Source organism: Vipera ursinii (assembly GCF_947247035.1).
Source record: "Vipera ursinii genome assembly, chromosome: 6".
In the NCBI taxonomy this organism is placed as follows: domain Eukaryota; kingdom Metazoa; phylum Chordata; class Lepidosauria; order Squamata; family Viperidae; genus Vipera; species Vipera ursinii.
In genome coordinates, this window is record NC_139515.1 from 4573127 (window position 1) to 4629335 (window position 56209).

Here is a 56209-nt window from a genome sequence, read left to right on the forward strand (position 1 = left end):
TTGGAGGTCATCTAGTCCAACCCCCTGCTCAGACAGGAAACCCTATACTGTTTCAGAGAAATGGCTGTCCAGTCTCTTCTTAAAAACTTCCAGTGTTGGAGCATTCACCGCTTCTGGAGGCAGGTTGTTCCACTGGTTAATTGTTCTAACTGTCAAGAAGTTTCTCCTTAGTTCTAGGTTGCTTCTCTCCTTGACTAGTTTCCATCCGTTGTTTTCTTACAGACATTTCCTTATCCAAACGAGGTAGCATTATCAGTGCTACTAAAGAAGTGGGGTTTGAAGCCTTTGAGAACCCCGCTCCTGACTGATGATGTCACCAAGTTGGGTAATGAAATGTCTGCAAGAAAACAGCCAAGCTCAGAGACCACCAAGGACCCCTCATATTAAACAACATTGGGATTGAGATGGAATCCTAGGCCAGTGATCCAGATCATTGTTCCTCAGCTTTGGCGATTTAAAATGGGTGAACTACAATTCCCAGAATTCCTTGCGCTGGCTGGGGAATTCTGGAGGTGAAGTCCACCTATCCTAAAGTTCCCACAGTTGAGAAACACTGGTTCAGATCTTAACGACAGCATTACAACAACATGATCCTGCCCTATGGGCTAGACCCCAATAGCGGAAAAGCAGAACTCACGCCGTTTGCCAGGTACAGGTAGTCCTCGACTTACGACCACAATTGAGTCCAAAATTTCTGTGGCCAAGCGAGACATTTGCTAAGTGAGGTTTTGCCCTATTTTGCCACCTTTCTTGCCAGTTGTGAAGTAAATCGCTGCAATTGTTAGTAAAACGGTTGCTAAGTGTATCTGGCTTTCCCATTGCACGGTCGGAAGGTCGCAAAAGGGGATCATGTGACCCCGGGATGCTGCGACCGTCATATATATGAGCCAGTTACCACGTCTGAATTTTAATCACATGATCATGGGGATGCTGCAACGGTCGTAAGTATGAAAAATGGTCATAAGTCACCTTTTTCAGTGCTGTTGTGACTTTGAACGGTCACTAAACAAGCTGTTGTAAACTGAGGACTACTTACAGTGCATAAAGATGCCCTGAAGGCTGTTATTCCCAGCATAGATCTTAAATAACCTGTCAGCTGTCCGGTCACCTTATAGGGGAAAATGGGTGGCATAAAAATTGAACAAAAAAAAATTAATAAATAGAAATAAATACGCCAAGGAAATCAAAGTACAGGTAATCCCCAACTTAACAACCGCCACGGGGCCCAAAATTTCTGCAAGGAAGCTGTGACGTGAGTTTTGGCTCCAATTTTACGACCTTTCTTGTCGCTGTTGTTAAGTGAAGCACCGCACTTGTTAAGTTAGTAGCACGATTGTGAAGTGAATTTGGCCTCCCCATTGACTTTGCTTCTCAGAAGGTCACAAAAGGGGGAATCACACAACCCCGGGACACCGTGACCGTCAGAAAGATGAGCCAGTTGCCAATCATCTGAATTTGGACCACGTGACCCCTGGGATGCTGCAATGGTGGTTCGTTGTGAACAATGGTCTTTTTTTTTAAAAAAAAAGTGCCATTGTTAACAGTCACAAAATGAATGGTTGTAAATTTAAGGACTGCTTGCACTCGAGTCTCAAAAAAGTCTGACACAATGCGTAGTCCCCCGCAGGAGTGTCGAGAGAGACACAAGCGTTAAAACCTTGGGCTGCCTCTTAAATCAACGTTACGGTGAGAGAGTGTCATTTTTCTAATGCCGCCACCTTGCATTTCATCCGATTTTTCCACCGTTTGTTTTCAGGCTGTTCTTTCAGCTCTTTTAAAGGATGAATGGGAAGGGAAAGTCCTCACCGATTCCTTGAAAGCTTATTACGGTTCTTAGAAAGCTTTCCTGGGAAATCAGGTTATCGTTCTCCATCCTAACGGTGGGTTTTCCGCAACGTTTAGTTACTGAAGAATCGAGCACAGGCAAATTGTTGTGTGCGACGGTGAAAACACCTGGCCTGGCCACTGTCTGGCTGAACCGAACGAGGCATATAATGGGACTCTTGTTCGCCGCCAAAAATCCATACAGGTCCTTTGTGTCGACAGGCCTCTTCACAAGAAACATGTAACCCCAAATACTTGAGATGTTTGCTAAAACAGAGGAACTCGAGACCAGCGTGAGCAGCTGCCCGCCATCAAAACCGCGGCATTTTTCACCGGGGCCGTTTCACTAAATGTATACTGTATGGAAAAGCGACTGCCCGTTTATTCTTGTTTTGCTGTTGCTCCCTTTAGCAAATCATCAATTTACGGACGGCCTTTCGCAGCAATTAATTTGCAATATGCTCGGGCTACCCATGTGTTCACATGGCAAGGATGTAGTACCACAGCAAAATGAAGTTTGTACTTCCCACTGCAAGGAACATCACTATTCCATGACAGACAGAGATAGACAGACAGACAGACAGCTAGATATAGGATAGATAGCTATGGATGGATGTAGAAATAGACAAGACAGGCAGGCAGGCAAAGACAACAAGAATATAGATGGATGGTGTGTGTGTGTGTGTGTGTGTGTGTGTGTGAGAGAGAGAGAGAGAGAGAGAGAGAGAGAGAGAGAGAGAGAGAGAGAGAGAGAGAGAGAGAGAGAGAGAGAGAGAGAGAGAGAGAGAGAGAGAGAGAGCCAGAATTTCTGCAATGGTAGTTGTTTCTTTTCTGTTTATTTAATTGGGCCTTATATTCTGGCGAGTTGTCCTTCCTATAAGGATTAATTCCCCACCAAATATAGTACTAGTATCCAGAAAAATGACAGCTGAGTTAGCATGGTTATGTCAGAGATGTGTATCTTGGCACTTGCCAAGGGAATTTTGTAGGTTTCTCCATTCTTGAGTACATCTGCTGTACTAGATTAGTTCAAAGGGCAGAGCGGATATTGTTGATAGCTTGTATGAAATCCAATTTACCTCACAACATGGAGACAAAAGAACGTATCTTTATTTCTCTCATTCAATGTTATCCTGCGTCTTTTTCTTCTTAGCATCCCTGTTTCATGTTGAAGTCACAATTTGCCACGGATAGGTTGCGATGCAACCCCCAAAACAAAATTAAAAGTGTTTTCTTAAAAGCTTAAGGGGCAAATGAAGATTTGGGGAACTGTACGGGTAGTTCTCGACTTAACGACCGAAACTGAGCCCAAAATTTCTGCCGCCGAGACAGTTGGAAAGTGAGTTTTGCCCCATTTGACGGCCTTCCTTGCCACAGTTAAGCTAATTGCTTCAGTTGTTAACATTAGTAACGTGGTTGTTAAGTGAATCTGGCTTTGCTTGTCACAAAAGGGGATCACGTGACCCCAGGACGCTGCAACCGTCATAAATACGAGTCAGTTGCCAAGCCTCTGAATATGGATCGTGTGACCAGGGGGATGCTGCCAACAGTCATCAAGTGTTAAAAGCGGTCGTAAGTCACTTTTTACAGTGCCGTTGTAACTCTGAATGGTTACTAAATGGACTGTTACTTGGAGGATTACCTGTACTCGGTTCCCATCTTAATAAAAGTATAGATTGGACATCCTAGTACCAATGGTATATTCTCAATTAGCAGAGTATCTCTTCCATACCTTTCAGTTGCTTCCCTTAGAGATCTCCTATCGATATTCAGCAACAATCCTATTTATAATTAGGGTTAAACATAATGTGTAATCTTTAAAAGGGAGTTTTTAACAATGCCTTCGTTACGCAAATGGCAACCTTCTATTTCTTTAAAAATTGGTTTCCGACGGAATCAAGATCCTCTTAAGACTGTGAGATGCAGCGACTGCAACTACTACGAACTGCACAGATAACGGAGGCGGGAAGCCACGCTATGGAGTCTCAAAACAGCTTCTGCACATCAATGCTGAAAGCAAACTCCAAATGTTTTGTGTTATTTTAAAATAAATCATTTCATTTTTGGGGGGGACACAAGCCTCTTCCAGGCAAAGGATACTGCGTCCAACTAATTCCGTCCAATTCTTTTCCAATATAATGATTTCAGGGTTACCCAACGTGTTCCTTCACGAAGACCAAACAAAGCGTAAACATCTCTTTATTAAGAAATAAACATTCAAGTAAAAGAGTGACACAAATGTGGTAAAGGCAGCCCATTCAAATGGGGACAACGAAAGCAACGGAGCTGCGTTCAGGTTTGGATTAAAGCGGCATTTCCCCTGTGACAGCGGAAGCAAATGAGAAAAGATTTTTTCCATCAGTTGCAAATTCTCCTTGTGAAGTTGCTCGTGAAGGTTAAGAGATCAGAAGGATCCCACTTTTCACCTAAAACCTCTGTTGTGTCCTCTGGAGAAACGTGCCGGAATCCAACCCAGCACAAATACAGTGTAATTAATCACAGAAAATGTAGCTCAGTAAATACTGTTTAATTTTTTCCCCCCAAAAGCATTATCCGTTGTGGAACATGAGATACTGGCAAATAGCTAGGTAAACTCTTGAACGAATGTTAAAGTGAAAAACTACAGTCTGGAACGAAACTTATAGATCTCCTTCAATATATAAAAATAAAGTACACAGTCCTTCTCCGATAGGTCAGACGTGGTTGAGTAGGAATTCCCCAAAGGGGGAAATCAGCTGGTAAACTTTTAAGAATTTTAGTCTCAAAAACATCTGGTTCAGAAAGATTGCTTTGAACCAATTTCATTATTTCTGCCGATTGTCTTTAATTTCACCCGTATGGTTAGGTAACGTCACTCTGCTAATTCTTATACTGACCAAATTTGATGGCATTCCTGATCATTTCTAGCAAAGCGGACTTAATTCATCTTATTTTTTATGTTTGGAAGTAATGTAGAAAGCAATTTCAACATCACAACACTTTGTATTTAAATCTTTTTTAAAAAAAAAATAATCTCAGAGTTGCAAGTAGGAATACTTTAAAATGATTTATATCATCCTCGTCGGATTTTTTTTTTTTAAAAAAAAAACACGAAACAAAACACATATTGGCATTCGATGTACCATTTCAACTTATGAATAGTTCCTTGCACCCAAAGGGTGCAGACGTGGGGTTGGAACAGTAATCCACCGTTATGAACTCATCAGTATTTTGTAACCAAACAGAGTCTGTAACAAGGAATTACTGCGCTTTTTGGCATGACTAAAATAAATTTGGCAAAAAACACTGTTGCAAAATTAAAAAAGGTCTAGGTAATTGTTAAATTGTGATGTTTCAGCAATGAATGCAGTAAATCTATTTTTTTTTTTAAAAAAAAAAAAAAACCCCATATATACCTGTAAAGTAAAAACCAAACAGATAAACAATTCCGGTTGATGCGCATGTCCTTGTTCTGCTTTAAAGATCTTTCTTACTAGAGGTTCCCTTTGTTTGTTGCTGTAAAGAAAAAAAAACAGATGCGTGAAAAAATAAAATAAAAGTATAATGTTTATATGGTTAATTTTCATTGCAAAATCACACGGGGGGAAAAAAAAATCTCACAGATGGAGAAGAGCCTCTCTTATACGCCCAGTTTAGCGTATTTTAATAAACACCAAAGAAGTAAAACTTATGCTTTAGAGCAGCGTTTTCCAACCTTAGGAACTTGAAGATGCGTGGACTTCAACTCCCAGAATTCCCCAGCCAGCTAGGTTGGGAAACGCTGCTTTAGAGGTAAAATCTGATCAGGAAGACTTAAGCATACAAATCACAATTCAAAGGTGAAAATTCACTCTGGATGAATTTTTCCCTATCTCAAAAAGGTTTCAGCTATCAGCTAAGATGCATTTTTCGTGTCTATACTTCACACTGCACCGAATCCAATTTTTTTTATCTAAGGTTTTTGTTTTAAAGAAAGCAAATTCAGTAGCTCTGAGAATTTCCCCCCCCCCTTCTTCTCCACATTGCTATGCTAGGAATACCAAGTCACTTTAAATATTAACGAATTTAATTATTGGAAGCCAAATTAGGCATCATTCCAACCGGTGTTCTAAAGGTATTAAGAAACTCTCATTATTCTGAAAAGAGTACAGGTAAATCCTCGGCTTACGACCACAATTGAGCTCAAACTTTCTGTTGCTAAGTGAGTTGACAACTTGCCGGAGTTGTTAAGTGAACCACTAGTTCAGTTAGTGACACGGTTGTTAAATGAATCTGGCTTCCCCCGTTGACTTTGCTTGTCAGAAGACTGCAAAAAGTGATCACGTGACCTCCCCCCAGGACACTGCAACGGTCATAAATATGAGTCAGTTGCCAAGCCTCTGGGATTTCGATCACGTGACCTTGGGGATGCGGCAATGGTCGTAAGTGTGAAAAATGGTCACCTTTTTGGTGCTGTTGTAACTTCAGTCACTAAACAAACGGTTGTAAATCGAGGACTACCTGCACGCTGAATTAAAATGTCTTTACGAATGTTGTCTTGGGTCAGTTGTCTGATTTTAAAAAGTTCTGCTCGTGCCCATCAGATGCCTCTGCCTCCTACCTGTAGTTTTTCATGTTCTTTTACAAGGAGATCGTATTCCTTTTTAAGTTCTTCATACTGCTTCCTAGCAGCAATAATTTCATTTCTTGTTTTGAAGAGAGCTGTAAGACACAGGGGCGATGCTGTTCAGCCACACATCACAGCATGTTTATTAAAACCTCCATTCCACCGAAGAACGCCCTCCTCAGAAATGAAATTGTGTTTTTAAAGTGAGGATAAAAGTTGGCAAGGGCTTTCGAAATAGATGGCAAAGGGTGAACTGAAGTTTGAACAATTCTAACTGCTCTGGAATAAACAAAGTGCATTTGACAAATAATGTATTTTACCTGAAAAGTCAGAGCTATTGCCAAAAAAAAAAAGAAAAAAAAAAGAAAGAAAATAGAGGATAGGAAAGGTAGCTTCAGACTGAGAAAAAGAAATGGAGGGGAGACAAAGAGTATAATTTTTATATAATTTATACACGCACATATTTGTTAAGGCTTATTTTAAAATGCACAAGTTGACCAGCTGGAGGAGAATATATGATCGACCCAACCATCTATAAATGATTTTGTTTCCATTAACCTGTATCGTGCAAATTATACAAGTGACATGATTGTATCAGTCATGCAATCACCTGATTAAATAGAATCTATATAAGGTAAAGGTAAAGGTTCCCCCGCACATGCGTGCTAGTCGTTTCCGACTCTAGGGGCCGGTGCTCATCTCCGTTTCAAAGCCGAAGAGCCAGCGCTTGTCCGAGGACGTCTTCGTGGTCACGTGGCCGGCATGACTAGACGCCAAAGGCGCACGGAACGCTGTTACCTTCCCACCGTAGTGGTCCCTATTTTTCTACTTGCATTTTTACGTGCTTTCGAACTGCTAGGTTGGCAGAAGCTGGGACGAGTAACAGGCGCTCACTCTGTTACGCGGCACTCGGGATTCGACCCGCCAAACTGCCGACCTTCTGATCGACAAGCTCAGCGTCCTAACCCACTGTAAAAACTTACATGAATTGTCCAGGCTTTGTTATTAATACACTTGCCCATTATTTGGTTATCGAAGAAAACATCTGTTACAGTCAATTTTCTGTTAATATTCATTACATAACAGTTTAATATCTGCCAGGAGAAGGTATTAATTTGACGATGATTTACTTTTTTTTTTTAAGGCTCATGAAAAGTGCCATAGTATTAGATTGCAAAACAGCTCCTTTTGGTAACTTGATCCCACAGTAACTGAATTACTGTATCCTTTAGGAAGGAGAGTCAAAACCTTTTGGTTTTAATTAAAAACAACAATATCTCTAGACCCAACCGAGTTAGCCAGGGACAGTTGCACATTCACTACATTGTTATTCTGTTTTGACAAAAACATACTTGTGGCAAGATGGGTGATGTCTTCTAAGCAGAATAGTGTCAAAGTTCAGCGTATTAAAAATCTTTAGCTGTCAGGACCCACCTCAATCCACATCTTAGGAAATAAGAACTCTTGGATGCAAGTTTAGTCCAAAAGGAAAATGTTTACTAGGAAGGAATCGATTGTGGGAATACAAGACGGAATCTGAGAAAAGTTACATTTCAATCCTATATAAACCATTCCCATTCCAGTCCCTCCCCTCATCCATTTGGTCAGATGTCAGGCCCTTCCATGGGAAAGGGAACTCTCCTTGGTTTTATGGTTATTGCTTCCCTTTTCAGTTGTAAATGAAGATACAAACCAGATCTGTCTGTCCCCCTCCCTTCCCCCGTTAAAACATTCCCTGTTGTTTGAAAATCGCTTTAGTAACCATCCTCTCCCCCCCCCCTCGGAGAGATGGCAGAATCCCCAGTAATAGCACGTTGTTCTACCTATACAATTATGAAATGTGATATAAATGGATTCTGACATTAGCTTTGGGCTGTGACTGGTAAAACATCGTGTTCTTTAGTGGGCTAGCATCCATTATCAACTAATTTAATTTAATTTAATAATTTAATTTGTATACCGCCCTTCTCCCGAAGGACTCAGGGCGGTGAACAGGGCAATACACAATAAAAATAGAAATACAAAAATTAAAAAAGCCATTAAACATTATGCCCATAAAATTAATACATATTAAAATTAAAACTATTTATAAAAAACCCAACCCCATCCCATCAGACCAGGCCAGCTTGTTCGAAAAAGAAAGTTTTTCACAGAAGGTGGTCTCAGATTAACTGATGGCTTTAATACTGCAACAATTTTTTTTTTAAGTTACTGCCACTCCTGTTTCTCTTTCTCCAAGGCGAAATGATCCACAGGCAGCATGAAGACAATATTTCAGATAGAATTCCTACCACCTTTTTTTCCTCCAGAAGACAAAACAGCCTCAAGACCGACCAAACCACTGAACTTCAAATAGAAGTGCTTTTATTGTTTTTGCTAGCTGCGAAGTCGTGTCCGACTCCTTGCAACCCCATGGGCAACGTTCCTCCAGGCCTTCTCTACCACCTTCTGGAGTACATTAACTACTGTAATAAAAAAAAACTACATCCAACTTTGTTTTTACTTGGAAACCACTTCTGGATTTTCTGCTTGAGATAAGAGGAAAATGAAATGTTGGCTTTTGGGGCTTTGCGGATTAGAGATAAATTTCTTGTTATAGAAATGTCTTGTGCACATTTAATTGGGCCTGTAATGTTATGATGTTATTCTACTGTGCTAAAGAGTCAATGCTTCCCCCCCCACCTTTCCTCTGCACTTTTTCTCTTTCTTTTCCTCTTCCTTTCTACTTTCTTTCTTTCCCTTTTTCCTCACTATTTCCATTTTCATTTGTACTGTATATTTTGATGTTAAAATAATTTTAAAAAAATGTGGATGTTGTACAGGACCTTTAACATGTTCATCCACACACACACACACACACACACACACACACACACAAAATTGGAAACTTTACAAAGAAAAGTGGTTAATCTCTGAGGTTTGAAATTAAGTAATACTGCACTGAGGTATGATCTGATAAACTGGAGGTTTTTAAAAAAGAAATTGGACAGCCATTTGTCTGAAATGGCATAAAATTTCCTGCTTGAGCAGGGGTTTGGACCAGATAGAAGACCTCCAAGGTCCCGTCCAACTCTGTTAATTCTGGTGTATGTATATGCAGTTTTCTTGGTGATTTAAACTTCTAGGCTTAAATATTTTTAAGAGCAAAATGATCGTCGTTTGTTGGCATAGTGGGATATCTTAGAAGAAGCCACAGTCTAATCCAATCATTTTGTGCCTTAGAGAAGTAAATTAATAATGCTGTTCAACATTTAGAAAAATAAAAAAATAATAATAAACCTTTTAATTTCCATGCCTGGACTAATTTAAAATGTCAAACATGACACCTGCCTAACTAAAAAATAGCACTGACAAACTCTCAAGGCATTATGCGTAATTCTCTTTTGAATTTTCTAAAATTACTTTTGGATTTTGACTAGAATTTTTTTTTTGGTTTTGCAATGTGATATATTAAATTGTTCTATAGCTATCTAAACCACCACAGGAAACTGTATAGGAAGAAGTTCATCTCAAGAACAATGTTCTTATCACGTTTATTTTGTATACAAGCCATGTCTGTTTATAAGAGCTGCCAAACATTGTGTAAACTTTCCTTTCCTCATTCCAAATCTTATCATCTTTCTATACCTACAAGAGGTGCGTGATCAAAACTTCTGTAAGTTTCCATGTGCACACGTATGTCTGTGCAAATGATTATAATTACTGATACTAAGCAGTTCTAATGCATACATTTGTCAGTAATACTTTGCATATTTTATGGTCAATATTATTCCTATCCTAGATAAAGAGGAAAACTGAGAGATATACTCAATAATATTCAATATATTATATGCCCCCCCTTTTCAAAAATTCAAGGCGTTATACATTGCACTTGCTGTTTCAGTTATTTTTCTATAATAACACTTTTACTTATGATCTTTATTTTTTAAGCACACACAGGCAGCTCTTTGGTATGCAGTTCTAATATACTATTATTGAAAAGAGTTAGATGATGGATAGCTCCTAGATCAATAGAATTATACTCATAGAACAAGTCCATAATCTTTACTATTTACAAGTAGGTCACAAAATATGCTAAAGGGAAAAAAAGCTAATCTTGTAAATAACTGATAGCTCTTTAATGTACAAAATCAAAGCTAATTAACCTTGATAATCTTAATGCAGATTTACTGGATCATTATGTCTCTTTGCCTAAAGTTCTCAATAACCTAATTCACAACAGAGTGATTTCTGGAAAAAAAAACAGCTTTCATTTTCCATTTTGCCATAGTTAGTTCCACATTCAATGCTCAAATTTCTGTATCAGTATTTCAGTCAATTCCGGTTACTGGTGGGACAATATTGGAAGAAGGATAGTTTGCCCACTATAGAAGAATGGGTGTTTAAAGTTTCGAATCTTGCAGAAATGTCTAAGATTTCTGCTTATTTGAAAGATCATTCACAGGAAAGATATATTTCAGTTTAGAGGAGATGGATAAATTATATTCAGAACAAATATGGGACTAAAAAGTTCCATTTAGCTTATGAGTAGATTTTAGTGGGATATTGTTATTGGTACTTTGTTTGTAGTTATGTTAAAGGGGAGTTAAAGCACATTATGAATTTGGTTAATTGTATATTATGCATAATTTTAATTTAGAATATGATTATTGTAACTATAATCCTGTATTTAGCTCTGGGAAGTGGGGGGGGGAAAGTGGGTGGGTTTGGGGTGGGAGGGATTTGGGGATATATTGTAAAATTTTGTTTTTGTAAAACTCTTTAATAAAAAAAAATATTTCAGTCAATTCTTTTTAGAGGATTCTTGCTTCCTTGGCTGGTGTTTGAAATGCTAATGTTTGGAAAACTCCACTGGCTTTTTATTGTATTTGATAGTTATACTGACTTTTGACAACTGTTTTGAGATTTAATTTGAAGACTGATGTTTGCCTTCAGAAAACATTATGTTCTCTTTGTAGCCAAAGATTTAATACATTTTAGCTGCCTGATCTTCACAAGGTCAAGCAATATTATTCATTTCAGCCAGTAAACACCCAAGAAGTTTCATAAATCTTGCTAGATCCAGAAAGAGCATGCAGAGTCAGGAAAATTCTGTCTGTATCTTAGTGCTATTTTATTAAGAAAAACTAGGTTGAACAAGGAAGCTAATAAAATGAAGGGTTATCATAGTCTTGGTTTTGATTCTCTTGAAGCAAACGCAGAGAATTTCTAGCTAAGTATCCTATTAACTACAAAACAGACTATACCACAATTTGGTCCTTATCAGTATGAACTTATCAATATGCCCCCAATAATTCTACATTGTTGGTTTTGCAGTTTTTTCACTACACAACGTTCACCAGCTTCTAAACCTCTCAACAGCCTAAGTAAACTATGTTTTAAGATTACAATTTGCTTGCCAAAACCTATTTATTATATATGTATGCTACCTGAATCCCAACGACTCTGTGTCTCACAAATAAAAGCATTTTTTTAAAAAAACAAAAACAGAAAGAACAACAGGCGACGGATAATCCTCAAGTTACAACAGAAATTGGGCCCAAAATTTCTGTTGCCAAACAATGCGGCAGTTGTAAACTGAGACTGCACTGGTCAGCCAAAGCAATCCCCCCCCCAATCCCAATTGCCGTTGTTAACTGCATCACGGTGGTTGTTGGAAGACGGTTTGCAACTTCCTGCCAACAAACAAAAGTCAGCAGGAAGTTGCAAGTCCGACAGCTACCTGAAAGCAGGCCGACGGTCAGGTAAGTGGCTGCTGCTAACTAGGTTAGGAAAGCATGGGAGGGTGGGGGGCGCGCAGGTCGCTGGAGTGATGTGGCGTGAGTGAAACAAGGCTGGTGTGAGGGGAGGGAACAATGGGGTGGGCAGGAAGTGTGGGGAGCCTCAGGTAGGGTGCACAAGGATGCCTGAGAGTGGCTCAGCGTGTCTCGGGGAGGAGGCACAGGGAGGGGGGTTTAAGTGGCAGGGAGGTGTGGTGAGGTTCAAGGAAGGGGCACGGGGGTCGTCCACCAAGGGGCATGGCAAGGCTGTTGGAGGATACGCGGGAATGCACAAGAGCGATGCGACAAGGCTTGGGAAGGACGCCCGGGGACGCACAAGTTGCAGAGAGGTGTGAGGCTCCGGGAGATCGCGAGGGAGGTAAGACAGGGCTCAGGGTGGGGTTGCACGAGGGGCCAGGATGGCAAGGCTCGGGGAGGGGCGTGCGGGGTTGCGCCAGTAGCTGGTGTGCTGCTATCGCAAAGGGGCTGGGGAAGTGGGCATGGGTCAGGGAGACTCAACCTAATGACTTTTTGACCATCCCTGCCGGCATCCCCGTTGACTTTCTGGAGAAGCTGGGAGAGAAAGCAGCAAATGACCGTGGGGCACTGACTGTTGAGCGTGAGCGGGTTGCCCAAGTTCCCAGCTTGCCATCAGGTGACCGGGCGGACATTGGGACAGCCAGAACTTCCATTACTTTGCGCAGTCGCTGAATGAACAGCCGTAAAGTTGAGGACTGCTTGTAAAAGAGAGCAAGAGGACAGAAAGAGGACTGGAATGAAAAAAAAAAGAAAAGAAAAGAAACACACCCACGCAAACCAAGGGTGCTGTACTCGCCCCTACTAAAGGCCTGTTACAATCCTTCTTTTAGCTATAACTGCACACATCGTGGTTAAAATAAGAGAAGCAGGTGGCAACCTACCTACTTGCTCCATCAAAGGGAGCAACGTAGTTTGCATCCCACGTGGCAGGGAACAAAATGTTTTGTGTGTCTGATTCTATGCAAAGTATATTTACTTAAGCAATACAGTACTATTTTTTTTATAAAAAAATACCTTCTGAAGTTGCCTTTAATGCTGTTTTTAACTGTTCCACTTCTATGGTTAGCTTCTCATTGGTTACCGTAGACAAATGTTCACCGGTAGAATGTTTAATTTCCTTCAGCGACTGCCAAAAAGGGGGAGGGAAAAAAAAATCAGTTCTGTTTTGTTTTACGTTTTACCCCCGGAGCTGCGGATGACCCCTGACCTTTGGTCCTTCCGCCGTGACCTGAAGACTTGGTTGTTCCAACAAGAGGGTCTGGACTGACTACGGTTTTCTAATTAGGTTTTATCGGGTTTTTAATTGTATTTATTGTTTAATTCTTTTTTAAAAAAATTTTATCCTATGTTTTTTAATTTTTATTGTTGTGAGCCGCCCTGAGTCCTCAGGGAGAAGGGCAGCATATAAATATAAATAAATAAAATAATAATAATAATAAAATAATAATAATAATAAAATAATAATAATAAAATAAAATCATCATCATCATCATCATCATCATCATCATCCTGCCCCTACCCACTTTTGGTGAGACAATGGTTATCTTGAAGATGCCTTTAGATTAAGTAATTCACTCTATGGCAAGCTCATTAACCAAACCGTGACACTGGAGGCAAAGCCTTCGGCCAAAGCTGGCACGTTGCCTAAATGGGTAATTTTGATTTTCATTTTGATTTCTATGCCAATTTTGAATTTCCATCCTTCCGAGGTCAGTAAAATAGGGACCCAGCATATCGGGGGCAATGCGCTGACTCTGTAAACTGCTTAGAGAGGGCTGTAAAGAAGAATGAAGCTACTGCTTTTTTCTGACTGGTATTTACAAGCAAATGTTTTTTACTAAAGGATGGAGGTCTTGTAAAAACAGGCATGGCTGATGAGCTAAGGGCATTATGAGTTGTGAGGTCTTTTAAGGATCCTAAGAAACGCAGGCCGCGAGAGGGAAGTCTACAAATGAAACTCTCGTGAAAGAGATGCAATTAATACAGAAATGAAACCTGTGAGCCAGGAAACATACCAGCTGCAATTTTTCGTTTTCTTCCAAGCACTTCCGGGCAACTTCATTGCTGTTTGCTACTTCTATTTTCAGACTGTTCTCCGTTTCCATCTCATTTGCCAATAAAGTGATAAGAGAAACGAGACGTCTGAGGACGCTATGGGAAACCAAAATAAATAAATAAATAAATCACTAATTCTTCAGCACAGCCAAAGCATCAACTGATAATCATTTTCGTACGTTTCTATTAAAAAAAGCAGAGGAAACGCTTCACTTTTTAATTTTTAAATTAATTTCAATTTAATTTAAAACTGATTTTAAATTGAAACAATGCTTTATGGGCTGCTTTTTTCTTTTTTTTAAAAAAGAGTTTTATCAGACTTTACTGTTCTGCAGTATCCTGAACGTTCAAATACTTCAGAAATTATTTGCTGCAACTTTAGAGAAATTTCCTGACGAATTACAAATGCATTTGCTATTAAATTTGGACGGAGGTTTTATATTTTTTAATTTTTTTTAACACCTTCAGTTTTGGCTTTGGTCTGCAAACCAAATGCTGAACAACTCTGATCCACACGCAGGAGATGTAAATAGAAAGTACAGGTAGTCTTTGATTTACACCCACAAACGAGCCCAATATTTCTGTTGCTAATGAGTTGTTAAGTGAATTTTGCCCCATTTTACGTCCTTTCTTGCCAGTTTGTTAAGTGAATCTCTGCAGTTATTAAGTTAGTAACATGGTTGCTAAGTGAATCTGGTTTCCCCCCCCCCCTTGACTTTGCTTGACCCCGGGACACTGTAACCGTCATAAATACGAACCAGTTGCCAAGCATCCAAATTTTAATTACATGACCATGGGGGCTGTTGCAATCTTTTATGTGTAAAAAATGATCGTTAAGTCACTTTGAGTGGTCATTAAATGAACTACTGTAAGTCTAGGACTATCTGTATAGATAAAAGTGGCCGTGGAATTGAAAGAATGCTCAATCAATTCACGAGAGGATAAAATTCAGTATAATAGAAAATGTGGCCTGAAGGATGAAATACAATATAAACAGCACTCCTTGCCTGTGTCTCTTGCTTACACGTCTCAGAAGCTTTGCATTGGACAGTCCAATATACGGAAACCCCTGTAGAATTATTTACTTGAAAGGAGCAGCATGATTTATTTCCTTTCAAGAGATATAGTGGCAAGTGTTCCAAACACAGAGAAACTAAATATAGCATGAGCAGTCTTTTCAATCAATTGTTCTACGGCTGCCTTCTGAAACGGAACACTGTTTTAAGAAGACTGCACCAGTTCAGAAGACAGAGGGGTTTTAACGTTAAAAGCCAAGAACAATTTGTCTTTTTAATATAATCCGTTTGATTAGTATGTATTAGTTGTATACATGAAGATCTGCTGTTCTTTATTTTACTATCCAATTCATATATATATGCTAGTACGAATGCTTATACTTACAGCCAAAGAAAGAGGGAAAATCCTGATATGTAAAGATTTCGTTGCGATCTAAAAAGTTTCATATGAAGGTGATCAAATGCTGTGGGGCTTGAATGGGTGGTGTCTTCAATCAAATGCACAGCTGAGTATTTCCTCACCTCTCTTACTGCATCTGGGAGCATAAATGCACACATATATTAACGGCTTTCTATTATCTTTTGTTATCTTCTAGTTCTGTATGTTTCTCTTCTGCCAATACCATTTTTTTTAATTTTATTTTAATTCCATTTATATCCCGCCCTTCTCCGAAGACTCAGGGCGGCTTACAAGCTTAGCAGTAGCCTTCATTCTATGTATATGCCTGCTTGTTAGGGCTTTCACACACACCCCAGCTTAATTGCCCCCAACACTCTGGGTCCTCATTTTACCTACCTCGGAAGGATGGAAGGCTGAGTCAACCTTCGGACCTCAGAAAATAAGATTTACATTTAAACATCAAAATTAATAGCTACTGAAATGAAACACAAAGTACGTAAGCTTCCTTAAGACATTTTAACATTAAAGTAACTTTACAGTTACGTACTTCAAATAGATGTTTTATAATAAACGCTATATCTGTGTTTGCATGTATACGTATATGATATGTATATGTGTGTATTATATATAAGATATATATTTATAAATTTTACAAATTTGATAAATAAATTTTTTAAAAGGTAAAGGTTTTCTGGTCAGTCGTGTCCAACTCTAGGGCACAGTGCTGATCTTAGTTTCTTGGCTGAGGGAGCCAGTATTGTCTGAAGACAATTTCTGTGGTCATGTGGCCAGCATGGCTACACACCAAAGGCACATAGAATGCTGTTACCTTCCCATCAAAGTGGTTAAACTACCATGTTTCCCTGAAAATAAGACCCGGTCTTATTTATTTATTTATTTATTTATTTGCCTCCAAAAGAGGTATCAAGTCTTATTTTAGGGTGTGTGTGTGTGTGTCTTTTCCACTCACCTCCGGCACTGACAGCCCTGCCCAGCTGGCCCACTTCTTCTGTGACCAAAGGAGCAGCTTCATTCTGTAGCTCAAAATGGAGCTCTGGCCTGCATTTCGCAGACACAGGCCTTTCCGGAAGGCCTCTGCAGCCGATAACTGAGCAATGGATTCAATCTATAGATCGGTTCTCGGCTGCAGAGGCCTTCCAGAAAGGCCTGTGACTGTGAAATGCAGGCCTGGGGACCCTGGAGAAGAAATGGGCCGGCGAGGAGAGGCCTGGTTGCAAGGTAAGTGGGTGAAGGGCGCGTGGGGCAGCTCTACCCCCTCAGCTTTTTAGGTGTGTCCCTTACTTATTTTGGGGATAGGGCTTATATTAGGACCACCCCCAAAAATCAAGCTAGGGCTTATTTTCGGGTAGGTCTTACTTTCGGGAAAACACAGCACTTTCATTTGCATGCTTTCAAACGGCTTGGGGGGCAGGAGCTGGGCAAGGAATGGGAGTTCATCCTGTTGCGCAGACCTTGGGTCCCAAACCTGGGCGGCCAGCTCCCCAAACTCAGCGTCTTTAACCGCTAAGCCAGGGGTAGGCAACCTTGGCTCTTTTATAACTCGTGGACTTCAACTCCCAGAATTCCTGAGCCAGCACGGCTCAGTATGGAAACCTCTCCTTTCCCCCTCAGCATGGCTGGCTCAGGAATTCTGGGAGTTGAAGTGCACGAGTCATAAAAGAGCCGAGGTTGCCTACCTCTGTGCTAAGCCATCGCGCCCCATAGATATATGTTATCATCAATGTGTGGAATTTCACATTTTATAGAAAGGCCTAGGAAATCTACGGAATGCCAAAAATGGGGGCATCAAATTATGAAACACTTAATATTTCACACATTTCCTAAGTACTCTATGTCAGGGGTCTCCAGCCCCCGGTCCATGGACCGGTAACGGGCCACGGCAGGCCAGCAACCGGTCCGCACAAACAAGCAAAGCACCCATCCGTGGGATGCAGGCAGCACACAAAACCACGCACTCCCCCGGTCCGCGGAAAAACCTCTCTCCACGGAACCGGTCCCTGGTGCCCAAAAGGTTGGGGGCCTCTGCTCTATCCAACGTCCAAAGGCAAACTGACAAAATATGAAATATGCCCGTTAACATGCCATTCTAGCCTTGCAACAAGGAGGTCAATGCTGGTCTTTTTCTCTTGGTTTTTTATTTTCCCCAGTAAGAAAATCCTGCACATTATTTTGTGTTTTTTTCCTTTCACTTTCATAGGGTCTTTTCAATAATCCTAACCCTAAGTCTTTTCATGACTCCCTTTTCAGACTTTGCCTAAATAATTCTAGTATTTCTGCATAAGGTCTAGGTATTATATGTAACACCTGGAAAAGTATATAGCGTATTAAAATAACGTATTTTGCCTAAAAGAGGTCACACATTCTGTAGGTTTCCTAGGCATTCTATGCAATGCCAGCTTTTCACATATGGCTGGTAATGTACATTAATCCAACAGCAATGAAACATATGCAGCGTAACTGAAAATAAAATCAATGCAATAATTAGCAATAGTTTTAGAACGATACTCAAAGAAAAATAAAGACCAAATGTTTTGTGCAGTTCTTCTAAAGCAGCCTTTCCTAACCTGATGTTCTGCAAGTATTATTGTTTTTAATTTTATTTTAATTCCATTTATATCCCGCCCTTCTCCGAAGGCTCAGGGCAGCTTACAAGCTTAGCAGTAGCCTTCATTCTATGTATATGCCTGCTTATTAGGGCTTTCACACACACCCCAAGCGGCATTATTACAAAGTCAGCTTAATTGCCCCCAACAATCTGGGTCCTCATTTTACCTACCTGGGAAGGACGGAAGGCTGAGTCAACCTTGAGCCTGGTGGGATGCGAACCTGCACTAATTGCAGGCAGCTGGGGTTACTTAAGGAGGCATTAGCCCACTGCTCCACCAAGGCTCTCTTATGGACAATACATCTCTTAATCCTGGCTACTGAACAGGCTGGCAGCAACTGGTGAGATTTGCAATACAAATTTCTAACAACCACTACAGTGGGAAAAATTGTCCTAAAGAAATCCGTCTCTCTAGCTGTTTTTCTCATAAAAATTCAAAAGTAACTATTGTACAGTAGAAAGAAAGAGTGACACCTGCTGATTCTTAAACAAAAAAACATCCTTCTTCCATAAATATTCCAATAGATGTTCTATATGTCAATCTTATCTAAGTTTTACTATCTGATAATGGGAAAACAAGCTTGCCTCTTGTTTAATTGATTTTGATTTTGTAAGATATATTGCCCCATCCGCAACAAAATCAATCTTTAGGCTGTAAAGGCAATCTCCACACTTGCTTTCACAGCCTGTTTATATTCAAGAGCCATATGCAAAATTGATTTTCTACTTACCAAGAAATAAAACAATTAATATGACTATAATAGTAAGGAATGCCTTGTTCCAATAGCTTGCAATTTTATTCCAAACAGAGATCATAAAAAATTTGTTCCATCTATAAAACAGGAATATATTTCAAAGAATTAATATATGAACATTCCATTACATAGGCATTTTAAGTATGCATCACAAACGTGCCCAAATTACTTTTCAAGCACTTGCCAAAAACATAGGAAGGATATAAAAATGTACATGAAAATGTTCAGCCATCTCCATGACTACCTTTTTTCCATCTGTGTGCCTGTCCGTATTTTAGATTAGGGGTATCCAACTTTGGCAACTTTTAAGACTTGGCAACTCCCAGAATTCCCTAGCCAGCTGGGGAAATATTTTAGGTTAAATCCATCAGATTTAGCTCTATAGAATTTATAAGACATTATAAGATATTTATAAGGCATTTTGACTTGTTCTGCTCAAAAATCAGGACAAACTAACACAAATAAATTGCATGGATAGTCATCAACTTAAGACCACAATTGAGCCCAAAATATCTGTTGCTAAGTGAAATTATTTGTTGAGTTTTGCCCCGTTTTACGACTCGGATGGCTTTCACAAAATGGAAGCGTTTGTTCACCCAAACTTAATAAACTATGAGAAAATTGTGACTTATAAAGACATTTTGAATAAAGAGGGAAAATTAAAACATAGACAAGAACTAGTAGAACAGGGTATTGACCTATCATGGTGGCCATATCTGCAAATCCAAACGAGATGTGAAAAAGATGTTAAAATATCTGGATTTTATAAAGAACAGACGGAATTTGATAAAATATTACTGACATCAGACGAAAAATTGATTAAGAAACTTTATAAATATATGCTAACTTTAAAGATGGAAGAGGAACAAGTTAAAGAAACAATGATAACATGGGCAAAGAATTTTGGACATAATATAGAATTGAGAAAAATGGCAAAGCCTTTGGGAAAGCAATTCTAAAATAACAAAAGCGGTAGCGCATACAAAGAAAATTTATATAAAATGTTCCATAGATGGCATCTAACATCCATGACGTTAGCAAAAATGTTTACAAATACATCAAGCAATTGTTGGAAATGTAAAGAAAAACCAGGCACTTATTACCATCTTTGGTGGACATGCTCTAAAGCCAAAAGATTTTGGTTAAGAATACATACAATACATACATGGTTAGAGAAAATAACGAAAAAACACGTAGAGTTTAAGCCAGAATTATTTCCGTTAGGCATAATTGTGGGAAATTATGAGAAAGAGTGTATATATTTAATTTTACATATATTAACTGCAGCAAGAATTGCATTCGCTCAATATTGGAACAATGAAGAGGAAGGAAGTGTTAATTAAAAAAAACATCTTAGTGTGCAGAAAGGGATAGATTGAAAATGAAAGAGAAAGAAGACTCGGTTTATTTTAGAACACGGGATACCTTTTATCATTGGCAAGAAAAAAACAAGGTAGAGGGATTAGCAAGCTAGGCATTGAAATCCAGAGAATATGTCAGTCACCACTGCAGCATCCCCAGTTACATAAACTCAGCTGCTTGGCAACCGACTTGTACAGGTAGTCCTTTGGCTTACAATGGTTCATTTAGTAACTGTTTGAAGTTACAAGGGCACCGAAGAAAGGGGCTAATGACCATTTTTACGACTGCTGCATCACTGTCAGGCGACGCTTGGCAACTGACTCATATTTATGACGGCTGCAGCATCCCGTCCCGGGGTCACATGATCCCCTTTTCCGACCTTCTGACAAGCAAAGTCAAGGGGGAAGCCAGATTCACTTAACATCCGGGTTACTAATTTAACAACTGCAGTGATTCGCTTAACACAGGGGTCGGCAACCTAAAAAAGAAAAAGAGCCACTGGGAACCGGTTCCATCACAAATTAAAAAAAGAGGGAGCCGCGTGCGTGTGTCCATGCACGCGCATGCGCAAAAAGGTTTTTTGCGCATGCGCGGATGCACGCGGCTGCCATTTTTTAAAAAATGAGATGGAACCGGTTCCCGGTTGCCCGCCGGCGACGGCCCGTCTGCAAAGCTGCCGCTTTCGGCACCTTTGCAGACGGGCCGTGGCAGCTTCCTCAAAGAGCGGCGCCCCTGCCCATTCCGAGAGGTGCGCGTGCACCTCTCCGAACGACCGGAGGTGCGCGCGTACCTCCGCGCGAATGGGCAGCGGTGCCGCTCTTTCAGGAAGCTGCCGCGGCCCGACTCAGCTTCCTCAAAAAGAGAGGCGCCCCTGCCCATTCCGAGAGGTGCGCGCGCACCTCTCGGAATGGGCAGGGGCGCCGCTCTTTGAGGAAGCTGCCGCGGCCCGTCTGCTAAGCTGCCGCTTTCGGCAGCTTCACAGACGGGCCGCGGCAGCTTCCTGAAAGAGCGGCACCGCTGCCCATTCGCGCGGAGGTACGCGCGCACCTCTCCAAAGGTTTGGGGAGGTGCGCGCGCACCTCCGCCCATTCGGGGAGGTGCGCGTGCACCTCTCCAAACGGGCGGTGCCACTCTCCATTTGGAGAGGTGCGCGTGCACCACTGCCCGTTGGAAGAGGTGCGCGCGCACCGGGCGGCTGGGAGCCGCAAGAGACGGCTCAAAGAGCCGCATGCGGCTCCGGAGCCGCAGGTTGCCGACCTGTGGCTTAACAAATGTGGCCAGATGTAGGGAAAAGAATTCAGACCCCGGGTTGATAAGGGATGCTCTGAACCAGCCAGGCAGCCTCCTCTCTCTAAAAAAACCCTGAGCAACTGCCCGCTGAACTTTTATTCACCTCCTTTTTCTGAATACCAAATACAACATTACATAAACCCCATCAATCTCAAAAAAATAGGATACATAGTGATAATTGGATACGAAGTGAGAACCACTCAGGTGCCTATGAGATCATTACAAAAACAAGATACTAAAAGATATACGTGAAAGCTCTATCATAGCGTTTCCCAAACCTCCCACATGCCATCCTGTGCGAACCAGGAGTGTGTGCTCATCCCTGTAATTCACGTAGAGGCCAATAAGAAACGTTTGGGAAAGCTGAAGGTTGGGAGGCCAAAATCTGGCCGTTCTCACAGCCAGACAAGTTATAAAATGGGGCCCGACCTTTGCTCCTTCCGACGCGATCTGAAGACTCACTTGTTCGAACAAGCAAGCCGGCCTGGCCTGATGGGGAATGGGTTGGGATTTTATTGTTGTTTTTAATATATCTATTTATTGTTTTAGCTTGGGCATTGTGTTTCATTCTTTTTTAACTTTTGTATCCTTGTATTTTTATATGTTTGCCCTGTTCACCGCCCTGAGTCCTTCGGGAGAAGGGCGGTATACAAATAAAATTATTATTATTATTATTAAAGCTCACTTAACCAATTTCTGACTTAGCAACATAGATTTTACACCGTACTCACTTAACAACTGTGGCCAGATAGGTCGTAAAATGGGACAAAACCCACTTTGCAACTGTCTTGCTGAATAACAGAAATTTTGGTCATAAGTCGAGGACTACCTGTATAGGATGAACTACAGGTAGTCCTTGACATAGAATAGGAATAGGATAGAATGGAATGGAATAGAATAGAATAACAGAGTTGGAAGGGACCTTGTAGGTCATCTAGTCCAACCTCCATTTCTGAAAGGTGGCACTCCAGTCTCTTCTTGAAAGCCTTCAGTGATGACATGTCCACAATTGAGCCCAAAATGTCTGTTGTTAAGCAAGACATTCATTAAGTGAATTCCGTCCCATTTTATGACTTTTCTCACCACACTTAAGTGAACCGCTGCATTGGATCAGTTAGCAACACAGTTGTTAAGTGAATCTGGCTTTCCCCATTGACTCTGCTTGTCAGAATGTCGCAAAAGGAGGTCACCTGATCCCAGCATCGCTGTGACCGTCATAAATACGAGTCAAGTCGCCAAGCCTCAGAATTTTGATCGTGCGGGTGTGGGAATGATCCTGTGAAAAACGGTCGTAAGCCACATTTTTCAGTGCCCTTTTAAAACTTCGGTCACTAAATGAACTGTTGTAAGTCGAGGACAACCTGTACATGTCGGGGGAAGCCTCCAAGCACCTGGAAAAGGCTGAAAGCCGCCGCCCAAGGCCCCATTTTATTTTATAGCCCCCATTTTATTTTATAGTTTTACTGATGTCTTTTTAACAGAATTCAATAGCAAAAAACCACGTTGTCCGAGTATCTTATTCACTAACACGAATTAAATTCCGAATCCCTACATCTCGGCTCCAGCCATCAATAAAGCAGGTCCCAAGTTCGAAAATATTCTTTCTTCTTTTTTCTTCCAACCTTCAAGTAAGCCGCACAGTCTCTAGCAAAAAAATAATAATTTTTTCCCCCATTATTTCTCCTTCTGCTGGCATTTCTTCCTTCTTTCCAATATCCTGCGAATATAAAAATTCTTGCCGCCGTGATCGGGTGCAAAATCAGATATGCACTTTGCTTATCGAGTTTTTCGTTTTCTTTTTAAACTAGGTAATGTCAAGCCCCCATTTTAAAAGGGCTACACACACACACACACACACCGCAAACAAACCCACATCAACGGCTTCTCTCCTTAGCAACAACAACAACAACAACAACAAAAACACAAACCCCTCAATTCGGTTTATAATCAACGAGCCGGGGGGGGGAGAGAAAAAAAATAAAAATAAAAATTGCCTGAGGGCTTTTATTTCTTTTTTTTCCACGCCACCCACCCCCTCGCCCCGTCCCGCCAAAGCAGGCCCGTCCGGCCTCGATTTACCTCACGGGCGAGACGAGCGGCAGGCAGAGCAGGAGCAACAAGGCGATCTCGCCGTAGAGAAAAACGGCCACGGCGCTCCACTGGAAGGTCATGGCGCCTCTGAGGGGGACCCGCTGCCTTCGCCGCCCCTGAGGAGGGAAGCCCCGTTAGCTCCGTCTCGGCCGGGGCCCGAAGCAAAGCCTCTCCTCAGGCCGACTCCGCCGGGCCAAACGACCCCAACTCGGCCGGGAAGAGCCGCGCGGCCTGTCGCCCCCGAGACTTAGCCGCGCTTTTCCCGCGTCATCCCGGCCCACCGGGCTTTCCTGTCAGGCGGGCCCGAACCAAGTCCTCCTTCCACGGCGAAGACTCCCATTCCGGGTCGGCGGGGACGTTGTCCCGTCCCCCGGGAAGGGCGGGAAAGCCGCCGCCGCCGCCGGCCTCTTTCGGCCCCTCAGGCCGGAAAGGGCCATCCAAGCCGGGCTTGCGGCGGCCACCAAAGGCCCCTCCGGGCCGGGAGATTGATTTACCTCAGGTTTCCCCGGAGGATGCTTCGGTTTAGGCTCAGCGCACGGGGACGTCGAGTGGGCGTGTACGTGTGAACTCGGTCCACGTGGCTGGCGAACCCGGGTTGTATGTTTGTGTGTGTGTGTGTGTGTGTGAGAAAAAGCGAGAAAGAAACGGGGGCGGGCGCTTGGCCGCAGCTCACTTTATGCAGCCTTATAGAGGGGTGTTTTCACACGTGCAATGGGATCTCGGGGAATCCGGTGGATTCCAACGGTGGGGGTTGTCCAGCTGGCAAGGATGAGGTCTAGTAACTTGAAATCTGAGCCTCTGAATGGGAATGTGTAGGGTGGCAACAACAACAACAACAGCTGAATTGTTCCCAAACTAGTCCTCCTGGATTGGTACAATTAAAACTGAATTATTTCTGACGCATCTTGATTAATTACAACTCTCCATCCACCAGCTCTTTCGTGCTTTAATCAACCTGATGTCCCACATGCACTAGTTGTAATTACTCCACCCAGAAACCCGTAGAAAAGTTAGGCCATAAATTACAAACACAGGTAGTCCCCGACTTACGGCCGCAATTGAGCCCAACATTTCTGTTGGCCAGGGAAACGGTTGCTAAGTGAGCTTTGCCACATTTTACGACCTTGCCTTGCCTTGGTGGTGAAGTGAACCATTGCAGTTGTTAAGTTAGCAACGTGGTTGTTAAGTGAATCTGGCTTCCCCATTGACTTTGCTTGTCAGAAGGTCGCAAAAGGGGATCCTGTGACCCTGGGGCAGTGCAACCGTCATAAATGTGAGTCAGTTGCCAAGCGTCTGAATTTTGATCATGTGACTCTGGAGATGCTGCCATGGTTGTGAGTGTGAAAAACAGCCAAAAGTCACTTTTTCCCAGTGTCATTGTAACTTCAAATGGTCACTAAAAAAAATGTTTTGAAGTCTTGGACTACCTGTACAACAGGATTATTCCAAGATTCAGGGGTGTGGCATACATGTGAAGCAATTTTGAACAGATGTAGGTTGATAAATACAATGTCATGCGTGTTTATTTAATAGCAAGTGTTGTGAACTTATGTCTGACTTTTGCAAGTATGGATAAAACTGCAGAAAAAGCTTCAGGATGGGCTTCGGCCTGATGTTTATGCATCTTATTTCTTCAGAAATCTACTATATTCGCTAAAGTATGATCAAGGTTATTTGGCAAGCTATGATCATTCAAATATATACCCAAATGTGCATTCCTCCCAAAGAATGGTTATTATCTGGAATGATTAGTAGGAGAAGTTTTTAATCAGTTTGTAGATATTAATCTCTGCTGAAAGGAATGCAGTATACTGGAAGAGGAGGAGGAGGAAGAAGAGGATTACAAGTAGTCCTTGACTTACAACCATTTGTTTAGTGACTGCTCAGTTATAATGGTACTGAAAAAAGTGACTTACGACTGTTTTTCACTTTTATGACCATGGTCATGTGATCAACATTCAGATGTCAGCAACTGGCTCACATTTATGACAGTTGCAGTGTCCCAGGGTCCCTTTTGCGACCTTCTGACAAAGTCAGTAGGGAAACCAGATTCACTTAACAACCGGGTTACTCACTTAACAACTGCAGTGGTTCACTTAACAGCTGTGGCAAGGAAGGTCATAAAATGGGACAAAACTCTAACAACTGTCTTGCTTAGCAACAGAAATTTTGGACTCAATTGTGGTTGTATGTCAAGGACTACCTGCATAATGTGATTGTAATAAGCATTTTTATACATTATAGCCATGTCCATAACTGTGCTCAGTCAAAACAAACCAACTTGAGATTATGGTTCACAGTTTGCACACGTGAACGTAAAGTTTGCTGATGGGGGCTGAATAAACCTACGGACGGTTGCTGCTTTTTATTCACAATTTGCTCACAGGAAAATGCTAAAGTTGTATAAATGCACACACTGAAATCATTTGAGTAGGAGAAACAACCGTAGATGTCCAGAGTTTTAAAATAAGATTGGTCTTCTCACGATTTAATCTATTTTAGCAAGCTACCGAACGCCATAATTATCTCTGAGATAGTCCAAAACAGCAGACGTACTTGATAAAACATTAAAAATCTTCTTTTCTTGTTTCGAAGTCACCCTTTCCAGCATGTACATTAAATGGTGATGGAAGCAGGTGAAAGGGGTCCCCTGCTCAAGGGCTATGTCCACCCAGTCCTGGACACACTGCAGAGGTGTGTCTTCATATCCCGCAAATAAAGCTGGATTGGCTAAGAGTCCTCTAGCAACCATGACACCTACGAAAGGGGAAAAAAATATATACATATTTCAGAAAACCACAAAGACGTATTTATCTTAAAGCTGGAGTGGATAATGTTTGGGTATCCGCTGAGGCTGGCCATGGTTGTACTATTTGAAGGGTTAGGGGTACATCAAGGAAAGAAGATGATGAAAAAAGATTGGGCCGATTTTTTAAAAAATTCTTTAATTCTGAGTATAAATGCTTCAACCTTGGCAACTTTAAGAGAGTGGACTTCAAGTCCCAGAATTCCCCAGCCAGCAATGCTTAACGGGGAATTCTGGACCTTTCTTCAGGTCATCAAAGCTGAGAAACACTGGTCTAAAAGATAATTATTATTTTTGGTTAAGTCTGTATCAGAATGTATAATACCCAGAATCACGGAGTTGGGAAAGATTATTGTGCCACTAAGCCTGGTTAGTGCGGAAAGATTCATTAAAACCTCTCTGACTGATGACGCTTTAGCTCTGTTTAAACAGAGCCATCAGAAGGAAAACTTCTGTTTCTCTGGACAGCTGATTCCCCGCATCCAATCAGTCTTGACATTCTGAAGTTCTAACTTTTAGCTAGAATCTGCCTTCTGTTTTATTTTATTTGTGAAATTGAAAGTACAAATGACAGAACTGCGATGCTACGGTGTGTGTGTGAAACAGATAAGAAATGTGCTAAAGTTTTTTTTTAAAGAAAAAGAAAACCCACTCAATAATAAAGAATTGGGACAGTCAGTTTAGTGCAAGGATAGGCAACCTTGGCTCTTTTATGACTCGTGGGCTTCAACTCCCAGAATTCCTGAGTCAGCTATGCTGACTCAGGAATTCTGGGAGTTGAAGTCCACGAGTCATAAAAGAGCCAAGGTTGTCTACCCGTGTAATGGTGAATGTATCAGGCTAGGAACTGGGAGTCCGGGAGTTCTAGTCCCACCTTACGCACAAAGCCAAATGGATGGCCTTGGGCCAGTCACTCACTCTGAGCCCTAGGAAGCAGGCAATGCCAAACAACATCTAAATTCTTGCCAAGAAGACTGCAGGCAATCGGCCAGAAGTCAACACTGACTCAACAAATACTAATAGTAATTTAAAAAATAAACAACCAGCTATCTCTTTTCACCTATTAAAGCTGTTCCATCTTCTCGTTTCTAGAAGGTAAAAATAATTTCAAAATTGAAAAAAAATACATCTCCCGAAATCCATTCTTTGCTACTTAAAGCAGGTCTTGTCCTGGATTTGACGGCCTTCAAAACAGAAGAATATCAACCTGATCTTCTTCCTCAGCGAGAAAAAAATTATACTGCCAACTTTGGACAAGTGGGGGCTGAAGAGATCACAAAATGTGAAGAGATTGGTGAACGGAGATTGTGCATCCATCTCTTGAAGGCGATGCACATTTCAAAGAGCTAGAGACGTTTCAGATCCCGTCTAAAGAGGGTCTAAAATTTCTTATTTATTAAAAAGTTTCAAGATGCTGGTTATTCACCGAATGGGAAGAACCGATTAACAGTAATATTGAAGATACCAGAAGCAGAAAGCCAGCATTCAGGAAGATTCAGAAGATTAACAGAGGGAGATGGATTTGACTAAATTTCACTGGAGTCTAGAAACGTAGGAAAAAAAACTCATTTAACACAGTGAAAAGTAGTTCTTAGAATATGAGCTTACACCCATGTAACATGAGCTCCTTGTACAGCTATTTAAAACAGGCGAGTGTAGTGTTTCCTAATTTTAGACATTTGAAGACGTGTGGACTCCCAATTCCTACAATAACCCAGCCAGCATTGCTGGAAACAAGCATTGGGAAGAGAAATTCACAAGAACCAAGATTGCCCTCACCATCAGCTCCTGTTCTTTCATGAATGGACTCCACATCTTTCAGGGATTTCACGTCACCGTTAGCTACCACCGGTATTGATACGCTGTCTTTAATCGTTTTAATTGCATCGTAGCGCACCGGCTGATGCCTTTCTTCTACATTTCTCCCATGTACAGTGATCCAGGATACTCCAGCTGATTCTGCTTTTTGGCAAAGGTCTACGGTTCTCTTTAAATCTTCGTGGATCCTTCCGTGCCATGCAAGAGAAATATGGTAACTCAGCAGATAATACAACATGAAAATACCATGAAGAATTAAGAATGGAGAGGGAGAAGGAGGGAGAAACATATAGTTATATGTATTGTCTATATTTGTGTGTATATGTGTAGGAGGTGTATGTGTATTTACACTTACGCACTTTTACAATACAGTAAACATGCTTTAAAACACCCATCTGGATTACTAATAGCCACCCAGTGTTGCTTATAAGGGCCAGGATTGGCATATTTTGGTTTTAATCTTAAATTAGTTGCGCCTAAATCCATGGAATTTGAGCTAGTTGTATCTAAATGTTGCTTGCTTTCAGGGGGCTATTAAGTAATTTCCACTGGACCTTAGCCTAGGCCACTAACATTAGCCTTAATTCACATCATGACCCTAAAAACTTTCTCATCAATAAAATGTAGTTAGAATGGGTATATCAAGTAGTATGTTAGCATAATTTCATGAACCACATTCCTGTGCTGGACACATACCAAATCAAATGTTTAGAAAATGAATATTGTATCCCTTTAATTATATGAAGTATTGCAGGCTGACTGCCGACTGCCAGAAGTTCGATCCTGACCAGCTCAGGATTGACTCAGCCTTCCATCCTTCCGCGGTCAGTAAAATGAGGACCCAGATTGTTGGGGGGCAACAGGCTGACTCTGTAAACTGCTTAGAGAGGGCTGTCAAGCACTATGAAGCGGTATATAAGTCTAAGGGCTATTGCTATTGCATTATTATTCCCGAATAATACAAATTTCTTGGATTTTTTCTCTCTCAATCATATCCTTCTGAAATAAATGTACTTCATTATTTGTAATATCTTTTTTATGTAATAAATAAAATACATTTTGTTTATTATTAATTGTTAAATAAATACATTTATTTCTTTTTATTTATTCAATTTTTATGCTGCCCAGCTCCCCTATAAGGTGTTTCACATATACATCTGTAAAGGGCTTACCGTATCTTAACAGATACTGAAAACGTGGGTTTTTCTACCCGATTTCTTACTGATCTCACCATCTCTTGCACCAGTTCTGGTTTGTTTATTAAGCAAGCACCATAGCCTTCTGCCATGGCCCACCTGGAAGAAAAAAAATAAATCCTTTGTGATGGGATGCATGGTTATTTTGTTTTTTTGTTTTTGTTTTGTTATTTTGTTATTTTTCCTATTCTTTTTTTTTTATAAAAAAGAATTCATTTCAGTTATCCGAACATATGGTAAAACCAAAATTTTCCGGAAGCCAGAATTAAATGGCCTAACAAGCGTACTATGTAATTCCAGAAAGGGGAATGTCAAATATTCCCACGGTGTCATCAAGGATTTGCCTAATACATGCTACTTATATTTTTCTGTACCCGTGTAATGACACAACAGATGCCCTGCCGTGTTATATTAAAAAAGCTACTTAATCAGAACATTTAAACAAAAAAAAAATGTTAAAAAAAGCTGCAATTCCAGCGCAGCTATACCTATTTTCAAATGTAAAGGAAGCCAGCGAGCCGCGGTGGCCCAATGGTTAGAATGCAGTATTGCAGGCTCACCCACTCAAGGCTGACTCAGCCTTCTGTCCTTCCACTGTCGGTAAAATGAGGACCCGCTTAGAGGGGGCTGCAAAGCACTGCGAAGCGGTTTATTTTATTTATTTTATTTTAATCCCATTTATATCCCGCCCTTCTCTGAAGACTCAGGGCGGCTTACAATTTAAGCACAAACCAATGTGCTTAGCAATTAGGTTTATAAGTCTAAGTGCTATTGCTGTTGCCAAATAGCGTACAGAAAATCCGTAATCAACAGCAGTTGCCTTTATAAATGATTCTCCATACAGTCAATGCATACATATATACCAGGGGTAGGCAACCTTGGCTCTTTTATGACTCGTGGACTTCAACTCCCAGAATTCCTGAGCCAGCCTGGCTCAGCTTGGAAACCTCTCCCTTTTCCCTCAGCGTGGCTGGCTCAGGAATTCTGGGAGTTGAAGTCCACAAGTCATAAAGCGGCCTAGGCCTAGGCCAGGGGTAGGCCACCTTGGCCCTTTTATGACTCGTGGACTTGAACTCCCAGAATCCCTGAGCCAGCATGGCTTAGCTTGGAAACCTCTCCCTTTTCCCTCAGCGTGGCTGGCTCAGGAATTCTGGGAGTTCAAGTCCACAAGTCATAAAGCAGCCTAGGCCTAGGCCAGGGGTCGGCAACCTCGGCTCTTTTATGACTCGCGGACTTCAACTTCTGGGAGTTGAAGTCCGCGAGTCATAAAAGAGCCGAGGTTGCCGACCCCTCGCCTAGGCCATGGGTAGGCAACCTTGGCTATGACTTGTGGACTTCGACTCCCAGAATTCCTCAGCCAGCATGGCTCAGCTTGGAAACCTCTCCCTTTCCCCTCAGGAATTCTGGGAGTTGAAGTCCACAAGTCATAAAGCGGCCTAGGCCAGGGGTAGGCAACCTTGGCTCTTTTATGACTTGTGGACTTCAACTCCTAGAATTCCTCAGCCAGCCTGGCTCAGCTTGGAAACCTCTCCCTTTTTCCTCAGCTAGGCTGGCTCAGGAATTCTGGGAGTTGAAGTCCACGAGTCCTAAAAGGGCCAAGGTGGCCTACCCCTGGTATACACCAATATGAAACTGAGCTTCTGATTTCATGGAAATTATGTGCATTCATCGAAGCATCGGTAAGACCCTGATGTTGGGAAAGATGGAAGGCAAAGGGAGAAGAGGAAGGCAGAGGACGAGACGGTTAGATAGGGTCATGGAAGGACTGAGCGTGAATTTGGACAAACTCTGGGAGACAGTGGAGGACCAGGAGGCTCTGCTGGGTTGTGGCCCACGGGGTCACGAAGACACGGTGATGACTCAGTGACTGAGCAACAAGCATCCTAAGATTCCTTCCTCAGACTTTCTGCCCAGGCATAAACATGTTAAGTTAGAGGCGCCTTCAAAAGTACCTTTTTGACTAATATTTTTAAATCTTGCCAACTTCAAGATGGTGGCCTTGAACTCCCAGAATTCCACAGCCAGCATACTGGCTATGGAGTTCTGGGAATTGAAGTCCACATATCTTCCAAGTTGCCAAAGTTGAGAAACACCATTTCAGATATGGTCAAATATGTCAGGGAGGATATGTATATGTACATTTTAAATAATGAATGTTTTTTATACAAAATGCTCTGCAGTTTATACTGTTTTCAGTTGTATGCTCTATCTATTTGAAACTTGTTGTGGGAGTTTTTGGAAAGAAAGAAAGAAAGAAAGAAAGAAAGAAAGAAAGAAAGAAAGAAAGAAAGAAAGAAAGAAAGAAAGAAAGAAAGAAAGAGAAAGAAAGATGCAACATCCTGATGAGAGACAAATGACTAGATAGATAGATAGATAGATAGATAGATAGATAGATAGATAGATAGATAGATAGATAGATAGAATGAATTGCTTCCATATACTAGCTCTGGTTGCCTACCTTTGTGGACAACCACAGTTTAAATCTATGCCATCTGCAAATGGACTAACAAGGCCAGCTGCATCTGCTAAAACTTGTGCTTCTTTAGCAGCAAACTGAACAATCAAAGGACGGTCACCTGTAAAAGAATAAAATGTAATAAATTAAAACAAATACACTGAGGCATTTTAGATACGTGAATGAGAGAACCAATGAGGTGTATTGGCTAGGAAAAGTCTAACGAAGCAAACGATGATTTATTCAGTAAGGATGGAACAAACCAGGGTTTAGTGTGATAGGGGAATTAATTCACAGCCTGCAGTCCCGTGCACTAAGCCTTCAATTTGTGTCTGTATCTTGAGTTTGAAATTGTTCTTCGGTCTACTTCAAATTGTTCAACTTAGTTGTAGGAATTCAATGGGTATCTTTGACTAGAAGCTATTTCTAGCTACAGCTATCTTTCAAGATTCTTCACATATGGAGATCTATACTTTGGGGAGAATAACATGCTACAAATCTACTAAAAGAATAAGGCCTTGATCCAAGGATAATTTAACTTGAAGAAGTAGACAATTTCAAACTTGGTAGGCAACAGACAGAAGAAGGTTTACCATATAGGACTGCAGGCTGGGAATTAATTCCTCGATCACACTAAACCTCGCTTTGTTCCATCATCCTACTGAATAAATCACTCTTGGCTTCCTCCCAGCAACACTCCAGGCCAAAACCAAACATAATATTCCACATTTCTGTGAAATGGTTTGATCTTACTCATCTTCCTGAGGTATAAATACGACTTTGTATAAGGGTTTTTGAAAGATATTTTGAGGACGACTAAACGAGCGTTCAAAACGATTTTTAAAAGCTCCAGATACCTAAGAGAATGCAAACACGCTACCTTGGTTTGTGGTAAATTCACTGTGCCTGGCTTTCACGGATATGACAAAATCAGCTGCAATGATCATTGGCGTGTAGCACAAATCACAGTTGTATTTCCTGACTAAAGTTCTGAAAGACAACCTACAAATAGAAAAGCATTTGAGATAAGTACATGTTTAATTTATCAAAAGAGTGGGTTCCCCCCCCCAAAAAAATTATTATTCTCTTTAGTTCTGGTATTTCCCCCCCTCCAAAAAAAATTATTATACTCTTTAGTTCTGGTATTTTATTTCCCCCCAAAAAATTATTATTCTCTTTAGTTCTGGTATTTTATTTTGAAAAACACTACATGCAATTGAGTCATTTTATGTATTTATATAGTAGTTTGGTCTAGTGCACGGGTAGGCAACCTCGGTTCTTTTATGACTCATGGACTTCAACTCCCAGAATTCCTGAGTCAGCTGATTAAGGCCCAAAGTTACGGGGAGCTTTTTTTTTAAAAAAAAATTTAATCGTATATCCCGCCCTTCTCCGAAGACTCAGGGCGGCTTACAATTTAAGCACAAACCAATGTGCTTAGCAATAGCCTTCATTCTATGTATATGCCTGCTTATTAGGGCTTTCGCCCCCCCCCCAGCGGCATTATTACAAAGTCAGCTTAATTGCCCCCAACAATCTGGGTCCTCATTTTACCTACCTCGGAAGGATGGAAGGCTGAGTCAACCTTGAGCCTGGTGGGACTCGAACCTGCACTAATTGCAGGCAGCTGGTGTTACTTAAGGAGGCATTAGCCCACTGCTCCACCAAGGCTCTTATGGGCAAGCAGACTTTCAACGGAAGTTTTTCCTACTTCAAATTGTCCTCCTGGATTGAATCTACCTCCCTCTGGCAGAGATTTATAGACCTTGTCAAGATGCTATTATCTCACAAACTTTTTCAGAAAAAGAGGCGATAGTGCCTTCAGGGCCTCACAGTTCCCCGGGCCGTCACCATTTGGATTTTTGGGAAATGACGCAAGCTAAAAATAAAAAAAATATGGGTAGGAAAGGCATTCTCTGATTGACCATCAGCACAAGCAGTCCCCGACTTACGATAATTCAGCCTGGAATTAAGGTCGAAAGTCCAGGCGGGTTAAGTGGGTCACCCTGTGACCAGGCCCAATTTTACAAACTTTTTTTTTTGTGGCGATAGTTAAGCAAATGCTGCGGTCGTTAAACAAACGCATTATTTTCGGTGGACATTTTTTCCCCCCTGGAAATTGGAAATAAAAACCAGAAATCTGAAGGGGAAAAAATGCCAAAAATATGCGGTCACGTGACTGTGGGATGCGCTGCAAACGGCAGCAAATGTGAGCCAGTTGCCAAGCATCCCAAATGCGATCATGTGGGCTTGCTCAAAGTTGATTGTCCAAAAAGCTCAGGCCCATTCATATTAAAGTAGAGGTATTCCTTTATTGAAGGGACGCGGTGGCTCAGTGGGTTAGGACGCTGAGCTTGTCGATCAGAAGGTCGGCAGTTTGGCGGGTCGAATCCTGAGTGCCGCATAACAGAGTGAGTGCCTGTTACTCGTCCCAGCTTCTGCCAACCTAGCAGTTCGAAAGCACGTAAAAACAGGGACCTTACGGTGGGAAGGTAGCAGCGTTCCCTGCACCTTTGGCGTAACAAGTGGGGACTGGAAAGAGGCAAATAGACACAACATATTTGATATAGAAAGGGACGCGGTGGCTCAGTGGGTTAGGACGCTGAGCTTGTCGATCAGAAGGTCGGCAGTTTGGCGGGTCGAATCCCGAGTGCCGCGTAGCAGAGTGAGCGCCTGTTACTCGTCCCAGCTTCTGCCAACCTAGCAGTTCGAAAGCACGTAAAAATGCAAGCAGAAAAATAGGGACCACTACGGTGGGAAGGTAACAGCGTTCCGTGCGCCTTTGGCGTCTAGTCATGCCAGCCACATGACCACGGAGACGTCCTCGGACAAGCGCTGGCTCTTCGGCTTTGAAACGGAGATGAGCACCGGCCCCTAGAGTCGGAAACGACTAGCACGCATGTGCGGGGGAACCTTTACCTTTACCTATTCCTTTATTTAAAACTTTGACAGTAGAGGACATCTTTGATCAAATGCGGCTTGCAAACAGAGCAAAACAGCCATTTTTAGGTTAATGTAAGCACGATATTGATTGATTATGCCAAGATAAATGGGCACCCCCTGAAAAAAAGCACTTACTTTGAATACCTAACCATAGGGGCACATATTTTCACAACCTGTTCCAAACGAAACAAATCAGCTGGATTTTTCAGTGGAGACTCTCCCATTTGCCTGGAGAGATTGGAGCGCTCAAAGTTATCAGGCCGCATCTACAAAACAAAATTTTAAAAAGAGGACATAAGAAGCAATTTCCCCAAATTCCACCGCCATCTCCTCGATTACGAACGCTCAGAATCTTGCGTTTGATTCCGAGGGCTGCAAACTCAGCTCCCTAGTAGCCATCTGATGAACAGTCTCAAAACGTCTAAATACGCTTTTTAAAACAAAAAACAAAAAACAAACAAAGGAGAAACCTGAAAGTGGGGCACATCTGGGATGAAAAATAATTATAATCAAACATCCACATCTGCCTATCCCAGGCCCTTGGCAAGGACTCAATAGGTAGACAGAAATGCCAATTCCGGTCTGAACATCTGCCTGACTGTGCGATGATCAATAATAACATTATTTTTAAAAAGCAACAAGAAAATCTCTGCGGTCATCTACTGCAGCGTTTTCCAACCTTAGGAACTTGAAGATCCGTGGACTTCAACTCCCAGAATTCCCCAGCCAGCATAGCTGGCTGGGGAATTCTGGGAGTTGAAGTCCACGGATCTTCAAGTTCCTAAGGTTGGGAAACGCTGATCTACTGCATCATCAGCCTCTGCATTATCACCAATGTCACGTTCACACGTGAACAACACAAGAGGAATGCAAAAGGCTGCCTTGGTACTTATGCTCTCCCTCCCTCCCAAGAAATCTGCCCACGCGACAGGGAGAAAAGAGACAAAACATTAACCCCCCAACTTAAGAGGACGCACGACCTTAATTTCTGCTAAAAACTGGGGGAAAAAAGCTCCCCTTTCCAGCTTTTTTTTGCCGGAAAGGCGCCCAAAGACATCGAACGGCGCGCCTAACCCTCAATTCCCGTGCAAGGAAGACAGCCCAGCTTGCTCTGCTTCTGTATCTCTACGAAGGGCTTTGGCCGATCAGGAAACGCGGATTCACACGAGCCGCCTTGCCTTTCGAGTCCCTCGATCGCCCAGGATTCATTCAACCTCTTCCGGGGGGGCGAAGGCGGGGAAGGAGGGTCGATCAGGCTTGCCTGAATGTATCATAAAAAGTCAGAATGTTGCTCTTTGAGACGGGGAGATCTCGTGTAGGAGAGACGGAGGAGCAAATGAACTTCTTTGTAACGTGTGCGTGGAGCTTGTATATTGGACCTGGGTGGATTTTAGACTTTGAAAGATGTTGGCACGCCCCCTGGTGCTGATGGTGGAAAGTCGCAGGCCAGCCTTGCAGCGCCCCCAAGGGGCAACCTGCAATATTATGCATTTATCCTTCCTTCCTTCCTTCCTTCCTTCCTTCCTTCCTAGAACTACGATAGATAGATAGATAGATAGATAGATAGATAGATAGATAGAGAGAGAGAGAGAGAGAGAGAGAGAGAGAGAGAGACAGACAGACAGACAGACAGACAGACAGACAGACAGACAGACAGATATTGATGATAAATAGACATAGATAGATAGGCAGACATAGATGATAGATAGATGACAGACATAGATTATAGATAGATAAGAGACAGACATACCGTAGATGATATAGATAGATAGATAGATAGATAGATAGATAGATAGATAGATAGACAGACAGACAGACAGACAGACAGACAACCGGTAGACATAGATGATAAATAGACATAGACAGATAGGCTGACATTGATGATAGCTAGATGACAGACATAGATTATAGATAGATAAGAGACAGACATACCATAGATAGATAGATAGATAGATAGATAGATAGATAGATAGATAGATAGATAGATACTGGTAGACTGACATAGATGATGATGATGATGATTATTATTATTTATTAAATTTGTATACCGCCCTTCTCCCGAAGGAGTCAGGGCGGTTAACAGGGCATATATAAATAACAATACAAAAATTAAAAAGAAATTAAACAAATGCCCAATTAAAAATTTCAATAACAATAAAAACAATAAAAGACCGATGCCATCTGGAGCTCAACCGGCAATTGGTTCCATAACATAGATAGACGACAGGGAGATAGGCAGACATAGATGATAGATAGATGATACAAATAATGATAGATAGATAGACAGACAGACCGATCGTACATCAGGAGTGTCAAATTGCCAGCCTGTGAGCCAGTTTCATCACACCGAAGCCGTGCCCACGTCATTGCTGGCAATGCAAAAAAGAGTCACGATAAGTCATGTCACTTGACGTGGCGAGTTTGACACCCATGCCATAGATGATAGATAGACAGATCAACAGACATAGATGATAAGACAAACAGACAGAGAATATATACAGCCTCCAATTTTCTTTTTCTCTCTAGATAAATGTCTTCTCAGCCTTGATTGCTTTCAGATAAAAGTACAGCTGGTTCTCAATGTACAACAGTTCATTAAGTGACCGTTCAAAGTTACAACGGCACTGGAAAAAGTGACTCTTGACCGTTTTTCACACTTACGACCATTGCAGCCCCTCCATGGTCACGCGATCAAAATTCAGACACTTGGCAACGTACTCCTATTTACGACGGTCGCAGTAGGATCCCCTTTTGCGACCTTCTGACAAGCAAAGTCAAATGGCAAGAAAGTTCGTCAGATGGGGCAATCTTCTCTTCACAAATGTCTCACTTAGCAACAGGGCTCAATTGGGATCGCAAGGCGAGGACGATCTCTATGTGGACTTCAATTCCCAGAATTCACCCAGCCAGCGTTGCTGGCTGGGGAATTCTGGGAGTTGAAGTCCACAACTCTTAAAAGTAGCTCAGATTGAAAAACACTGAAGAAGAAAAAAAAAACACTCCCGTTTTGGCATTCTCAGGCTGAGAATTTTAATTTTAGTTTGAATCTTAATTTTAACCGGGGTTTTACTTATGCAGGGACGAATAGAATTTTTTTTAATCTGTTTTTCACTTTTGTATCTTTGTTTTAATCACCCTGTAAACCGCCCTGAGTCCTTGGGGAAAGGGCGGTATATTTATTTATTTATTTATTTTATTACATTTATATACCGCCCTTTCCCGGAGGACTCAGGGCGGTTTACAGGGTAATTAAAAACCAAAATACAAAAGTTAAAAAACCAAGTTTTAAAAAAAATTAAATTTATCCCTGTATAAGTAAAAACCCCAGTTAAAATAAAATTAATCCTCAGCCTGGGCCAGAGAGCTCAAAGAGCCAGGTCTATATAAATGTAATAAAATAAAAATAAATAAAATAAATTCTCTCAGCTGAAGCTGAGGTTCAGCCCGAATATATCCAATTTAAACCGTTTTTTCCCCCCCTCTAAAGTTCCCAATTTTTTTAAATCCCCCCCACCCTCCCCCCCCATATGGGCCGCGTCGCAAAATTCTCTACAAGGAACTCGGAAGCGTCGCGTCCCAAACCCAGAAAGACACCTCTACCCTCTGGAACGTTTGTAGCTCTCTCTCTCTCTCTTCTCGGCTCTCCGCTCCCTCGCCGTCTACTTCCGGCCACGCCCACCGCGTCGCGCGCGCGCGCGCGCGCGACTTCCGGTCCCAGAGTGCCCGAGGCCGAACCATGGACCACAATGGTGAGCGGGGAGATGAGGGGAGATGCGGGGAGCTCCGTTGACCGAGCCGGCCGCCTGGGGTCGACTGCCGCGGCGCTCGAGCGGGGATGGCGAAGGGTCTCGGCCGTTGCGGCCTAGCTCGCTGAGGCGGGGAAGCCCCCGGAGCCGAGCGCGGCCTACCGCGGCCTGGCTTTAGATGGGCCCGGCAGGCCTTTTTTTTTTCCCCTCGGGAAGCCGGCTCGTCGAGTTGTCTCAGTGCCCGTGGCCGTGCCGAGGGCCCCCGCAGAGCCGTTCCTCTCAGCGGCGCGGCTTCTTTTTAGGCCTCCCTTCCCCTCCCCGGCTTTGCTTGGCCCGAAGGGAGCTCTCTCCGTAGAGACGGGCTTGCTTCCCGTCTCTCGCTCTTTTCGGTCCTCTGGAGAGGTTTCTGCCATCGGGCCGCTTCTCAGAGGTGTGGACTACAGCTCCCAGAATTCCCCAGGCTGGCTGGGGCAATCAGTCAATCGGAACAGAGCTGGAAGGGACCTTGGAGGTCTTCTAGTCCAGCCCCAACCCTCTCAAGAAGGAGACCCTATACCGTTTCAGACCAGGGGGCCGGCCAGTTTCTTCTTCAAAATCTCCACTGAAATTCAATCAGTCAATCAGAACAGAGCTGGAAGGGACCTTGGAGGTCTTCTAGTCCAGCCCCAACCCTCTCAAGAAGGAGACCCTATACCGTTTCAGACCAGGGGGCCGGCCAGTTTCTTCTTCAAAATCTCCACTGAAATTCAATCAGTCAATCAGAACAGAGCTGGAAGGGACCTTGGAGGTCTTCTAGTCCAGCCCCAACCCTCTCAAGAAGGAGACCCTATACCGTTTCAGACCAGGGGGCCGGCCAGTTTCTTCTTCAAAATCTCCACTGAAATTCAATCAGTCAATCAGAACAGAGCTGGAAGGGACCTTGGAGGTCTTCTAGTCCAGCCCCAACCCTCTCAAGAAGGAGACCCTATACCGTTTCAGACCAGGGGGCCGGCCAGTTTCTTCTTCAAAATCTCCACTGAAATTCAATCAGTCAATCAGAACAGAGCTGGAAGGGACCTTGGAGGTCTTCTAGTCCAGCCCCAACCCTCTCAAGAAGGAGACCCTATACCGTTTCAGACCAGGGGGCCGGCCAGTTTCTTCTTAAAAATCTCCACTGAAATTCAATCAGCCAATCAGAACAGAGCTGGAAGGGACCTTGGAGGTCTTCTAGTCTAATCTGCTCCTTAAGTGTCAAAAGACCCGGTGTAACATCAGCCTTTTAACCTGGTTGCCTAGCGCTGCTTTCCCCACGGTGCTCCTGTCAGATGAGTTTGATCCACAGTTTCTGTAAGCCCCCAGCCAAAGTGACATCGGTACCTACAAATTGTAGTTCAAACACATCTGGTAGGCAGCACGTTGTATGCTGTGACAGCCGCCTGCTAGGGCAGGGGTAAGCAACCTACCCAGTATTCCTGAACCAGCCGTGCTGAATTCTGGGAGTTGAAGTCCACAAGTCATCAAAGAGCCAAGGTTGCCTACACACACACACACACACACACACACACCGGTGCTAGGACATTTTATGTTGCTTAGAAACTCGGGCAATGGAGTTGGAGCAAAGCTGAAGATCTATGTCTGTCGGAGAGAAAACATTTTGACCTTGGCTTTTTTGCATACCCATAAATATAAATGAAGGGACGCGGTGGCTCAGTGGGTTAGGACGCTGAGCTTGTCGATCAGAAGGTTGGCAGTTTGGCGGGTCGAATCCCGAGTGCCGCGTAAACAGAGTGAGCGCCTGTTACTTGTCCCAGCTTCTGCCAACCTAGCAGTTCGAAAGCACGTAAAAAATGCAAGTAGAAAAACAGGGACTGCTACGGTGGGAAGGTAACAGCGTTCTGTGCGCCTTTGGCGTCTAGTCATGCCGGCCACATGACCATGGAGACGTCCTCGGACAAGCGCTGGCTCTTCGGCTTTGAAACGGAGATGAGCACCGGCCCCTAGAGTCGGAAACGACTAGCACGCATGTGCGGGGGAACCTTTACCTTTACCTTTAAATATAAACAACCAAGTAATTCAGGCAAAGGGAAAAAAAGGAGAGTATTTATTTAGAGAGGCTAAATTATTTTTATAGAGTGCAGAAATAAATAACATTGGTATCTGTGATATGTCACAAAGCAACAGATCCATATGACATTGGTTACATGGGAGACTTAAGCAATACTGAACATTGGTTCCAGATTACATTCACACGTGGCAAATTTGTGGGTTATGTTCCTATCTTCCCCAGCTGGGTTTGTATCTTTTAGACTTGCAAGTGTGTTCAAGGACATCCCGAATGCACTTTCTATTGTTTAATTGCTGGACAAACAAGTTTTCGCATACCAAAAGGAATGGCCTTGGGTCAGAAGAGAAAACATGGTTTCCTAAAGTTAGGAAAGAGGTCTAGACTATCATGCGTATAATTTCAGGTAACGCCTGCACAGTATGGGATGGCAAACTACTGTGTGAAAGGGAAATCTTTCAATGCTAGTCTTTACTTGGATAGCTTATGAATAACTTAAGAAAACTCGCTTCCTAGTGTTTCTTTTACCAGAAAAAAACAACCAACCACACGTTTAAACGCTGTTAGAGTTGTAACATTGTTTAGTTCGTGGAGTCTTTTTGTCTTAAGTTGTTGTGAGTTTAGTTGTATTTCTTTTGTTTTCTGTTAATTGACTTTCAATAGTTTCCAGTGGGATAGGCCTGTTAACCACGTTACATTAAAAACAGTCAAGAATGTACGCTATCTTAAAAATTAAAGCATTATACATGAACATACAGTAATATATTTGTTCGGGTTGGGTTTTTTTGGGTAGTATCAGCAGGCTAGTCCTTTTCCATTTGTTGCTGTTCTTACTGCAACACATTTTTAAAAATATATTCAGAGAATTTCCATTGTCAGTTGGCCCATTCATAATATCAGTAAATAAAATAAAGCCTTTCCCTGTTTCCATTGATAAATGTCAGGAAGAATAATATGTTATCAACTGTCATCTACATGGCAGTTAGCGATTAATTGTGAGCATATAAAATGGGCATAACAACATCTTTGGCCAGTGAGGGTTAATTTCCGTCTGTTCTGATGAAACTCACTGAATTGCTGGTGAAACAGCAGGAATTAATTGTGCACCTCGTGACCCAGAAGTCATGTTACCAATGTAAATGTAAACTTGACACGTTGGCTTTGACATTAATAACACGAGAGGAGCCATTTGAACAGTGACACAGATGGTGTATAAATATTCTGTCGGTGAGTTAGTTGATTTACTGGAGAGGGTTCAGGTGGCTTAAATTCTCTGGTATGCTCTCAATTAGCATGGATGGAAACTCAGTTTTTGGCACTTTGAAGGTCATTTGAATAAGCATTGAAAACCTTTGCCTGGAGGGCTCTTGGTTTCTTGCATTTCATGTCCCGGCTACGTGACATCTGCGTACCACTGATTAAAATTCCCTCCGTCTTATCTCATCTTGATCAGGAAGAGTTGTATATCTTCTTACAGGCTGCTGTATTAAAGTGTACGATAAAGTATGATAGTTTTCTTTATCCAGCTGTTACTTTTACAAGTTTATACCTACAGCAGTAGGTATTGCTGCATTGTTGCTGTTTTGGATGGACTGAGTGTAATATGTATTTGAAAATGTTAGGAATTCGAAGATCCTGTGGGTGAGAATCCCTTACGATTGGGCAAGACGTCACGAATTAAATTAAATTCTCATTGTTTTGATACACAACGTACATTTCCCTCATGTGTACCTCTAGCGTACGTTTTAGGGTTTAACTTTCTTTTATGGTTTGGACCGTATTGGTGCCAACGTAGACTTTTATTAACGAATGAGTTTCTTATATACCTTGAGCATGGATAACTTTTTACACACGCTAAAAAAGCACTCTCGCATTCTCTCTTTTTCGCGAGTGAAGGAACAGATCTGCTTCCAAATGGCTCTGAAAAGTACAGGATGGCTTGTTCACATGGCTATATACTGTAGGTTCCCACATAAGGGTAACTGTTAGTTTGTGGGTTGTATTTTGTAGAGAAATCAACCAATAGCAGGCGAAAAAGTGGTGCTCAGTGGCAAAGGTCATAATGAAACAATGACTTCTGTACAGTATCCAAGGAACTTAACAATCTAAAATTGTGCAGTGTGCTTGCCAACTATAAAATACGGCTAACAGGAGAAGAGGCCGGGGCAGCTGAGCATGAATCAGAGCAAATGAGGTGATAAGTACAGGGAAAGTCCTCGACTTACGACCACAATTGAGCCTAAAATCCCTGTTTAATAAGTTGAGACGTTTGTCAAGTGAGTTTCGCCAAATTTTACGACCCTGCTTGCCGCAGTTGTTAAGTGAATCACACCAGGTGTTAAGTTAGCTACACGGTTGTTAAGTGAATCTGGCTGCCCCCATTGCCTTGGCTTTCAGAAGGTCTCAAAAGGGGGATCGCGTGACCCTGCGGACCCTACAGTGGTCCTACAGGTGAGCCAGTTGCCCAGCGTCTGAATTTCGATCAGGTGACTCTGGGGATGCTGCAGAGCTCGTAACTCTGAAAAACGGTCATAAGTCACTTTCTTTCAGTGCCGTTGTAACTTCGAACAGTCGCTACTAAATGAAGTGTTGTAAGTTGAGGACTGCCTGTACTTCCAGTTTTATTTCAGTTGGAGGTGAGGACGGAGGGATTTAGCCAAAGATGTCACAGTGAAGATGGATGTAGAACAGAAGAGAAGAGAATCGAAAAAGAGAGAAGAGAAGAGAAAATAGGAGAAAATAGAGTAGGATAGAAAATAGAAGAGAAGAGAAAATAGAATAGAATAGAACCTTGGAGGTCATCTAGTCCAACCCCCTGCTCAAGCAGGAGACCCTATACCATTTCAGACAAACAGTTGTCCAGTCTCTTCTTAAAAACTTCCAGTTCCAGGAGTTCCATGGGGTAATTGTTCTCACTGTCAGGAAGTTTCTCCTTAGTTCCAGGTTGCTTCTCTCCTTGATTAGTTTTCACCCCTTGTTTCTTATCATAATCAGAATAGTAAAGTTGGAAGGGACCTTGGAGGTCATGTAGTCCAACCCCCTGCTCAGGCAGGAAACCGGCCTATCCCATTTCAGACAAATGCCTGTCCGACCTCTCCTTAAAAACTTCCAGTGTTGGAGCATCCACAGCTTCTGGAGTCAGGTTGTTCCACCGGTTAATTGTTCTCACTGTCAGGAAATTTCTCCTTAGTTCTTAGGTTGTTTCTTGCTTTAATTATTTTTATTTTTTATTTTAATTCCATTTATATCCCGCCCTTCTCCGAAGACTCCGGGCGGCTTACAAGCTTAGTTTCCATCCGAGAGAGAAGCAACCTAGAACGAAGGAGAAATTTCCTGACAGTGAGAACAATTAACCGGTGGAGCAACCTGACTCCAGAAGTTGTGAACGCTCCCAACCTTTGTGTGTGAGAGGAGGCTTCACTGTCTTAATGTTGGTTTTGATATTAAAGGAAAGAAGTAAATCCTAAGTACGGTAACCTGAAGAAGATTGAGATATTTCAGGAGAACCCCTCTTCTTTATCTCTTTCCTTACTGTGAAACAGCTTAACGATTATCGTCTTGCTTCCCTCGTTGAAGAGGTGGATAATATTGGAACTCTACTGAGAAGAAAGCTTCGTAACAATTAGTAATAATCCCAACCTGTCAAATTAACTGTCGAATCAAAGAAGCCGATCCTCAGTATTGTTGACTCTTAATCAAAATCCCGTCACATCCTCCCAGTTTCTAGGATTGAAGGGACAGCGTCCCAAAACTAGGCTGCAAAATACAGTCTAGACTTGCAAAGAGGTTCAGGGCTGCATCGGAGAGCTGGAGAAATGGAAGCTTGCCTATCATGTCGCATGTGCGTTTGTTGTTGTTTTTATGCAGACAATGACTTGCAAGGCACAAACAGTTCCGGGACTTTGGGGGGTCTCGACGTCCGTCGACGTATTCCCATAAAGCTGATCTCCAAGCAGAACATCAAAGCCAAACCGACACCCCCTCGTCCTACAAGAAATATGAACAGGGTCCCTTCGAAGGCTGGCGAAGAAGGTAAACCGTTTTGGGCAGCGTTCTGTTCAAATCCCGGGATGTTTTGTGTTTTGTTGTGTTCTGTCCTTTCTGCCGTCCATTCAGTCATTTTTATGAAGAGATGGATAGACTTTTCAGCTTGAGCTGAATACAAAGACAAGGTAGAAGCCTCTGTCGGTCTATGTATATCTGTTGTGTGTGTTGTGATGTCTTTATTGACAGAGGGGTCTTCAGTTAGCAGTCACCTAGGTCTTGAGTCATTTAGAATGATAGAATAGAATACAGCTGGAAGGGACCCTGGAGGTCTTCTAGTCCAGCCCCCTGCTCAAGCAGGAGAACCTACACCATCTCAGACAGGTGAATGTCCAGCCTCTTCTTAAAAACCTCCAGTGATGGAGCGCCCACGATTTCTGGAGGCAAAGCTGTTCCACTGGTTGATTGTCCTCACTGTCAGGACATTTCTCCTTAATTCCAGGTTGTGAGTGTTAAAAAGAGGATGATCAAAATGTATCTTTGCAACCAGCCCCTCACATGTACAAAATTTGCAGGTTTGCAAGCAAAGGAAATCAGAAGTAAGATCATAACCGCAATTGGCGGTTTCATTTAGCAACTGCTTGACTTAACGGCCGGTCCTAATTGTGGTTGCTAAATGAGGACTAACTGCTCTTAACGTGCCATCTTTCAAATACTGTTGGCATTAGTCTTTCACGCGGCCTCTTTGTGCCCTGTCATTTCCAATATTGACGATAATCACATCCAAGCATGTATTTTGATTATGGAGAAAACATTTCAGTTATATTGGAATTGGTATCTCAGGGAGCAATAGTATCCGAGTCAGCCTGGACACGTATATTTATCCGAATTAACTCTGCCACTCTGGCTTACAGTTAGATTGTGAGATTCTAATTAATTTTTAGGCCTAGAATTTTACCTATTAGGCAGGGTGAGAGCACACGCCGAAAACTTTGCTTGGACTTTTGTTTTCCTTAAGAGTTTGATTACAACGATGAAGAACGATATGAGTGCAAAGGAGCTGACGTGTTTACTAACCAGCGGAGATTCTCTGGCCTTCTCTTCTGGGACTTCAAGGTATGGGAATTGACTCAACATTAAATAACACGTTAGCTTGCTTACAAAAATTCAGATGTTTTCCCCAGGAGTTTGCTAACCTTTTTTTTTTAACCAGTGGGAACGGGGTGTTAATAACTGTGCCGTAGCGATCTAACAAAACGCTGTTGCGAATTTTTAAGAAAATCGAGTTACAGAAACGGCTGCTACATATTACTGTAAAAAGTTGAGCCTTAAATGTTATTTTATGGTTTTTTTTCTCCCCCCTTGTACTTTTCCCCCCTCTCCTTTCCCCCCTCCCCTTTCCTTTCCTTTCCTTTCCTTTATCTTTCTATTTTACATTTCGAGAACCTAGTGAAATTTGTAAAAGCTGAAAATTTTTTTTAAAAAAAACCCCCAAAATCGGGTTTTCTAAAGAGGCGTTCACTAAGTGTGTAAGCCCGGGATGATGATCAGCTAATGAAACACAATATTTGTATTTTGGTAGCTAAATTTACTCGGAGAGAAGGATGACACCCCAGTCCATTTCTGTGACAAATGCGGGTTACCCATTAAAATGTACGGGCGCATGGTAAGTCAAAGGATTTGATGCCTTCCCTCATAGTCCTGATACAGCGAACGCCGTGTCTTCTTTCTGAAAAATGATGCTGTATTCTTTCTATGTGTCAGAGCCCTGTTGAACAGGATGTTGTGTGAAGTGAAAATCACACACACACACACACACACACACACACACACACACACACACACTGTTTTGGGTTGGCTTTAAATAGTAGGGTGGGCAATCTGAAGTCTACGTTTTTTCAATATCCTTCTTTTGATAGTCTTTGCAGTTGTCACCAACTGCAATGGCTGAAAATCAACGGCGGGGTTCCTTAACGCTTCTGAGGAGAGAAAGGCAGAAATGAGGGGGGTCCTTGGTGGTAATTTTGAACAGTCACTAAATGAATGCCGACGATCAAAGAATGCCGATTGGTGACCCCCAGGGGGAGAGCGTTCTCTGTGGGCGCGCCAGACCTTTGGAACCGCTTGCCGGTTGAGCTCCGGATGGCCCCCGACCTTCGCTCCTTCCGGCGCGATCTCAAAACATTCTTTTTCGAACAAGCTGACCTGGTCTGACGGAATGGGGTTGGGTTTTTAAAACTAGTTTTAACTTTAATATGTATTGATTTTATGGGCATGATGTTTAATGACTTTTTAATTTTTGTATTCGACTTTTATTGTGTATTGCCCTGTTCACCGCCCTGAGTCCTTCGGGAGAAGGGCGGTATAGAAATCAAATTATTAAATTATTAACTGTTGTAAGTTGAGGACTAACCTGTATGTTGCTTCAGAAAGGAGTGTATAGAATTGTTGGTGGATGTATTTATCTCAGAGTTGTGTTTCTCTTCCCTTCCCCGATAATATTTTTTAAAGGATGTCATCCAGCCTTTGTCTCTGCCAATTCATTATATATATATATTTCAAAAGCAAAAGGTTTTGTATAACCTTTGAATGTCCAGCAGAGGGAGAGAGAAAACCAGACAAATAATATATAAATATCTTTTCATTGTCCTAGACCAGAGGTCTTCAAACTTGGCCCTTTTTTGACTCGTGGACTTCAACTCCCAGAATTCCTGAGCCAGCATGACTCAGCTTGGAAACCTCTCCCTTTCCCCTCAGCGTGGCTGGCTCAGGGATTCTGGGAGTTGAAGTCCACAAGTCATAAAGCGGCCTAGGCCTAGGCCAGGGGTAGACCACCTTGGCTCTTTTACGACTCGTGGACTTCAACTCCCAGAATTCCTGAGCCACCATGGCTCAGCTTGGAAGCCTCTCCCTTTTCCCTCAGCATGCCTGGCTCAGGAATTCTGGGAGTTGAAGTCCACAAGTCATGAAAGGGCCAAGTTTGAAGACCCCTGTCCTAGTCCTTTGAACAATTCAGACACAGGCATTTTTATTTCCAGGTCATTTTGTTTGTTTTGGTATTATTAGTTGATATTTATTAATTGCTTCTCAGTTGCTAAACAAACTTATTTTTTTAATTTGAATGTAAAATCAAAATGTACAGTAAGAATACAAAATACTGTTCTGTTTTAAAGGGCAGATTTAGCAAAGTTCATTCATTCATTTATTGGAGCAATTGAAAGAGTTGTCTATTTTTGTTTTTTTAATAGATACCCTGCAAACACGTTTTCTGCTATGAGTGTGCTCTCTTACACGAGAAGAAAGGGGACAAGATGTGTCCGGGGTAAGTTTTCTAGAGGGCCGTTTTTTGTGGGTAGCTGATAATCTGTAATTTATTCCTGATCTTTACTCGATTCCATTTTGAAGCAACCTTCGGCATGAATCAGCTCTCGTTTGGAGCCCAGAAGAAAAGATGTTTGTGGTTGGATCACCTTTGCTCTGTGTTTGGATGGCCCTGGACGCGTGCAAAGAAATTCTCATTTTAGGGTTAGCTGACAGCAGTTGAGACTTCAACTCTACAGCAAGTTATAGCAGATAAATGATCAGAATATAATCATCAGCCTGCGGTTCAGTAGACCGAGTGGCATGAGGGAATTCCAGATAAAATCCATTGTTTATTACCGTGGTTTCCCCAAAATAAGAGCCAATAGGAAAATAAGCCCCAGCGTGATTTTTTCCCCCCCAGGATGCTCGTAATATAAGCCCCGCCCCCAAAATAAGCCCCAGTTAAGATCATCAGCCAGACAGTCACATTTAGTACCGTATTTCCCTGAACATAAGACCTAACCAGAAAAAAAAAGACTTGATGCATCCTTTGGAGCAAAAATTAATACACGACCTGGTCTTATTTTGGGGGGAAACAGGGTATCGTCCTACATCATCAGCTCAGTGTGTAAACTCCAGTTCAGAACCAAGAGCCAACACAGAATACAATCCTTGTACTTAAAGAATATAAAGGCAGTCCTCAATTTGCAAGTACAGTTGAACCCCAAACACTGCGACCGTTGTAAATATGAACCAGTTGCCCATCATCTGAGGCTTTAGGCCTTCGCTACCGTGTGCAAAAAAAAAAAGGTTCAATCAATCAATTTCAACTTCTCGCGGGGAAAAAAAAAGATCTTGTAAAGTTGGAATTGATTGAACTCTTTAGTCCCACCCAGGCTGCTGTTACCACCACAGCCATGGACCACGTGCACCCAATTTGGCCACACCCATCCAATGGGCCACGCCTACCCAGCACCCGACAATACATAAGTGGGTTTTGGGTTGCAGTTTGGGCACTTGGTCTTTAAAAGGTTCGCCATCACTGCCCTGAGTGGGCTATTCCTCCAATGGGATTTTCCCATGTATTTTACCAGGAAACATAGGGCAGGCTAGAAAAGTCAGTGCCCTCCTAACCATACCCAAGCACTCCGAATTTGTTGGCGACGACCATTTTGCTCTCCAACTTCATGGTGACCTAACCCTAAGTGGAATTTTCCTCCAATGGGATTTTCCCATGTATTTTACCAGGAAACTTAGGTAGGGCAGCCTAGAAAAGTCAGTGCCCTCCTAAACATACCCAAGCACTCCGAGTTTGTTGGCAATGTCCATTTTGCTCTCTGAGTTCATGGAGACCTAACCCTAAGTGGAATTTTCCTCCAATGGGATTTTCCCATGTATTTTACCAGGAAACATAAATAGGGAAGGCTAGAAAAGTCAGTGCCCTCCTAACCACGCCCAAGCACTCCGAATTTGTTGGCGATGTCCATTTTGCTCTTCGAGTTCATGGTGACATGACCCTAACCCTAGAGCATCCCAGGGTCATGTGATCGCCACTTCCAGCCCTCCCAGCTAGCTTCCCACAAGCAAAGTTAATGGAAGGAAGTGGGACAGGATCGACGTAATGCCTGCATGCTTCACTTAACTGCAGCGATTCACAGTTGCCGAAAACGGACACAAAATTGAGCACGGCTCACTCAAGCACCCGCCTTGCTTAGCAGCGGAAATTCTGCTCCCCGCTGCGGTTGTAAGTTGAGGACTCTCCTGCCCCCTCTGGTTTGGTTTGAGTAACGGCGGTGTCCTCCAACCCCGCTCTTCTCTCTTTCTCTGATCCAGCTGCAACGAGCCGGTGCAGCGAATCGAGCAGTGCCTCCGCGGCTCTCTGTTCATGTGCAGCATTGTGCAGGGCTGCAAGAGAACCTACCTGTCTCAGAGGGACCTGCAGGCTCACATCAACCACCGGCACATGAGAGCCGGCAAGCCAGTGGCCCGTCCTCCTCTCGAACCCGTCCACCCTCCTCTCGCTCCTCCTCCGGCGGAAATCCCGGAGCGGTTCATCCTGCCGCCCGAGAAGCATCACCTGAGCCACCTCCCGCCGAAGCCGCACCTCCTGATGCCGCCCCCACCGCCGCTGCAGCACGTGCCCCACGAGCATTACAACCAGCCCCACGAGGATATCCGGGCGTCCCCCGCTGAGATGTCTATGGCGCCGCCTCCCCCTCGCCCCGTCAACCAAGACACCTTCCGCATCTCCACCCGGAAGCACAGCAACCTCATCACCGTCCCTATCCAGGACGATTCGAGCTCCGGCACTCGTGAGCCGCCCCCGCCGGGCCCGGCGCCGGCTCACCACCACCCCGAATACCAGGGCCAGCCCGTGGTGTCCCACCCGCACCACATCATGCCCCCGCAGCAGCACTATGCCCCGCCCCCTCCTCCCCCACCCCCCATCAGCCACCCGATGCAGCACCCTCCCCAGGCGGCCGGTACCCCTCACCTGGTTTACAGCCAAGCCCCGCCCCCTCCGATGACCTCAGCTCCTCCCCCTATCACCCCGCCTCCTGGACACATCATCGCCCAGCTTCCTCCTTACATGAACCACCCTCCCCCTGGACCGCCGCCGCCCCAGCACGGCGGGCCCCCCGTCAACGTCAACGCACCTCCTCCGCACCATTACAATCCGAATGCTCTGCCGAAGTTCAGCGAAGACCAAGGAACTCTCAGCCCACCGTTCACACAGCCCGGGGGGATGAGCCCGGGCATATGGCCAGCTCCGAGGGGGCCGCCTCCGCCCCCACGAATGCAAGGCCCGCCTTCTCAAGCGCCGCTTCCGGGACCCCATCACCCCGACCAGTCCAGATACAGGCCATACTATCAATGATAGTAGTTAACGATTGGAACTAAAACACGGTAGAAGGATAGCGTGTTCTAAGCAGAAGCCTTTTAATGAATCCGACTGTTTATGGAGCTCTCTTTTCTGTTTTTGCTTTGTTTCTTGAAGACAAAAAAAAAGGTAATTTCTGACTGTAATGCTCTCTGGGGATTTAAAGCTTACTATTTTTTTTGTTTTGATTTTTTAAAAAAGAGAAAACTTTGGTTATAGGATTCTTGACACCTGGTACCTTGTAAGCTGAGTGGCTGTGTAGCAGACAGTGGCATTTTAAAGGTTTTTTTTGTACCCCTAGTCTGACTTGACTTGTCCCAGAGATTATAAAACGTTTATAAAGGCCTCCCAACAACGACACTTAACTGTACCATTTTAAAGTATTTTTGTTAAATCTGATAGTTTCGTTGTGATACTACTACTTCTTTTTTTTTTGTCAACCAGTGTACAATTAAATTTATTGTCCAAAACTGTTTGCTCTTTGACGTGAGATTGGGGTGGACTGAGCGAGTAAAGAGAAACGGTTTGATCGTCTTTGTTATTATTCTTCAAGCTGGAAAAATGAGATTTTTCTAAGGAGAAGGCTTTGATTGTTTCTGAAAATAAGGGCAGCCTGAAGTTAAAATGGTCTTTCTTTTGCATCGGTTCGATGCGCAGTATTTATATTTCACCAAGCACCCGAAGTAACATGTTATATTCAAACACCTCCGTTATTTTTGGTTTTACGGTCGGTTAGGCTAGGGTGGGTCACGGAGGAGTGTTAAAGCAGAGAAAAAAATGAGTTAATATCTACAGATTAACAGACGGCTGTTCCTGTGAGTTAAAAAAAGCCATGAATTACAGCACATTTATTAATCTGATCTGATTAATAGAGGGTCACAAAAATGCATGTATCATCAGAAAGTATCTAGCAGTGCTGGTAGCCAGTTTGAGTAATGAAACATCTGCAAGGAAACAACTAAGCAAGGACCCCTCATTTCAGCTGTGAGCTACGAATATTTTCCTTTATTGGTGAAGTAGTGTGTGTCCATCTTGGAGAACTTGCGATGTGTAGAATTGCCTTGTAAATACATGAGTTAGTAGGATAGTAGTAGTTGCTGGGAGACATTTTACGAATAAGAACCACAGTTTAAGCACGCACATGTATATAATGCAGCGTTCTCTTTTAAAAAACATGAAATATGCTTACTGAAATTGCATTAAAAATCAAGCACATCGGAGAAAGGTGTCCGCTGTGATTGGATAGATACATTTCTGGGTAGCAAACTGGTTTGCTGCAATATGAGGAAGCGTAGCAAATTCACGCCAATTTTTAGATTTCAAGCACAATTCAGATTTTAAAACTACGGGAATGAGGTAAACACTAGGAATCAAATTCAAATTCCATCGGGCAGCGACTTCTTTGATCAATCACGGGCCACTCCTGACATTAAAAGGCCGTTGAGTTTTCCCCTTTGGTTTTAAAACCCATCACCACGATTAAATTATGCCAGGCAATAATCCATAAAAAGCTTTTGTCAATCACCCAACCAGTCCTAACATTAAAAAAGCAGTTGAGTTTTTTTCTCTTGGTTTTAAAACTGTCACCAAGGCTAAATTATGCCAGGCAATAATCTGCAAAATCTTTTTTTTTTTATCAATCCCTGCCACTCCTCACATTAGGACCTATTTTAAAAAAATCATCTGGTCCCTGGCAGTTCTTAAAAGTAGGCAAATACAACCTCTGGTGAATAGCCTCCAGTCCGTTAAATCATCTTTGTTAGATTAGATTTAGATTTATTAAATTTATATGCCGCCCTTCTCCCCAAGGACTCGGGGCGGCTCACAACAATAAACAATTAAAAAGCATAAAGTACAAAATTTAAAAAAGAATTAAACAATGGATATAATAAATAAATGACAATTTAACCGAATAAAACCAAATTTAAAACCATAGTCCAGGCCCGCTTGTTGGAACATCCATGTCTTCAGGTCACGGCGGAAGGACCAAAGGTCAGGGGCTGTCCGCAGCTCCGGAGGCAGTTCATTCCAGAGGGTCGGTGCGCCCACCGAGAAGGCTCTCCCCCTGGGGGTCGCCAGACGGCATTGCCTAGCCGACGGAACCCTGAGGAGGCCGACTCTGGGAGCGAACTGGGTGATGGGAGGTTGACAATGGCAGCAGGTGGTCTCGCAAGTACCCCGGCCCTAAGCCATGTAGGGCTTTAAAGGTAATTACCAGCACCTTGATCACACCCAGAGGACAACCGGAAGCCAATGCAGCTCGCGCAGGAGTGGTGTAACATGGAAGTATCAAGAAACTCCCATAAGCACCCGCGCGGCTGCATTTTGCACCAGCTGAAGCCTCCAGGTGTACTTCAAGGGCAGCCCCATGTAGAGAGCGTTACAGTAATCCAGGCGAGAAGTGACAAGGGCATGGGTGACCGTGCATAGAGCATCTCGGTCCAAGAATGGGCGCAACTGGCACACCGGGCGAACCTGTGCAAAGGCCCCCCTGGTCACAGCAGTTAGATGGTCTTCCAAGTTAAGCCGTGAATCCAGGAGGACACCCAAGTTGCAGGCCCTTTCAGAGGGGGGCAGTACCTCCCCCCCATCAAAAGAGATGGAACATGTTGGACAATACGAGATGCCGGTATCCACAGTCACTCGGTCTTGGAGGGGTTCAGCCTGAGTCTGTTCTTTCCCATCCAGACCCGCACCGCCTCCAGGCACCGGGACATCACGTCAAGGGCATCACTGGGTTGGCTCGGGGTGGAGATGCTCTTCTCTGGACTCTTTCTAGAGTCTCAACTTCTTTTTCTTATCGTGGTGGCCAAAACTGGATGCCGTGTTCCAAGCGTGGCTTTACCAAGGCCTTGTAAAGCGGTAGTAACACTTCACGTGATCTTGATTCTATCCCTCTGTTAATGCAGGCTAGAACTGTATTGGCTTTTTTGGCAGCTGCAGCACACGGCTGGCTCATAGTTAAGTGATTGTCCACTAGGACTTCTAGGAGTCCACTAGGATTGAACAAGCATGGTTTGTTACGAACCTGCTTAGGTTTGCACAGTCACATCTAAACAAACCACAAGACTTTTGGAACGCTGTCCTTTGGGCACTGACTGGGGCAAGGTTGGGTTGCACCATCCCTGCCCACGCTCGGATATCTGAGAAGGTTCAGATCCAAAATGCCACAGATCCACAGACCTTGAAGCATTCTTTAAAAAAGGGTTTTATTTTTACGGTTTTCACAGCAAATCAGAGGTAGTCTTCAACTTACATCCGTTTAGCGACTGTTGGAAGTTACAAAAAAAAAATTTAAATTACAGCCAAGTCTTGCACTTATGACCATCACAGCAGACCCAAGGTCACGTGATCAAAATTTGGGCACCTCCGACTAGCGAAATCAATGGGGGAGGGGACGTTACACTCATTTAATGACCACATGTTTTACTTAACAACTTCAGTGATTCGCCTGACGAGTGTGATTTAAAAAAAAAAAGTCTTTAAACCAAGCGCGATTCCTGCCTTGATCAGAAATGGGAAATTCTGGTCCTGATTGCGGTTATAAATAATAAAGGTCTTTTGTTTATAGCCTTTGCTTTAAAAAAAAACCCCAAAGACTTCCATGGAAGCAATATTTACATAAGAAAATACAAAGTATGGAAAATGCTGGGGAAAAAAATATCGAAGTACATAAACAATTTACAACGTGGAAATGTACAATCTTCAAGCTATAAACGGAATTATTTACATATACCGTATATACATATTTGCATAGTAGATGAATATACAATAAAATGGATATTTAATCTTTGGGGGGACTGCATAATAAACCAAGTACTCTTTGAGATCAGGATTTTCATGTAATATGTGATATACACACTCATATACAGGGATGGCCTGGTTAAGTTTTTCCTGATTTTTTTTTAATCTATTTTATTTTTTTATTTTTATTTTAATTCCATTTATATCCCGCCCTTCTCCGAAGACTCAAGGCGGCTTACAAGCTTAGCAGTAGCCTTCATTCTATGTATATGCCTGCTTATTAGGGCTTTCACACACACACACCCAAGCAGCATTATTACAAAGTCAGCTTAATTGCCCCCAACAATCTGGGTCCTCATTTTACCTACCTGGGAAGGATGGAAGGCTGAGTCAACCTGGAGCCTGGTGGGACTCGAACCTGCACTAATTGCAGGCAGCTGGTGTTACTTAAGGAGGCATTAGCCCACTGCTCCACCAAGGCTTTAAAATAAAATAAAAGTTAAAATAAAAAAAACAACACGCAAAACATTTTCTTGAAGAAACCATGAAAAACAAAAGAAAAGAAACCAGACATTAAAAAAAAAAGTTTAAGAGGCAAAAATGGTTGCCTGCGATCCTGAAGCATCCATGAAAGGAGTAAAATCTGCCGGAGGTCAGGGATGGCGTGTAGTTGAAGTTCCACCTTCTCGTGTACGTACATGTTTGCGTACGTGCAAGAGGGACGGGCCCTCACCTCTGTCCTCAATCTGGCATCCTGTTGGAGAACCAACATTTTCTCTCCTTTTGTCAATTGTTTCAAGATTGCGTGGTTCTGCGCCCGTCGTCCTTTTACATTCTCGTTTCGGTTGATTCCTGTGGGAACGAAAGAAACAAAACATGTAAGAAGTAAAAGAACAGCCAGCCACTTTTATACAGTTGCCCAAAAAGCGGTTATGCCTGATAAGGTCATCAGACGTGGTCACCAAAAGTGGAATTGGATCCAGAAGAACGTGCAGGTGGTCCTCGACTTACAATCGTTCATTTAGTGACTGTTCAAAGTTACGAGAGCACTGAAAAAAGCCACGTATGACTGTCTTTCAAGTTCATGAAAGACAACATTCAGATACTTGACAACTGATTCATATTTACGACGGCTGCACTGTCCCGGGGTCGTGGGATCCCCTTTGGCGATCGTCTGACAAGCAAAGCCAATGGGGAAGCCAGACCCCCTTGACAGATGGTGTTACTAACTGAACAACTGCAGTGCTTCACTTAACAACGGTGGCAAGAAAGGTCGTAAAATGGAGCAAAACTCACTCTTAGCCGCCGTCTTGCTTAGTCACAGAAATTTTGAGCTCAGTTGTGGACATAAATGTATTTAGCAACGAGAAACTGGGAATTTGCCTCAGCATGTTTAAAATGGAAAATATTTCTAATTAGGAGTACTTGTGGTCTACTTTCCTTCTCATCAAAATTCAGCTGCCTCATGCCTTTTAGGACAGAGTTCCCCA

General features: G+C 42.8%; 3 protein-coding genes across 8 annotated transcripts; 1 reads left to right on the forward strand and 2 right to left on the reverse strand.

Moving 5' to 3' along the window:
- Positions 1-4007: 4007 nt before the first annotated feature.
- Positions 4008-24439, reverse strand: BCAP29 (B cell receptor associated protein 29). Of its 3 annotated transcripts, XR_014492919.1 has the most exons (9): positions 24297-24439; positions 23791-23918; positions 19036-19136; positions 15664-15814; positions 14223-14358; positions 13222-13333; positions 6404-6504; positions 5220-5319; positions 4008-4144 (listed from the first exon to the last, which is right to left on the reverse strand). XR_014492919.1 is itself a non-coding variant. In XM_083366355.1 (8 exons), the coding sequence occupies exons 2-8, from the start codon at positions 23880-23882 to the stop codon at positions 5281-5283; spliced, it is 732 nt and encodes a 243-aa protein (XP_083222481.1). In that variant the 5' UTR covers positions 23883-23918; positions 24297-24436; the 3' UTR covers positions 4008-5280. The 3 variants fall into 3 exon arrangements, 2 of the variants coding, with proteins under 2 accessions (XP_083222481.1, XP_083222482.1); XM_083366355.1 differs by having other exon boundaries at positions 4008-5319; positions 24297-24436; XM_083366356.1 differs by lacking the exon at positions 24297-24439 and having other exon boundaries at positions 4008-5319; positions 23791-24276.
- Positions 24440-26152: 1713 nt separating this feature from the next.
- On the reverse strand, positions 26153-36389 carry DUS4L (dihydrouridine synthase 4 like). 2 transcript variants are annotated; one of them, XM_083366348.1, is made up of 7 exons: positions 36199-36389; positions 35156-35286; positions 32958-33079; positions 32081-32198; positions 29599-29721; positions 28388-28614; positions 26153-26559 (listed from the first exon to the last, which is right to left on the reverse strand). In XM_083366348.1, the coding sequence occupies exons 2-7, from the start codon at positions 35284-35286 to the stop codon at positions 26309-26311; spliced, it is 972 nt and encodes a 323-aa protein (XP_083222474.1). In that variant the 5' UTR covers positions 36199-36389; the 3' UTR covers positions 26153-26308. The 2 variants fall into 2 exon arrangements, with proteins under 2 accessions (XP_083222474.1, XP_083222475.1); XM_083366349.1 differs by having other exon boundaries at positions 36095-36368.
- Positions 36390-38698: 2309 nt separating this feature from the next.
- On the forward strand, positions 38699-51445 carry CBLL1 (Cbl proto-oncogene like 1). Of its 3 annotated transcripts, none has more exons than XM_083366306.1 (6): positions 38699-38769; positions 44675-44839; positions 45810-45907; positions 46374-46457; positions 48040-48113; positions 49928-51445. In XM_083366306.1, exons 1-6 carry the CDS (start codon positions 38757-38759, stop codon positions 50970-50972), a joined length of 1479 nt encoding a protein of 492 aa, XP_083222432.1. In that variant the 5' UTR covers positions 38699-38756; the 3' UTR covers positions 50973-51445. The 3 variants fall into 3 exon arrangements, with proteins under 3 accessions (XP_083222432.1, XP_083222431.1, XP_083222430.1); XM_083366305.1 differs by lacking the exon at positions 38699-38769 and adding an exon at positions 41986-42034; XM_083366304.1 differs by lacking the exon at positions 38699-38769 and having other exon boundaries at positions 44135-44839.
- Positions 51446-56209: the final 4764 nt, after the last annotated feature.

Bases quoted from the DNA above. Each gene is read 5' to 3' on its own strand.
- CBLL1 (XM_083366304.1), top strand. From the start codon at position 44,623: ATGGAAGCTTGCCTATCATGTCGCATGTGCGTTTGTTGTTGTTTTTAT. The intron at 45,908-46,373 runs GTATGGGAATTG...GTATTTTGGTAG, and splicing joins TTCTCTTCTGGGACTTCAAG to CTAAATTTACTCGGAGAGAA. The intron at 48,114-49,927 runs GTAAGTTTTCTA...TCTCTGATCCAG, and splicing joins GGGGACAAGATGTGTCCGGG to CTGCAACGAGCCGGTGCAGC.
- DUS4L (XM_083366348.1), bottom strand. From the start codon at position 35,286: ATGCGGCCTGATAACTTTGAGCGCTCCAATCTCTCCAGGCAAATGGGA. The intron at 29,722-32,080 runs GTAGGCAACCAG...TTTTTCTTCCAG, and splicing joins AACTGTGGTTGTCCACAAAG to GTGGGCCATGGCAGAAGGCT. The intron at 28,615-29,598 runs GTAAGCCCTTTA...ATGGCACGGAAG, and splicing joins TCAGTATCTGTTAAGATACG to GATCCACGAAGATTTAAAGA.
- BCAP29 (XM_083366355.1), bottom strand. From the start codon at position 23,882: ATGACCTTCCAGTGGAGCGCCGTGGCCGTTTTTCTCTACGGCGAGATC. The intron at 14,359-15,663 runs GTAAGTATAAGC...GGTTTCCCATAG, and splicing joins TTTTCCCTCTTTCTTTGGCT to CGTCCTCAGACGTCTCGTTT. The intron at 6,505-13,221 runs GTATTTTTTTAT...TGTGTCTTACAG, and splicing joins ATTAAAGGCAACTTCAGAAG to CTCTCTTCAAAACAAGAAAT.